At 33.1% G+C, this 72,089-nt stretch overlaps 7 protein-coding genes across 7 annotated transcripts; 5 read left to right on the top strand and 2 right to left on the bottom strand.

The window, feature by feature from the left end:
- Positions 1–28,156: 28,156 nt before the first annotated feature.
- Positions 28,157–29,618, bottom strand: Triagg1_10669 (uncharacterized protein; the record flags this gene model as incomplete). The annotated part of the gene is made up of 4 exons (XM_062894766.1): positions 28,157–28,209; positions 28,546–28,877; positions 28,931–29,350; positions 29,491–29,618. 4 exons carry the CDS (start codon positions 29,616–29,618, stop codon positions 28,157–28,159), a joined length of 933 nt encoding a protein of 310 aa, XP_062750382.1.
- Positions 29,619–31,675: 2,057 nt separating this feature from the next.
- Positions 31,676–32,674, top strand: Triagg1_10668 (uncharacterized protein; the record flags this gene model as incomplete). Its single annotated transcript, XM_062894765.1, has 1 exon — positions 31,676–32,674. The coding sequence occupies one exon, from the start codon at positions 31,676–31,678 to the stop codon at positions 32,672–32,674; it is 999 nt and encodes a 332-aa protein (XP_062750381.1).
- Positions 32,675–34,123: 1,449 nt separating this feature from the next.
- Positions 34,124–35,011, top strand: Triagg1_10667 (uncharacterized protein; the record flags this gene model as incomplete). The annotated part of the gene is made up of 1 exon (XM_062894764.1): positions 34,124–35,011. The coding sequence occupies one exon, from the start codon at positions 34,124–34,126 to the stop codon at positions 35,009–35,011; it is 888 nt and encodes a 295-aa protein (XP_062750380.1).
- A 141-nt stretch (positions 35,012–35,152) lies between these two features.
- Triagg1_10666 (uncharacterized protein) lies at positions 35,153–35,962 on the top strand (the record flags this gene model as incomplete). Its single annotated transcript, XM_062894762.1, has 1 exon — positions 35,153–35,962. The coding sequence occupies one exon, from the start codon at positions 35,153–35,155 to the stop codon at positions 35,960–35,962; it is 810 nt and encodes a 269-aa protein (XP_062750379.1).
- Positions 35,963–41,549: 5,587 nt separating this feature from the next.
- Positions 41,550–44,321, top strand: Triagg1_10665 (uncharacterized protein; the record flags this gene model as incomplete). Its single annotated transcript, XM_062894761.1, has 1 exon — positions 41,550–44,321. The coding sequence occupies one exon, from the start codon at positions 41,550–41,552 to the stop codon at positions 44,319–44,321; it is 2,772 nt and encodes a 923-aa protein (XP_062750378.1).
- Positions 44,322–47,593: 3,272 nt separating this feature from the next.
- On the top strand, positions 47,594–49,895 carry Triagg1_10664 (uncharacterized protein; the record flags this gene model as incomplete). Its single annotated transcript, XM_062894760.1, has 2 exons — positions 47,594–47,784; positions 47,909–49,895. 2 exons carry the CDS (start codon positions 47,594–47,596, stop codon positions 49,893–49,895), a joined length of 2,178 nt encoding a protein of 725 aa, XP_062750377.1.
- Positions 49,896–61,245: 11,350 nt separating this feature from the next.
- On the bottom strand, positions 61,246–61,789 carry Triagg1_10663 (uncharacterized protein; the record flags this gene model as incomplete). Its single annotated transcript, XM_062894759.1, has 2 exons — positions 61,246–61,456; positions 61,749–61,789. 2 exons carry the CDS (start codon positions 61,787–61,789, stop codon positions 61,246–61,248), a joined length of 252 nt encoding a protein of 83 aa, XP_062750376.1.
- Positions 61,790–72,089: the final 10,300 nt, after the last annotated feature.

The following is a 72,089-nucleotide window of genomic DNA, read 5'->3' as shown; positions in this document are numbered from 1 at the left end:
AGTTTATTACTATTTTATAATACTATAGTTAATAATATGCCTATCTTTTTATTCACTAAGTTATAGTTTAGTAAATTAGTTAAACAGTAGGAAAATTTCCTTTATTTTTTTAAAACAGGGGCAGTTATTAGGGTATTATAATAAATAGATATATAAATAGTATTAGTCTTTTAGCCTAATACTATAGTAAATAAATAACTTAAGTTATATATTATAATATATTATTATATTTTTTAATATTATTTTCTATTCCCTTTATATTATTAATACTATTTATATTATACTATTAATTTATTTAAAAATAATAATTTTAGTTAACTCCTTATAGCTTAGTTAGTTTATTAGCCTTATTATTCTCCTTAATTTAAATAGTTAGAAAAATAATAATATCCTTAGCCTTAGACTTAGTTATAGGATTAGTCTTATAGCTAGTCTCCGGGCTAATTTTAATAGTAATAGTAGTTATTATAGTAGCTATTATAATAAAGGCTTTTATAAATTTTCTTAAAAATATTCCTACTAGGAGTAAAATTTATTATAATTAAGCTTTATAATATTAAAGGTTTTATATAAAGTTATTAAATATATAATAAGCTAAGGCGCTATATTATAATTAAGTATACTTAAATTAATAAAATTAGTAATATATATATATAAACTTTAGTATAAGTATAAATTACTATAGTATAAATAAAAAAACTCTTTATTTAACCTAGTTAACTATTATATTTATAAAATTACTTTAGTAAATAAATAAATAATTATTAAAATAAGGCAATTACTTAAGATATTATACTTTTTAAAACTTATACTTTTAATTTATTACTTTTAAAATATATAATAATTAAAAAAATACTATTAATAAATTAATAAATTATAGTAAATATAGCCCCTGGATATTAATTATAAATTAGTTAAATAAATACTATAATAATAGAATTCTGCTTTTATATTAATTTAGTTAATAAAGGATACTAATTAAAGTTATTTATTATTTATAAACTACTTAACTAAATAGTAAAACCTATAGGTATACTTACTAAACCCTATAATAATAAATACTACTTATAAAATTCCTAATTTACTTATATTCTAACTTATTATTAACTATTCCTTTAATTAATTTATCTCTATCTATATTACTACTAATATTCTCTATAGTATTATCTAAAATACTACTATTTTTAATATTTTTATTATTAATAATATTAATTAGCTTTAGTATATTTAAAATAGTATAAACTAAATTTAGTCTATCGCGCTCTACTTCCTTATAATTATCCACATCCTATTTTAAAATATTTAATTAAAGCTTATTAGATCGTAATACAGACGCAGAATTACGTAATAAAACCCACCAGTCCTAATAGCGGGAGACCACTGCTTCATAAGGCGCTGATAGAGCATTTCGAGTGCCTCATTAACAGACTCCTGCGTCCGATACTGCTCGCGAACAGATTGAGGAAGTATTTGATAGAAGCAGATTTCTGCTTTCACCCAGCACCACGAGGTGGTGCCCTTGGGCCAATCATCTGAGTAGTCCGATGCGTCAGTCAATGGGCGTAGAGTGCAAGCAAAGGACGTGATACAGACTTACCCAGTTTTCCTAACCCGGATGGCGAACGAAAGGGATCGAGCGCCAGATCACCGATGCCATAGGCACATACCAGATCAACCAATTCCTCCGAAGACAGAGGGGATTGTGTAGCGGTGTTGTTCTTATCGTCCATCTCGGTCGTGATCAGGGTCGCGGTCTGTCACTATGAAGACAGGCAGTGAAAAACGAGACACGAACCTGGTCGGTCTGCGAATATGCCTCGTGTGAAGTTGGAATGATCTTTGAGGCGGTTTCTCAAGTTTGTATAGACAAAATGGAAGTTGGCGAGGAATGAGAGCACGACGGAATGTGGTGGGGGGAGCTCAGCACCAACTTGTAGAAAGACGGTAGGGCCCACAATTGTGTTTGATAGTAATTCACCGGAGCTTGCCTAGATGCTCGGTGGTCGTGCTTCATAAGAAAAGTGCGAGGTACTCTCCTGTAGCTGTAGAGAGCTATATAGCATCAAGTAGCACGCTCCTGAACAGAGAAGACAACTCTCCTCTGCGTGCACGCACGGACCTTGCAATTCAAAGTTGGTTCCCAAATACTTCGCTTTACCTCTCGTTTGTCACAAGACCCAAGTTGATGCAAGAATGGAAGGATTAGTTAAAGGATACGCGGTGCTCGTCCTGTGAGTTCTTCGATGCTCTCAAAAAGGTACCCTGCCGTCGTGACAAAGGTTAGATCTCTTTGAGCGTCAATACCAAGAGAAGACAAGCTGGTAGGAACCTCTGCAATGTCAGTGTCGTTCTTAGTTAGCAGACTCCGGTTTTCCTTAGAAAAGGGGGTGTCGCGCATGAAATGAACCTTTGACACAGCAACACCACTAGTACATATAATTATACCGACAAATCAACCCCTATAGTCCCAAACTGCAGTCCCCGAATCTCCCTTAGCACTAAAGCAGGTGTAATCTTTTTCACAAAAGACAATCCACTCTTATACCACTATGTTTACACCTATAGGATCCCGCCGAACTGCCAGTATTTTCGTTTATTATGCCAAATCTTAGACCTAATATCTTTCCCCTCTTTCCCACTGGCAATCTTACGGCCTTCTTATCTATTGGCGTTAGGATAATTCCAGTAAACTAAAGAAATCCATCAGAGCTTATATAATCTAATAGATTTAATAAATCTCTTAATATAAATTACTATTATTTCTTTATATTTTTCCTAAAAACTTACTTATTATATATTCCTGCCTCTTAATAGCTAATAAACACCTTATTAATATACTAAGTAGTAATATTATTAATTATATTTAGCCTAACTAAGGCCTAATTTAAAAGTAATTCTTATAATAATTTTATATATAAGGGTATATAAGCTATATACTTAATAATTTAGGATTTATATAGTATTAGCAGTATAAGACTAGCCGCTTAGGTAACTTAAGATATAAAACTGCCTATATAGTTTCAGCAGAAGCTCTCGCTCTTTAGAAGTTAGGCAATAAGATTTCTTAGCCTCTGTGGTCTCTTCCGTTGCGCTATACCACTTATCCCATTTGTAAGGGATTAAGCAAGGGATTAAGTAAAGGATCATAAGGAAAAGTAACAAAAGAAGAAGAATATAAGAGACTAAAGGCACTAGGCTTAAATATAGGATTATAAGCTATATAATTAAAATCTAAATATAATAAAAATAAAAAGAAAAAGAAAAATTAAGTAAAAGAGGGAGGGGTAGAATAATTAATTAAGTATATAATAAATTATATAATAACCTTTTAATAAAAATAATTATAATATTTTTATTATAAAAATTATAATTATTTCTTAGTATAAAATTAGTATATAAAATTCCTTTTTTTAATTTTAGATTTAAAAGAAAAATAAAGGAAATCCTTAACTTAAAAGAAAAATAAAAGAAAAATATCTTAAATAAGTAATAAATAAATCCTTAATTATAATATAATTTTATATAAATTAACTTTTTATTTTATTTTATTTTTTTATTTCTTTTTTATTTTTCTATTATTTAATCTTAGGCTGCCTATACTTTTATTTAATTAGTAGGCTTAATCTTAGAGTTATTAAACTTTTTATTATTCCTTTTTTTTAAAATAATAAGTATAATAATATTTCTCTTTAAAATAATAAATATAGTAGTATTTCTTTTTAAAGTAATAAGCGCAGCTGCTTCCTTTATATATAGTAAAAGGTTAAGTATAAAAACCTTTTTAAATTAAATAATTATAATTATAGGTTATTTTAAGCTTTTATAATAGTTTTAATATTTAATAATAAAATTTTATATATAAACTATATATATATTAATAATAATTATATTTTTTATTTATTATTATTTAGCTTTTATTTCTTTAATTAATTATAATAGTTTTTTAAACTTAATTAAAGAAAATATTATTTAATAAATTTTATTTAAAGAAAGAATATTTTAAAAAATTATTAAATTTAGGGATAATATATTAAATATACCCCTAAGCGCAAAAAGCATACCTAAAGTAGGATATTTTACTATTTACAGCTAGTCTTCTTATATAAGCCTATGATTAATAAATTCATTAAGTAGCTGTAAGTACTTATTAATAGTTTATACTTATAAGACTGCTATAATCACTGCTGTTATAGCGCTGGGATACCTATAAGACCGCTATAATTACTGCTATTATAGCGCCGGGAGTAATCTAGTCCAGAATAACCATAGGGAGTAAAAGTGTTATTAGATTGTTAACCAGAGCGGTCATTAATAAGAATCCTTATTTACAGCGGTAAGTTTTGGACCTAAGCGACTGTTATAGTAGCCCTTGTTATAGCGGGTGTTATAGCGGGCGTTGCAGCTATTCTTTCTCTTAATATAGGTATGGGCTAGGCAGGTACTTTTATTTATAACCACACTCTTAGGGTATACTCTTTGCGCCTAGGGGTATGTTTAATATGCTATCCCTAAATTTATGATTAATATATTTTTAATATTTAAGTAATATTAATTAGTATAATTTTTATTATAAATATAGTAAATTATAATTACTTAGTAGTTTATTTAATAATAATTAAATATTAAGTAAATATTATAAAATTTATTTTATTTAATAATTTTAAAAATAATATTATAGCCTTTAAAGTATTTATAAAGGCTATTAAAAAAATAAATATTTTTACCTTTAATAATTTTAGCTTTATTAATTATTATTATAAAAACCCTAGCTTATACTATTATAACTACTAGGTATTTATTTTTAATTAAAAAACTACGTTTTTTTTATATATATAAGGTTATAAATTATTACTTTAGTATAATAATTAAATAAGTTATTTATAATTTAAACTAAAATTAAGTTATAGGGAATTTTAACCTTAGGGAGTTTAATATAAGTTTATTTTAATAAGTATTTTTATTTATTATATTTTATAATAATTAAAATATATTCCTAGGAGTATATATAAATAATATTTTTTATACTTATATTTTATATTTTACTTTTTATATATTAACCTTTACCCTAATACTTAAGTATATTAAAATAATTAATTATATATAAATTTATTAAAAATAAGGGTATTAATATAACTAATTAAAAAATAAATTTTATAATAAAGTAAGTATTAATTAAGTTAATATATAAAATATTTTACTTTTTTTTTAATTATTATTAATTTTAATAAAGATTATATTTATAATTAATTATATATTTTATTAATAACTTCTTAAGATTTTATTAAGTATTTATTTATAAACTATAATAAAGTATTTATTTTTTTTATTAATTATTTTTATATCGAATATATATAAGGCTTTATATACTTAATTATATATATTACTATAAGTATAATAACTTATAAATAATATAAAATTAATATATTTTATATCTTAAACTTATTTTAAAAAATTTGAGTATTGCTATTTAGGCTGTAGGTTTTTGCTATTTGGGCTGTAGTTTAAGTACCCTGGAAATTTTAGTAAAAACGCTACTTTTTAAAAGCTATAAAACCACATTAGAAAAATTAATATTAATATTTTAAAAATAATGTATATATAAATAAGTAATTAAATTATGTATTTCTATTTTTATTTATTATCATTTCCATATAGTTATATATTAAACTCTAAGAAAAAACTATAGTATTCTTAAACTTAGTTTTTTTTACTTATTTAATAATAATATTAGGTAACTTCTTAAATAAATAGCTTATTTATAGTTGAAATTATAATAAAAATCTTAATGCATTATTTTTTAATATAGAATAATAGAAAAAATCTAGTTTTAATTATAAATAGGGTTTTATAGCTTATTATTAAATAAAAATAAAAAAATACAAAAGGAATATTAAATTTAACTATATAAATTATATATATATCTCTTTTTTTTATTTTTATATATTTATTTTACATTTTTAACTCCCTACTCAAGGTTAAAGGAATTTCAGAGCCAATAGACCCACCTTCCCAATTAGGTTAAATACAGCCCAAATAGCAAAAACCTACAGCCCAAATAGTAATACTTAAAAATTATATTATTTTTATTTTATAAATAAGGCCTTATATTTTTTATTATTAATAGTAATTACTATAGGCTTAAATTATTTAGATTTATTAATAAATATAGTAAATATATTAAAATATTAAGTAAAAAGAATAAATATAATTACTCTTATTAAATAATTAGCTTTATTAATAATAACTAAAGTAAGTTTTAAAATTTTTAAATTTAATAAAAAATAATTAAAAAATTTTATTAATATAATTAAAATTTTAGTAATTATATATATTAAATATATAAATTTTTTTATAAAAGTATAAGTATTTTTTTTATAATTAATAAAATTAATTTAATAAATAATAGGATTTTTTTTATATATTTCCTAGGTTATAGTGATTTTTATATATATTTAGTAATTAATTTAAATTATTAACTTAAGTTAAAATAATAAAAAATATAAATTAATAATAAAACTTTAGTTAATAAATTTAATTTAATAATATTAATTTATAAAGCATATTAAATATTTATAAGCGCTAATTATATTTTTAATAATTTTTATATTTTTAATAACTTATATTTAAGGGCTTATAAAATAATTAAGCTTTACTTTTTATATATAAATTTAAATAATAATTTTACTTAATATTAATTATATAAAATATTTAATAATATTTATAACCTAAGTATTTTAAAAAGCTATTGATAATATTATTATATATTAAAGTAAAATATTAATAATATTTAATTTTTTATAAAAAATAATTTAGAATTTATTAATAACTCCTTAGTTATTTATATAATTATTTATATAACTCTAAGTATTAATAGTAATAGTATTATTTAAAAAGCCCTAGGTATTAGTAATATTATTTAAAAAGTCCTAGGTATTAAATTATATATTAATAATATTATTTAAAAAGTCCTAAGTATTAAACTATATATTAGTAATATTATTTAAAAAGCCCTAAGTATTAGACTCTATATTAGCAGTATTATTTAAAAAGCCCTAGGTATTAAACTATTTATTTTTAGCTTTACTATTCTTAGCTTTATTATTCTTAGCTTTATTATCTTTAGTTTTATTTAAGGCAGTAGTATTTTTATTATTATTAAATAGCTTATTTAAGGTAGTAGTATTTTTATTATTATTAAGTAAGTTATTTATAAAGTTTATTACTTAACTTTTCTTATTTTACTTCTTAAATACCTTAGTAATAAAAGTAATTAATATATTAATAATACCTTTATTTAATATTATATTTATTAATTTAATAGTAGAAGTAAATTTCCTAAAGCTAGGGCTATTAGTAATAAAAACCTTTTTAAAGTTAATTATAAATAAACTTTAAATAGCTTTTTTATATTATTTAAAAAAATAATTAAGTAATATATAATCCTTAATATTAGGAAATATTTTTAAAAAATTAAGTTAATAATTTATTTATTTATTTTTAAAAGCTTATATAAATAATTATTATTTAATAACCTAAAATAAATTATTAATATTATTTATATAATAAATAGCTTTTATTTTAAAATAAGTAAATTTATTATTAATATTATACTTTATTTAAATTATAATTTATTATATTTTATTTAAATAGATAAATTTATTTTAGTAATTATAAAGGTTTATAAATATAAATATAATAAGTAATATAATTATTATAAAAAGTATTTTTAATTTATAAAGTTAATTAAGCTAATAAAATACCTTTATATAAAAAATTATAATATTAAATTAAATTCCTATAAATATATTAAAGTAAGTAACTATTTATAATTTACCTTAAACTTAATTAATTTTAAAGTATATTATATTATATTATTTACTTAATTATACTTAGATATATTTATAATAAGTAAATTTATTTTCTATAATTATTAATTAAAGCTTTATAATAATCATTTTTACTTTTATTAAATAGTAGAATTTATTATTTATTAAGAATATTTATTAAATAATATTCTTTAATATTTTAAAAATATATTTAAAAAATTTTTTAATATAATATATAAATAGGTTTTACTTATAATAATATTAATAATATTTTACTAAGTATTAATTTATTTTTTTATTACTTTATAATTATAAAGCTTATTAAATTATTTTTAAGTATTATTCTTAGTATTTTTACCTTTAATAAAGGCTTTATATAATTTATTTTATATAGTACTAATAATTAATTAAATTTAATTAATCAAAAGTTTAAAGTTTAATATTTTATAAAATAATTATATTATATTAAAAAATAAATAAGGACTATTTTTTACTAATATATATATTTTTAAGCTAGTTTTTACTAATTTATTAAAAAAGGTAATTATTAAGGTAATTTTAACTTTAGTAATTATAATAATAATAACTTAGACTTATTTTTTAATTATAAAGAATCCTTATTTTATAAGGGCGCTAGTGTTATTTTCTTAAGTAAATATTAGTTTTATCTTAAATAAGGCACTCTTTAGTATATTATTAATTATAGTTATTACTAATTTAACTTATAATAAATTAATAATAATTATTAAAAAATAAAAAGGGTTTAGTTATATTATAAATAAGGTAATATATTATTAATATATTAAGAAAAGTATATAATATAAAGGTTATAGAGGTATGAAAAATAGAATATAATAATATAAGAAGACTTTTTATAAATATATAAAAGTTTTTATTAAGAAAATATAAGTAAGGTTTTTTAAATATATTAGGGTTATATATAAAAGAAGTTTAAAGTAAATAATAATTAAAGTTTAAAACATATTTCATAAAAATGAATTAATTAATAATATAAGGGCTTAATAAAAATTATTAAACCCCTAAGTTTTTTAAAAATAAGTAAAATTATTATATATAAATCTAAATTTTATTAATAATTAAGGAATATTAAATTTTAATATAAATTATAATTTTTATATAATTTTAAGGTAACTTAATTGATATATTTTAAATTTATTTACTTTATAATATATTTATTATTTAATAATATTGTTAATAATACATTTTTCTAAATTATTTATATATAAGAGTCTAAGTAGCTTTACTTATTTTATTTTTCTTATAATTAATTTAAAATACTTAATACTAAAATTATTTTTTTATTAAAAGTAATTTAAGAGCTGTAATTTATAATAAAACTAGCTAATTTAGAAAAATTAATTTATTAATATAATAATTTATTTTACCCTTATAAGTAATATCCTAAGTTACTTACTTTTACTAATTTAATATATATAAAATCTCCTTTTTTTAGCATAAGTAATATAATATATATTTAATTATAATAAGTTTTTATTTATATTATTACTAACTATATAATATCTTAGGTATTTTAGTATATATTTTAATAATATAATATATACTTATTAATAAAACTTTTATTTTTAATATAAATTAAAAAATATAAGGCTTATTTTTTATATAATAATTTAAATAAAGAGTATAAAAAAAAGAGTAAAAAAATATAAAAGTAAGTTTACAAAAGCTATATATTTAAATATATAAAATAAGTATATAATAGAAATTATATTTATCTTTAACCTTTATATTTATCTTAAATTTTCTATTATTTATATAATAAATATTTTTATACTAAGGGCTATATAGCCTACCTAAGAACTAAGTTATATTACCCCCCTTTTAAAGCTTATATTTCCTTTCTAAAGCTTTAATTAATCTTGGTTAATATACTTTATTATTTTTATAATAAGCTATAATAATATTATTAATATAAAAATATAGAAATAATTTTTTATTATTAATATAAAATAAATAGTTTTTTTTAAAGTATATTTTTAATTTTAGTAAGGAAAATATAATTATTAATTTCTTATACTATAGCTTTAGAGAATTTTTTAAGTTATAAAAGGCTTTCTTAAGCTTTATAAGCTTATTAGTTTTATAAAAACCTTTAGGGAATTTATAAATAATTAAAATACTTTACTATTATATTTTATATTAAAAAAAGTATTTTTAATATTATATTATTTAAGTTTAAAGTTAAATTTAATTATTAATATAATTAATATATAAAAGAATTAGGCTATTAATATTATTATATAGGTTTTTTTAATTATTAAGCTTTCTTTAAGATTTTCTTAAACTACTAGCCTAGGCTTATACTTATTTAATTTACTATATTAATTAAATTTATATATAAATATTTATTTTACTAAAATTAGCTTTAATTTAGTAATAGTTTTATTTATTTATTTTTAAGTTCCTTTAGCTATTAAGATATTAATTTCCTTTTATATAACTTTAATAAATTAATTTTTTAATAAGTATTTTATAACCTTTTTTTAATTTTCTAAAGCTTTAACTAAGTTACTTATATATATAGCCTTTTTATTAGTTTTTAAAATTAGCTTTTAAAAGTATTTTTTTTATATTATAATATTAAGTATTATAAATATTATAATAAAGCTTTTTAAATTATATTCTTTTATTAATAATTAATTAGGCCTTTTTATAAATTTTTTATAATAAAAGAAATTATTAAATATTATATATATCCCTAAGGTATTACCCTAGCCCTAGCCCTAGCCTTAGTAATTAAGTTTTTATAATAATAATAAGGGCATTTCTAAAGCTTTTTCTCTTTTATAATATATACTTTTATATACTACTTTAGCTAATTTAATATTATATTTAATTTTTAATTTTTATAAATTATTTTATTAACTTTCCGTAATTATAATTTTAAAAAACTTTATAATTATCTTTTACTTTATATAATTAACTTTTTTTATTAATATACTTAATTAAGTATTATTAAACCCATTATATATTATATATTATATATTTATTTTAAAAATTTCTCTAAGTATTTATAGCTTTATTTTTTATTAAGTTTTTTTACTAAATAAGCTTTATTTAATAATCTCTTAAGTATTTTTTTTTATATATTTTTACTAATTATTAAGCTTTTTGAAAATAAATCTAAGTTAATAAAAGTATTACTTAGTAGTAAAAAGTATTTTAATTTCTTTTATTTTACTTTATAAAAAAGCTTATTAAGTTATATTATAAGTAATTACTTTAAGTTTTTTTTTAAATAAAATATTAATTTATTAAATTTAATATTTTATATAACTAATACTTTGATTTAAATTTAATATATATTAAAGGCTTAATAACTAATTAAATACTTAAATATTTCCCTAGGGTTTATTATAAAAAACTTTTTTTTTTATTTTATTTTTTAATTTTAATTAAGTATATAAACTTTATAATTATATATATAAGTCCCTTTTTAATTAAGCCTTAAATTTATATTAAGCTTTTAAATAATTAATAAAGTATATAAGTAAAATAATTTCTTTAATTTATATATTAGTAATTATATATTATATATATATATTAAGCTTATATTAAGTAAATAAACTATTATTAAAGTACTTTTTATTTAAAGCTTTTTTAGAAAATTAGCTTTTTTAATTATTTTTATTAACTTAGTTATTATTGTTTAACTTAAATACTTAATTAAACTATTTAGCTTATAAGTAAAGGAAAGTAAAAGCTTAAGTATTAGTTTTTTTTTCTTTAATTTAGTATTAAAATACTATAATATTATTTATTATAATAACTACTTATTTATTATTTTAATAAATTTAATATATTAATAATCTAAATTATTTTTTAATAAATTTATTAAAATAAATTAAAATATTAAAAATTATTTTTAATTCCTTATTTACTAAGTAATATAAATATAATTAGCTATTATATTTATTTTTAATTACTATTAATTAATTTAAGTTATTAAAGCTTTTATTATAATTTTAAAAATTTAAATAGATTTACTAAAATAGTCTTAGTAATATGTTATTTAATAATTTTTATAAAATAACTTATAATATATATATTAATATATATATTAAGTAATTTATATACTTAATTCCCTTAATTAATATATTCTTTATATTAGTTAAAAGTACCTTTATTACTTATAAGCCTAAATAACTTCATTAAATATACTATAATTATTTAATATTATTTTTTAACTTAGGAGAATTTTTACTTAAAATTTATATATATATAATAATTACTATAAGTATTTTTAAAACTTAAGTAAGCTTTTAAGTAATATAATAAATCCTTAATATTATATAATTATTAGTTAAATAAGTATAAAAGGGTTTATATTAAAAAAAAACTAAGTTATATTATTTATTTATTTTCTTTAAAAATATATTTATTTTAAAAAAACTAAAGTATAATAAATAATTTTATTTATTATATTAAACTCTTTTTTTCTTAAACTTACTTTTAGAAATAATATTAATATAAAATCCCTTAATTATAATTATATTTTAAGGGTAATATTTATTATATTATTTTTTTTTTATTATTTAAAATCTTTTGAAGTTTTTAAATACCTTAGTTAATAATTAAAATTTAACTTTTATTAACTTTTACTTAATTTTTATTTTTAGTAAAAATAAAAAAGCTTAACTTTAATAAATTCTTACTTTTAATAAAGTAAATAAAATTATAAATATTAAATATAATATTATAACTTAAGTAATATATATTTTTAAATATTATATATATTTTAATAAAATTTCTTAAGGTTATAATTTAAAAATTAATAATTATAAAAATAATTTTAGTTAAGAATTTTAATACTTTAGTTTTTAATTTACTTAAGTTAAATTTACTTTTTTTAAAATTTAAGTATAGCTTAAACTATTACTTTTTACCTAGTATATTTAATATATTAAAAATTTACTTTTTTATTAAAAGCTTTTTTAATTATTAATTTACTTTTTTATTAATATAGTAATAAAGTATTATATAATTTTTAAAGATTTATTAATAATTAATTTTTTTTTCTTATAGGTAAGAGTATATATATTAATTATATACTTTATTAAATTAATTCATTTAATTTAAGTAATCCCCTAGGGTAATATATATTCTTTTTTTTATAAATTTCTTTAATATATTTTTAAAAATTAATAAAAATATTAATATATAATTATTTAATAATATAATTTTTATTAAGTTTATATTAATAAATTCCTTAAGCTTAATAAGTTTATTATATACTTAAATAAATATATAATTTACTTAAATTATACTTAAGAAGTTTTTAATAATATTATATTCTTAAACTTTATTAATTTAATATATTATACCTTTTATATAAACTTTAAATTAATAAATATACTAAAGCTTAAGGTTTATACTTATATAATATATATTCTTAAGTATTATTAAATATTTTTCTTAAATTATTTTTTAATACTTTAATTACTTAGTATAATAAGTTACTTTAGCTATTTTAAAATAAAGTAAATTAAATATTTTAGTATTATAAAAAATACTTTTTTTAAAATAGTAATTACTTATTAATAAATATTATTATTAACTATAGTAATTATTTAATTTTATATTATAATATTTACTTTTTTATAATTTACTTTAATAATTTAATTATATTATTTATAATTTATAAATTTTTAATAAGTTTTCTAAATTTTATTAAATAAAAAAGCTTTATTATTAATAATATAAAAAATAAATTTTATATAAATTATAATAATTACTATTATAAAATTAATCTTTAGAAGTTTAAAAAAATTATTAAATTACTTAATTAATATTAAATTAATATATTCCTAAATAGCTTTAGTTATAGTATAAATTTATAAAGTATAAATCTAAGAGATTTGATTACTTAATAACTTAAGCTTAATTATAGCTAGAGATTTAATTAATTTTATAAAGTAGGCGTTAATATTTATAATAATCAATAAATATAAGAAAGGGATTTTTAAGCTTTAATTTTATATATAGCAGAAGTTACTAAAATAATAATTACTTAGGCTTTTAACTATTATATTATGCAAATAGCTTAAATTAAGCTTTAGAAAGGTTATTTTAAAGTGCCTTATATTTAAATAAAAGAAATAATTATAAAGGCCCTATATATAATTATTTAGTAATTATTTTTTTTTATAAAAAGCGCTATAATTAATATTATATAAATAATACCTTTTATAATAAACTAATATAAAAGAGCTGCTTTGCTAAGGGTGTATTAGGCACCTAGTGTATATGCGTTATATATATTTTACTATATAAATTAAAAAATATAAAGATTATTTAAGAAATTACTTAAGATTTTACTAAAAATTATTTTAAACTTTCCTAAGAAAGTTTAAAATAATTTACTTTTATTTTAATTAATATTATTTAATAATATAATTATATTAAAAATATAAGTAATTTTATTACTAATATTATTTTTATATTACTTTATATATTAATTATATATTAAGCTATTAAAAAAGTATTAATATTTCCTATTTTAGAAAAAATTTATTATTACTTTATATTTTTTTTAAAATAATTATTAATATATTAAATTTTATAAAAATCCTTAATAAATCTTTTTTTTTTTAATTTAAATTAATTACTTAAGTATATAAATATATTTAAAGTTTTATTTAATTTTTATTTTTAAACCTTAGGGTTAATATTTAAACTATTCCTTATATATTAAAGTAAATTTACTTTAGTTTTATTTTAACCTTAGGCTTTAGAAAATTAAAAATTAAAATAAAATTTTCTTTATTTTTAATTATTTAAAAATATTAAATTATTTTTCTCTTTTTTTAAAACTTTATTTTAATAATAATATATTTTTATAATTTATTAAGTAAAAGAGATTTATATAACTTTAGGCTAAGGGTTTCCCTTTTTAATAATAAAGCTTTATTAAAAAATCCCCTTAATAATAATATTATAATATTAGCTTATAAAATAACTTATAGTAATATTTATAATTATATTATTTACTAAATTTATAAAATTATAATTTTATAATTACTAAAGTATAACTTATATATATAAATATTATTAATAATTATTTTTATTTTTAATAATTTCTTTACCCTTTATAAGTAAAAAAATAAACTTATTAAAAATTAAGTTAATAAAAAAAAGTAAAAAAATATAAAAGTAAATTTATAAAAACTTTATATTAAATATATAAAATAAATATATTAAAGTAATTATATTTATTTTTACTTTTTATATTTATATTAGATTTTCTATTATTTATATAATATATACTTTTATACTAAGGGCTATATAGCCCTTAGCCTATGCCCTCCTAATATAATTAAAATAATTTTATAATATAAACACTAAGCCTTACTATAAGGTTAGTATGTTTTTAGGGCTTTAATATTAGGCTTGTTATGTAGCTTTAATATTTAGCTACCGCGGCCTTATTTTAACTAAAATAAAACCACTGTTTTAGCTAGGGTTATTTTTACTATAATAATATATTTTAGTTTTTTTATTTAATTAAAGAAAATATTTATTATTTTATATTACTACGCTAGCTAAAGCCTGGCTTAGTTAACTAACCTAGCTAACTTTAACAACTGGTTATAAACCCAATTAAAAATCCCTATTAAACTATATATAAGCTTATATACTTTTACTAATATAAATTACTAAAGGTAATTTTAATTTAATTAAAGATACCTTTTAGTTAATTAGTAAAATTACTTATTTTTGAAATGAAAAATATATATAAATAAAATATTTACTTTATATTACTTTTTAAGTATTTAATTATATAATAAAACTAATTTCTAAAAATTTTTATTATTATATTATTAATTATAAGCTTTTTATAAATATTAAGAAGAAAGTTTTATAATATATACTAGCTACTTAGTTTCTTTAGGTTTAGTAAATTTTAATAAATATTATAGTTATATAATATTTTTATTATAGCTAAAAAAGCCCACTAGTTAATTTAAAAATAAATATAATCTTTAGTAATTAAGTAAGGAAAAAAGCTTAATAAATATAAAGAATTTAATTATAAAGCAGGCTGCGGTTATATAATTAAAAAGTTATTATTAAGTTATAAAGGATAACTACTAGGTGGCTATAATAAGTACCTTTTTATAAGGCGCGGAAGTTATATAATAAAGTTATAATAACTATAATAAAGCCCCTTTATAATTTTATTAATTAATTAGGATTAAGTCTTAATTTATAATAATATATAACAAAGATTCTTTTTTAATAATATATAAAATAAATAAATTAATGCTTTTTATAAATAACTTATATTTTATTTTAATATTAATTTTAATATTATTATTAAAAGTAATTTCTTTTATTATTTTATTAATTAAATGATTACATTTTATAAATACTAAATTTAATTTATTCAATTATATAAAAAATAATATTATATATATTTTTTAAGCTTTCTAAAAAACTTAATTTTAAGATTAATTAATAAACTTTATAATTTAGTAATTAAGAATATAATATATTAAACTTATAGTTATACTAAGCTTTGAATAGTATTAAATTACCTAAGGTATTATATAAGCTTTTTATTAATTATAAATTATTTAATAAAATAATATTTAGATTAATTATTTAAAAAAATATTTATATTTTATATTGAATAATTTAATAAGCTTTTTTCATTAAGTTTTATCAAAGTATATTTAATATTATATACCTTAATATTTTATTTATATAAAAATAAAAAATTAAAATAATAATATTCTTAAATTTATTATAATTATTAATTGGGATAATTAAATTTTTAAAATAAATCTATATATTAAATAAGTTGTATTAGCTTAAATATAAGTATTAACTTATATATTTATTTAAATATAATTAAGGCTTTTTTATAAAATTATTTATTATTACTAAATAATAAATTTTACTTTATAATATTATTTAATAATTGAATAAATAATATAAGAAGCTTATATTTCCTTACTAACTAACTACAGTAGAGTTAGACTAATAAATAAATAGTGCAGCACATAGTGCCGCATAGCCTCACGCACTATACATAGCCTATTTATCTATTTATTTATAATAATGCCCTAATAATTACCCCTATTTTAAAAATAATAATTATCTTAATCTTCCTAAAGGCATAATTGCCTAATATAATCCTAAAGAAAATAATTATACTATTTAATTAATAAAAAGACTAATAAATATATTTAGTAATTCTATTTTAAATAAATAAACTAAGAAAATAACTATATTATTAAATTAATAAAGAGATTAATAAGTATATTTAGTAATTTTATTTTAATAAATAAATTACAGAGTTATACTATATTATTAGCGCAGCTAAAATAGTAAAGTAAAAACCTAAGTAAATAAAGGAGAAAAAGAAAAAAAATATAAAGTAAGGTATATTATTTCTTATTTAATTTAAATTATTTCTATTAATTAAGCTATTATAATAAAAACTATGCCTATTATTATCTCCGCTAGTCTTATTACTTATATATTTATTATTTTTATTACTATTATTACCTTTACTAGTTTTATTATTAATATATTTATTATTCTTATTATTATTATTAATTCTCTTATTTTTTTTATTTTAATTAATAATTCCTTCCTCCTGCAGGATTTTAATAAATAACTTTACTTAAGTTTTTAATATACTTTTAATTACTTTATTAATATAAGTTTTTATATTTTAAAAACCTTTATTTATAATTATTAATAATTTTTTAATTAATAATAAAGCTTTAGCCTAAGCCTAATAAATAATATTTAATTTTTATTTATAATAATTATATTTTACTATTTAAATACTTTACTTAATTTTCTTTTTTATAATTTTATTAATTCTTTTACTATTATTAGCTTAGTTAAATTAATTATTTAAAACCTTATTTATTATATATTTCATTTTCGCCTACTTTAATTATTTTAAAATTTCCTTTTTAGTAGTTTACTAAATAATTAATTAATTATTAAGGTAATCCTTAATTTATTACTTAATTTTTTTATTTTTTTTTATATTTATAAAAATATATATTAATATTTTTAAATTTAGGGAGAGTATAATAATTTTTTACTTTATTAATAACTTTATTAATTATTTATTTTTCTTTTTTATTTAGTTTTTACTTATTAATATTTAAATAAAGTCTTTAAACTACTTAATAACTTTCTCTCTCTTTAGTTTATACTTAACTTTTTTTTATTAATAGCTTTAGTAATAAAAACTTTATAATTACCTATAGTTAATTTAATTATTAAGTAATATATATAATTAATAGTTTATTTTTAATTTAAATAAAATTAAATATATAAATATATTTAATATTATTATTACTTTTTAATTAAGTATTTTTTATTAATATAACTAGTATATTATTATTAATTAACTTTAAATTATTATATAATTAATTAGTTTAAAAATATATTTTTAAACTTAAGTATTATACTTTAACTAAAGTAATTATAAACTTAAAGACTTTATAATTATTTATTATTTTTATTATATAATTATTACTTTTTATATTAATATTATATAGTTTTTTTATAATTACTATACTTATAATACTTAGGGCTAGTAAAATATGATAATTTTTAAAATAAGTAGTTTATATAATTATATTTTTTAATTTTATTATAAAATTTTTATAATTACTTTAGGTAAATTATTATTTTATATAAATAACTTTAGTAAAAATATATTTATTAATATATACTTTAAAATAAGCTTAATATATATTTATATTTATATTAATTAATATAAATAAATCCTTAATAAGTATTTTATTAAGCTTTTATTTTTAATATTTCTTAAGCCTAAAATAATTAATTATATTTTTATTAATATATTTCTTTCTTAGTTTTTTATATTTTACTTAAATATTATTATTTTTTTTTAATTATAAATAATCTTTAGGTAGTAATACTTAAATTATTAGGTTTTTAATTAATAATACTATTTCTTTATTTAGCTCTTAATTAATAAAATTATAAAATAATAATATTATAAAATAGTTTTTAATTAATAAAATTATAGAAAAATAATATTATAAAATACTAAAATAAATAAATATATTATAAATAATAAAGTAATAATATATTCCCTTATACTTTATAATATTATTAATAAAAAAATTATTAATAATATATACAGAAGGTTAATTAAATAAAATAATAAAAAAGAAAAAATAAAAAATTAATAAAGTAAAGTAAATTAAAATTTAAATATAAAAGTATTACTTAATTATTAAAATATATTTACTTATATAATTAATAAGTTTACGCCTTAAATTATTATAGTATTAATAATTATTATAATTTTAATAATTATTTAGCTAAAATATTAACTTAAATATTTATTTTTAAAATTACTACTACTTTTACTAATTTTTTATTTAATTATTTTTTATTAGTATTTTATTTTTAAATTCCTTTATTATCTCTTTAGCTATTTAAATTAACTTTTATTATTTAATTTATTTATTATTTTTAAGTTTATATTTTTTTTATTTTATAAAATATTTTATTTATAAATTACACCCCCTTTTACTAATATATTTAGTAATTAATTTATTTATTATTTATTAATTTTTATTATTAATATATATTTTCTTTAATATTTCCTTTTAATAATTAAAAAAGTCTTATATTTTACTTACTAAAGTAAATTAATTAATTAATATTATATTACATATTCTTTATTAAATTAATAGTTTTAGTTAATATATTAATAAGCTAATTTTTTTAATAATTTTAAATAATTTAGCTTTTTACTATAATTATTTATATAATAATTTACTTAGTAAACTATAGCCTTAGTAAAGTTTTAAAAATACTTTATTTTTAATTATAAATTTAAAAAGTTAATATATTTAGTTATATTTATATTTAATTATTATAATAGCTTAGTTTAATAAATATTTAGCTTTTTCCTAATATAATTAATATAAAGTATTTAATATATTTTTATTAAATAATATATTTTTTTTTAATAAGTTTAATAATTTTAGTAATTTAAACCCTAATATTAATTTATTTAGGCTATACTTTATTAGTAAACTAACTATATTATTTAAGCTAAATTATAAAATTGATATTATTTTTATTTATAAAATATTTAATATTATAATATAATATTTTAAAGTTATTTTTACTATTTAGTTTTTTTTCTTAAAAATATTATTTACTTATAAATAATAGCTTATATTTATTATAAGTTTTATTCCTAGAGTATTAAATAAACCTTTTTGAAAGTCTAATATAAACTTAAGATTTTTATTATTAATAATTACTTTTAAAATATCTTAGTTTATTAATAATATTATTTATAAAAATACTATAGCCTATTACTAAGTTATATAATATATTAAACTAGGGATAATTAATAATTTTTATAATTATTTATAAATTATTATAAATAGTATATTTAATAAATAAGAATAATTTAGTAGTTTTTAAAATAATTTTAAAACTTTATTTAATAAGTTAATTATAAAATCTATTACTATTATATAATATAATTATACTTTTATTTAAATTAGCTAAAGTTCCCTAAGTTATTAATATTTATTTATATAATTTACTATATATATTAAGTAATATATTATATATTATTAAATTTTATATAATATCCTAGGTATATTTAGGCCTTATAGTATATTTAATATTTTCCATAGTTTAATATAAAATTAATTATTATATATTATTTATAGTATCTCTATTATATAATTTATTAAAATATATAAATACTCCTAGTTATTAATATTCTAATAGTATATTATATTATCTCTCTTAATAAATAATATATATACTAGCTTATTAAACCTACTAGCGTATATTATTCTTAGTTTTATTATATTTATAACTAATACTAATATAATTTTTTTATAATACTTATTTTCTATATATCCCTTAATAAATTTTAACCTTAGTTCTTTATTAATATAAATTTATTTTTATATAATATTTATTAATTAATTAAATATTATTTAATTTACTTATATTTATTTACTTTATAATACCTATTAGTTATATTATTAATAATTTTAATAATATATTTAATATTAGGTTTATTTTCCCTAGGATATAATATACTTTTAATTAATATTAACTTAAATATATAAATATAAGTATTAACTATTAATTAACTTTAACTAAGTTAGCTATAAATATTATTATAAAATTTATAATACTTTTTATTACTAAATAATCTATTAGTACTTTAATTAGCTATAAGTATAATTAAACTAATATCTAGAGTTTATAATATAATTAAATAAGACAAGCTACCTTTAGCTTTATTAATTTATATTATATCTTTACCTTTAATAATAATTTACTAATAATATAATTAATTAAATCCTTAACTATAGAATATTTAGTATATTTTATATATTATTTTTAATATAAAAAATAAATAAACCTATACTTTTTCCATTAGTATTTAGCTTAAAAAAATTAGTTTATTAAAATTATAATAATATAACTTTATTTATATTATTAACTATTACTATAGTATTTAAAATATATTTATCTCTTCTATTATTAATATAAATTTTATTTTTTATAATTTTATATATTAAGCCTTTTTATTTATTTTTTTTATTTTTATATTATTTTTTTATAAATCTGCTAGTAGTTATATTTTTTATTTCTTTAGTAATTTAGCTTTTTACTAAATTTTATAAATAAATTATTAAAGGAAAATTATTATATTAAAGTATACTTTAAAATCTACTAAGTTTATTAATTATTTTATTTTTATAATTCCTTTTATTTATTCTCCTATTATAAATATTCTAAGGGTATTAATTTTAAATTTTAATAACTAAATTAATAAATATATATAAAAAGTTTTCTCTAGGGAAATTACTAAATAAAGTTTCTTAAATAAGTTAAATATTACTTTTAAGTATTTATAATATTTTTTAAAATTATTACTAAATATTATAATATTATTAATATATACTTAAATAAATTACTTAAATAAATATAGCTTTTAGTTTATAAATTATTATATAAATAATAGAGAGTTTTTATAATTTATAATTATTATATAAAATATTTCTAATCCCTAGGGACTAATTAATACTATTTAATTTTTATAATTTATATATATTAGTAATTAATAAAAAAAGGCTAATATATTAAGAATTAATATATACTTCTTCTTATATAATTCTATAATAATATTTTTTTATAATAAAATTAAGTATATATTAAAAATTATCTCTCCTAAGTATAAAGAATAAATTACCTAAAAAAAACCAATTACAAAAGAGTCTTTATATATAGTAATAGCCTTTAATTAATTAGCTAGTTTAACTAGCTGCATATATACAGTTGCGTAAATTTTACTTACTATTTTAGGCTACTTTATTAACTTTTTTAATAATTTTCTTAATCCTTTTACTTAACTTAGGGTTTTTAGTACTCTTTAGTTAATTTAGCTTATACTTTACCTTGCTTAGCTTTAGTTTTTCCTTTTTTAAAGCTTTTAATTATAAGTTTATAATTTTATTAATTATAGATTTAGCTATTTACTTAGCTATTTTATTATATATTCTAGGTTAAGGTTAGGTTATAGCTATTATAGTGCGTGGTCTTGTTGGGTAGTTTTTTAATTTTAAAAGCGTTATATATATAATTTATTTTTAAGTAGGATTATTATTGCCTTTTATAACCTAATAGAATAATCCTATTTAGTTTAGTTAAGTTATTAAACTATAAGTTATAGGCTTAAAGCTAGTTATATTATACTTAAACCTTATTATTTAGGCCTTTATATATATATATATATATTTAAGTTTAGTTTTAAACCTTAATTAGTAGTTATATTTTATAGCTTAAATTTTTAAAGTTTAATTTAGTTAGCTATAGTTAATTAAGTTAAGCTATAAATTAATTCTGGATTTTAAACTAAAGGCTAGGGCATAGTTTTTTTTTAACCTAGCTATTATAGCTTTACTAAACCTCTTAATAATAAATATAACCTTTATATTAAAAATTATAATTTTATTTAATAATATTAAGTTAACTATTATATATTTTATTTTTTTCTTATTAATTATTTATTATATAATAAAAACTAAATAACTTAATAATCTTAGCTATTTTATTTAGCTTATTTTTCCCTATATATATAATTTATTTATTATTTTATTAATATACTTTTAATTCTTTAAACTTAATAAGTATAGTTATATTAAGGTTTTTTAATTTTACTAATTTTCTATTAAATTAATTTTTATTTTTTCTTTTTTTAATAGTAAGATAATACCTTAATTCCGCTATATATTATATTACCTAATAATTAAATAAATAGTTTTTATTTACTTAGGGTTTTTATTATAAATATATATTTTATTAAGTAGTAGTCTTTTTTTAATATTTATTAGTTTTTTTATTATTTTTTACTTTTTTAAAAGTATAAAGTTTAGTAAATTAATTTCTTTTTAAACTTCCTATAGCTTATTTATTAATATACTAAATATAGTTTCTATTATTTTATTATTAGTAATATTCTTAAGTAAGCTATTATTCTAGTAGTTTAGTATTACCTAGGCTTATTTTATTATTTTTAAAAAGTAATTATTTATATTATAGTCCACTAGGTACTTAACTTTTTACTTATAATATAATATAATAAATTCCTATATTAAATTTACTACTATTACCTAGCTTATATATTTCTTAATCCCTAGGGTATTTAATATATATATATAGTTTAATACCCCTAGTATATTTACTATAAATTAATATATTTTTATAAAGTTATATAAGTTAAACTTTTTTAATTATTTATATTATACTAATACTCTTTTTAATATACTTAGCTAAATTATTATAATTTTTATAATTAATATATACTAATTAATTTATCCTTTTTTCTATATTATTTTATTAATACTTTAATATTATATACTAATTTTATAATTAAGAATTTATTTACTATTAATAAATTAATATTATATTAATATATAAAGTTTATATTTAATAATATATTAAGTTTTAGACTTTTTTTTAGCTATATATTTACTTAAAAATATAATTTTATTAATATATTCTATTTAGTCCTTAATATATAAAAATTAAACCTTACTTTTTAAGTAAGCTTAATTAATTTATTTACTTTTTATATAATATTTAATTTATTTACTATATAATATATTATATTTACTAAATACTTATATAATTAGCCTTTATTAATTATTATATTTAAATAACTTAAATTTATACTTTTTATAATTATTAATTTATTAAGGCTAAATTATATAGTAATCTTAGTATATATATATTTAATTAACCTAGGGTTTTTTAATATAAGCTATACTTTAATTACCTAGCCTAGTTAAAAAATAAATTTACTTCTTTTTTTAGTAATTCTTAATTACCTATATTTCTATATATTAAATACTATATATTTTATTAATATAAATCTTAATTTAAAAGTAGTATTATATTTATAATAAATATAGTTAATTAATATATTTATTTACTTATATTTTTATTATTTATTATATTTAAATAATAAAGTTATATTAGCTTTTATATTTATTTAAATATTTAATTATTTATAAAATTTATTAATATAAAAAGTAATAGCCTTTTTATTATTTATATACTTTTTTTTATTATTTAACTACTTAAATTCCTTAGTTATTTAATACCCCTATATTTTTAAGTTAGCCTTAACCTTATTAATATTTAAGTTATTAATATTTATATATATATTATTAATCTACTTAGTAATATTAATATTACTAATATATTTAATTTATTAATAATACTACTGTTTTTTATTTATTTAATATCCCTTAGTCTAAAGTTATTTATTTTACTAAAATTATTTATTTTACTAAAATTAATTTTTTAATTTATAAATTATAATTCTTTACTAACACTTATATACTTATTAATTATACTTATAATTATAAATAGTTATTTAGCTATCCTAGCTTAACTTATTTTAATATTATTATTAATAACTATTTTAGCCTTAGGGTATATTTTTTTATTTACTCTAGCTATATAAATTAAAATTCTTTAATTAACTATTACTATAATAGCCTTTTACTTTCTAATTCTTTATTATAAATAATATTATTAATAAAGTTAATAATTTATTTTATTATAGTATTTATATATTTTATAATATATAACTAAATATTAAGTTTACTAAGCTTATTTATTATATTTATTATTTTTCTTTAAGGTATTTTAAATATTTATTTTTAATTATTAATAAATAAGATTTAAATAGTAATTCCCTAAGACCTAAATTAATATATAAATATAATTATATAAATTACTAAGAGTTAGTAATAAATTTAGCTATTTATATAATATAAAAAAACTTTATAGCTTATACTTATATATTTATTTTATTATAATAATTATTATTTATATACTTTTATTTCCTTAATATATTAATTATATTAACTTAGTTTAAATAAAATTATTAATAAAGTACTTTTAATTAAGTATTAATTAATCCCTTAATTACTTTTTTTTAATAAAAAAAGTAATAATTTTTATTAATATAAAGTATTTTTATATAATAACTAGGGTAAGTTTATATAAATATATTATTTTTTTTTCTTTATTAATATATTTTTTTAATACTTTTAGTAAATTAATTAATATTATTTTAAACTACTAGATTATTATTAATAATATTATTTACTATATTAAAGTTAAAATAATTAATAAATATTAACTTTTAAAAATTTTTAATTTTTTTATTTTACTAATTTATTAATTATATTATTCCCGCTATTTTTATAATCTTTATTAAATACTTAAATAATTTATTAAATTACTTATTTAATAATATAATTAATAATATAGCTAATAGGCCCTAAGTATTATTTTTAAGTATAATTAAATATATTTTTAAGTTTTTATTTATAAATAATATTAAAGTATATAATTTATTTTTTAATAATAATAAATACTTAATTATATTAATTTAATTTAAATTAGTAAATAACTATCTAATATATAATATATATTTATTTAAGTAATTATTATTTTTACTATAGTTTATTCTTTTTAAAATAAATAAACTAAGTTAACTTAAATATTAACTAAGTAGTATATATATATTTATACCCTTAAAAAAGATTTAAGAAGTAGCTTTTTTAGAAATTTCTAATAGCTTTTTTTATTAATATTATACTTACCTTTTATATATTTTTATTTATTAATAGGTTTAGTAATATTAGTCTAAAGTAAGTAGTAGGCACTAGACTATATAGTATTATAAAAACAGCTTTTTCTCTAAAAGGCATTAACAGGGTAATTACAGTAGGCACTAATAGGGTAATTACAGCAGGCACTAATGGGGTAATTATAGCAGGTATTAATAGGGTAATTATAGTAAGTATTAACTTTTAGCCTTCTTTAGTTTCCTAAGGATATATACTTACTTATAATATATATTTTTAAGAGTATATAAGTACTTTATTAATAAAGTATAACTAGATAGTGTCTTTATTAAGGTATAGTTAGGTAATATTTTCTTTAAGTATAGGTTTTATTAATTTTTTTAATTTATACTAGTGGCGCTAATATTTAATAAATTTAGTAAATTAATATTTAAAATTATAGTTATTTACTTATTAAAAAGGGTATATTTATAAGAAATTAAATAATATTTTAATAATTTTTATAATTTATAAAATAATTATATAATTTTATTTTATTAACTACTTAATATACTAATACTGGAATTTTATAAATAATACTATTTACTTTATTATTTATTATAGCTAGTTAAATAGTATATATATACTAATATTAAGGGATTAATAAATAAAAATAAAGGGAAAATAAATAAAGGGAAAATAAATAAAGGAATCTTTAAGGTAACTTAATAAATTATAAAGTAATTTAGTAATTAATAAAAAGAAAGAAAAGGAAAATAATACTTAGTTATAAATTATTATTTATATAATTACTATTAATTAGTAGATAAATAAATAGTATAAGAAGCTTATATTTTTTTACTAACTAACTACAGCAGAGTTAAATTAATAAATAAATAGTATAGCACGCAGTACTACACGGCCTCACGCACTGTGCGTAGCCTATTTATTTATTTATTTATAATAGTGCCCCAATATTATTAATAAAATAAAATTACTTAAGTTTACTATTTATTATTAATATTATTATAAAGCTTTATTTTAATAAATTATTATTATTTTATTTTACTTTTATTTATAAAATAAAATTTATAAAACCTTAGGCTAATATTAATTAACTTAATTTTTAATTAATTTACTAAAGTTATATAATTTATATAACTTGAGTTATTGAGTATTAATATAAAATAAGTAAAAGTAATAATTTATTATTTATAAATAATACTCACTATTTATCAAAATATTAAAAATAAATTTAATATTTAAAATAACTAAATTATTATTATATATTTTTTTATTTTTAATAATTATTTTTATTTTAGTACTAATACCCTGAATTAAGTTAATAATATAATTATTTAGTAATAATTTATTCAGAAAATACATTATTAATAATAACCTTACTAAAATACTATAAACAAAATTTAAGAATATTAAATAATATTTATAAATAAAAGGCTAATAAGTTTTTAAACTCCCTTTTAATATAAATTTATATTAAAATAATTAATTAATTAAAAAGTTTATTAAGAAAAGTAAAATTCATATTATTTATAATATTAATTACTAGAATTACTATTAGTAATTTCCTAAATAATTAAATAAAAAAATAAAAAAATTAATAAAGAAAGAAAAAATAAAAATAAGTAGTGAAACTTAAAAAGTTTAATAAATAATATAAATTGATTAATGAATATAATTAATTTATAACTTAATGTTCTTATAATATTTTAGGCTTATAACTTATTAAAAGTATATATATTAAAGTTATAAAAGAACTAGGGTTTTAGTTCCTCAAAGTATAAAAAATATAAGAAATATAATACACTAATACTACCTTACCCATAGTTTTATAACTTGGTTATATTGTGGAAATCTAATAATATATAGTATGTGTATATACCACCAGTCCCTTTGTCCATCGCAGTATATGGACAGTCTCGCTCGCACGAGAAAAAACCAACAATTCATTTTGCTTTGCCAGCGGCAAGCTCTATTACCCAACGCCATGTTCAAGCCATCGGGGCCCCAAGCCACAGCCGCGGCCAGTCATGTACAAACCAAACCAAAGCACTACTACTCCGTAGTTGACAGGTCCCAGTCCGGCGCCCCGTTGTTTATCCGTCGCCGTCGCCGTCGCCGCCGCCGTCCGTCTTACTTGGCAATCTCCGCTCCACCCGTCGCCCCTAAAACGCGCTTCAAGTCACCTGACCTCCTCGTTAGTCATCGTCCATTGGTCATCCCTTAGTCATCGTCCCGCTCCACACACACCCCATCTCACGCCTTTCCCCTCCCGTCACCTCCACGCCCCAACCCGCACCACCAAGTTTTTGGCGGTGGGCGCGGACGAGGGCGCGCAACTGGCGGATTGGGATTGGGAGTGATGGGGGGGGAGGGAAGGAAGGAGAGAGGATGGAGGGGGTGTGGAGCGGAAGAGGAAGGAAGCAGGGGAGTGAGAGGGGGGGTTGGTGATGGTGATAGGTGGCACGTGTCAAAAAAATTCGATGAATATCGCGAGGTTTTGGTGTTTAGTAGCCACTTACCATAGATGGCGAATTGACCGGCAGTCAGGGTGCCGACCATGAAGAGACGGGCACCAATACCAGTGTAGGAGCCACGGAGGCCGAGCTCACGGCCAATCTTGATCAGACGGGAGGTGGTGCCCTCACCGGGGAGACCCTTGGTCTTGTTGATCTTGGAAAGCATGGTATCGGCGGGCTGGGAAACAATGGCAGCGGCGAAACCGGCAATCAGACCAGAGCCCAGGTTGACAGTGGTCTGCATGCCGTCGGAGAGGCTCTCCTTGGGGAACTGCTTGAAGATGCCCTCAGAAACCTTCTCGAAGACGACGAACTTGGCCATGGTGTAAGGGATCCTAGGGGAGGCGTAAGCACAACTCAGTCGAAATCGTTCAATCCTGGAACTTACTGCTTGAAGAGAATGGGTCCGAAACCGGCGTAGAAGGCACCGACACCCTCGTTCTTGAGCATCTTGGAGAAGCCACCGACAAGACCGTTGGCATAGGTGGGCTCGGAGACGAGACGGATACGGGTGGCCTCGAGAGGGCAGAGGGCGATGTCGGCGAAGAACTCGGCGGCGGCAGAGGAAGCCAGGTAGATGGCAGTTCGGTTGTTGGAGGCAGTCTCCTGGCCAAGTCCGTTGATGAACTGGGCCTTGAAGAACTCGTAACCACCGAACTTGAAGGCACCCTGCAGGAAGTAACCGGCAAAGGTAGGGCCAGCACCAGTCAGGAGAGCGCCAGCACCCTCATTCTGGATGACCTGACGGAAACCGCCGATAAGGCCACGGTTATAGGTAGCAGGGTCGAGCTGGATACGGGTCTTGACGCTGTATCGAAGAGAAAAGATTCGGTCAGCCAAGGCGGTTCGGTTTCACGTGCTAGAAGATGAGAAGAGAAGGGGCCATCGCCAGCAAAAGGGCAATGATCTCGACCTCTAGAAAGAGAAATTGAGGGAGTAGCAACATACACATCGACGGGGGTCAGACCACCGTGGGTGACGGAGCAGCAGACGGCACCAGCGAGGGCGAAACGAGAGTAGAGAGAGAATCCCTCGAGCTTCTTGGGCTCGGAGAGACTGATCTGAGCAGCAGCCATTGTGACGAGAGTAGTTGAAGCAGCGAACAAACACTGAGTGGGGAGAAAGAAAGAAAAAGAGAAGTCTGGTTAGGCCGAGGAATTCGACGTGGAGAGGTTTGAGGTTTTGTCTGGGGGAGGGCGGTGATGAAAAGCGGCGGCTTTTTGTTTGAGGTCTTTTTTCCTGCTCCCTTCTTCCCGGGGACCGCGTCCTAGGGGCATGAAAAAAAAATTGTTGCAAGGGTGGGCTCGGGAACACTCGGGCAATTCGATTGGGCAGGTCAAGCGATTGGGTGCGGGTCAGATAAACGCTCAGGTGGCTGAGCTTAGCCACAGATTCCACGGCGGCTTCGAAATCGGTCGTTCCGAGATGCCGAGATGTGCAGAAGATGAGGCTGGTGATGGTTTCTATAGTATCCAGGCCGGTCCACCATCTACGCAACTGCTTCATTTCCTCACACGATTGGTCGTAGACATTGCGGTTCTACATACCGAGTACAGCCGCGATGATGAGTCTTACTCAGCCAGCCGCCGCTCTCAGAAACAATCCACCGTCGTCGGTGCGTTGTTTTTGTGGCTGGTGTCTGGGTCTCCCGAGACGCTCGGAGCCATTCATATGTCCAGCCTTGTCAACGTGGGGCATTTGATCGGTACCGCCAATCGCAGTTGGAGGACATTAAGCATACAGGTGGTGAAGTGCCGCCACAGAGTAGAACCTTTGAATCCGGCCACCCCGAGTTTTGCCGGTTGGCAATAGGTATCCAAAAACTCAAAATATATAGTGGAATACACCGCTGGTGAGGGAGAATTGCACGTTTCAATTATCTCGAGCTGCCATTCTGGTCATCAAATTGTGCAATTTGCCTTGCCTTGTCACCTGGGCCATGACGGAGTTAAGATATCGCTCGTCCTACGTCCGGCGTCATGTGCGCCGGATGATACCTCATCATCGGGGACTCTCGCGAAACAAATTGTAGCTTCATATTGACATTGACCTTGTAAAGAGTCACCAAACAATAAGAGCCGTGTCTGATTTCCCATGGAGAAGAGGATGGTGGCGCTCTTCTTCCCCATACCCGGCCGAAGTGTTACATGTGAAGTTGTTTAGTGTGAAATGTATACCAAACTTTACTTTGGTTAGAATACACGTATACTGACACAATGTTGTCACCATAGCATGCGCGGAAAACGCACGGTGAAATTACAGTAACACAAAGGCGATTTACACCTTTTCAATCTCCTCTTGAATTCCATGTGTCTATTCAAGGAATGTCGTTCTCGTTCTTGCGGTCGGTTTTGGCTACCTACCCTATTGTTCAAGCTAATTTTAGAACTGCACGTCATTGATCGGCAGAAAAATCTCCCGCAAACGGCGACCCATGGTAATGGGTCGTCGGTTAGTAAGCATAATTAGGTAATCAGTCACATGTGAACAGCGAGCATCTTGACACGATGAATTGATAGAGGCAAAAAGGCAAACGGAAAAGGAATATTTTATCGAAATCCAAGGATGTCTGTGTAAAAGCAATAAGTGAAAACCACCAACCGCTTTGACCTTACGCAATTTATTTGAGGTAGATGGTTGCGACTTCACCACTCGGGACGACGAGAGTCAGGTACTGCAACTCGAATATCTTATTATGCACAAGAACCGTAGATGAACATCCGAGCTGTGTCTCCCCCCAAGGAGAGAAAAGGGCAATATTGGTAATGAGATTGCACTTAGGCTGTAAAAGGGAGGCACCCGACGCAAGTGTCAGGAGCTCCAGGTGATGGAGATGGTCAAATTTGCAGATGGTAACGGTCTGTAGCCCATCTGCTAGATTCTCCGCAATTCCACGAGCAAACGCGCGTTTGTTGTACTTTCTCTGCGACATTTTCTTTTCTATTTTCTCTTTTCTCTTCGCAAAAACACCCTTTCTCTCACTCACGTTGATTCGCCTCATCCTCCTTCACCACAGCAGTTTCGCAATCGTTTACACACACCTCCTCTCGTTAAACGAATCACCACTCTCCATCTTTTGGAAGCATATTAAAAGCAGCGGAACGAACTTGACAGTTCGTTAGGCAACGACAGGATGTCTTCTCGAAAGTGGTGGGAGAATCCTATTGTCACCATCAACGTCCCTCCCGACTCAGACCCCGAACAAGTGCGTCTGAAGAACGAGACATATATCAAGCCAAAGGGAGGCTATGGCGGTGCAAGCGCAAGCTACTTTGAAGGCATCTCCAAAGAGGAACAAGAGATGCGCTATCAACTGTTGGTCACTAGAGTTTTCCACTTGATTGATGTCGATCCTGCCGAGCATCAGGCCTGTTTCCGCAAATGCGTTGACAAGTGCGTCTCGACGGGCGTTTTGCAGGCGCAAAACTGGCTGCAATGGGGTGGTTATAACGATTTGAGCTTCGAAATGCACACAATTGCCAGAGCAACGCAGCTAACCGGCCAAGTGCATATCCTCGACGCCCCGAGCGTGGTAGCTGCCATCGCCTTCATAACGAGACGCAACGCTGAAGGAATGGGCAATGATTACTTGATATCGCTGCTCATCAACCTGAACACGTTTCATTATGCACACACATCCGTGGAGCACTGGAGAGAAGAGGCAGATTCCGGTGCAATTATCCGCACCACCGAACGATACAGGGGCCTCATTTTGGACGGAGGCGTGGTCATTAACCTAGACGCCGAACCAGTGAGCTCGGCGGGTGTTGGAAAAACTGTGACAACCATCAACACGACTCCCGTCTCAGTCGACCACACCGTGAGAAATATAGCTCAATTTAAGTTGAACATGTTACAGTTTGATATTCCACACTCGCGTCCGCGCACCACAAATTCGCGACTGGCTACTGTAATCAACGCAATGATGAACGTAAATCGATATGTTCTGGAAAATCTTTACAAGCGTAACTTGAGCCACGCGGTTGAACACAGGATTAGGACGGCCTCGTACGAATCCTTTGGTTACTCTCGACGACCGTCCAACCGATATGCAGACATGGAAGCCATCAGTCAAGACACGGGAATTGAGCACATCGAGGAACTCATCAATGACGACGAGTTATATGTCTAGGGGCATACGCGTGAAAGCACTGAGACGGAGGATCACCAGCTTCGTGTGAGATTGAGGGACGTGGATGGATGGTAGACGGCAGACGGCAGACGATGGGTGTCATCGTCAAGATACAAGTATCTTCCCTCATGCCAGGGCCACCAATTGCGTTGAACCATATACGGAGGGGTGGGAGTTCGTCTTTCTTCCTTTTTTCTAGGGGTTGCAGTCATCTATTCGTTCAACCATTTCGGTCGGCCAACCCTTAGTCGACGACTGATGGCGGACACGAGTTTCAGTTATGGGCATATGGTCGCATCGCACAGTGAGTTTGCGCGTTGCATTACTCGGTTGGTCTGCATATTAAAAAGTTTCGCTGGTTCGGTTTAGCTTCCTTCTTCTTTCGGTATTGGAAATGGTTCATCTGGCAAAGGGAGGACACGGGGGGTTTCTTCACGGATTCACAGTCGAGAGATGGGCAACCCACCTCATGGAGAGACGAGTTATGGACCAGGTCATTTGCGTTAGATAGTTGGTAGATAGCTTAGGTAGTTTACCTAGGTATGAATCCATTGTTTCATACCGTCCTGGTTGTCGCCTACCAGCATTCTAAAACGCCAGATACCGATGATTGTAATTGACACTTTATGTTGGCTAACAAGATGAGTAACTGACTTAAGTTGCTGTAGTCACGGGGATACAATTTGTCCAAGCAGCATTTATACCGACCCCGATATTCCGAGATTTCGCGCCGTCTTGTTGCTGACACTATTTTTCGACACACATCCCGGTCTGTCAACAATCTCATACACAGGATTTTACGGCATGAGGATTGATGGTGTATTGTACGCCATGAATATACAAAAGCAGAAATACATAGACTTAAATAGTCCAAAGTAAAAAGGTTTGGTGAAACACAAGTTATTCTGACATTGCTGAGGTGTCTCACTGCTTATTCTTGAAGTTACTGATGCATCTGTGATGTGTCACTCGATCGCTTTATTTGGCCTCTCCGTAGTGACCAGGACGGTCAAATTACACACTTGCAACATCCCACTTGTCTTTTCTTCACTACCAGTACGAAGTACTTTAACTACCTACATGTAGAGCATTCAGCTATTTACATACGCATCTGGCTTTGATGGCTTCGACTCAAGGCTCGCCCGGCCGCCAGTTGGTAACTGCTAGACAGCTGTCACGGCGCTACATCTCTCTCATTTCACGTCCTCGCTTCAGCTGCGGCTTGCCGCTAATCAGGTGATATCGCGCACAATTTTTTTCTAATTCTTTTTTTTTTTACTATTGAGGTCACACGTCACGCGCCAGATTCTTCTCCGTCTACTTCCTCCCTACGCGGGCTCTCGCAGAGCGTGTTTTCGATTACCACCACCTCACGACCTAATATCCTTCTCGGGCCGACACACATGTACTTTGTCCCAACTTTCCTTCTTATCAGTCATCATTATCACTATGGCGTCTGACGGTCTCGATGCCGTAGAGGCCGGTCCTTCTGTCGCCGCCTCGGGAGATGAAAGAGCTGGCGCCGAGGAAGCTGCTGCGCTCAATGAAACTCGGAGCATTCTCAAAAGAATGGCAGCCATATCTGTATGGAATAGCGTTCTGCTACACGTCAATGAGACGCTTTTGCCCGGTTTCGCTCGCCACCACATTGGGCGCATGGGAAGAAGTGTCGCTCCAGGCCTTCGAGTGGAGGTTCAGACAGCTTGGGGATCTCGCATTCCATCCACGGTCATCTTCCGACTTCAAATTCGAAACGGGGACGAAATAAGTGACTTTGCAGTCATCAACTTGCCAATGGGCCAAACAAAGTTGCCGCTGACTACCGACTACCTCGACGCAACTGATGAGTCTCTGATGAAAGATACGTTTCCCGATCCGAGAACGAATCATTTCGGTGTGGCTCACTCACAATTTCGCAAGCAAGACTTGCAGTATTTCAAGACGATTGAACCCACGGCGGAGATATCTTCTTTCATCAAGCACACCAATACCACTGTTGCGCGAGTCACTGCTGTAGTAGAAGCCCACGAATTTACCATCATGTATCCATCGCACTTCTGGGATCACATCCAACGTCTGCCAGCTTCATTGCAAAGAGTCGCCAAGAACATCAAATCTCTATTTGATTCAATGAATCCAGAAGAACAAGTCTCACTCCAAGTCACATTTCCATACAGCCACAACTGGGAAAAAGATTGGCATGTTTTCTTTACTGATGAGCGCAAAGTCAACGCCCAGATTCTGGACATCGCATCGCTCTGCAATGGTGACATCGAAGACCTTGATTACTTTAAAATGCTCTTGGGCCGTGCCAGCCTTGCCGAACAAGTCGCATAGAAGCAACACTTGGCAGGTAAATGCGACAAGATAGTCTTTCAAGCACGTTTATTCCCCTTCCCAGAATCAGAATGGATCCCAAAGACTGATGATGAGGAAGAATATGGCATGATTGCTACACACGTTCCAACAGCCTACCTGATGGCCGTCAGCCTGAAAAGCGTCAGAGACTTCTTACCCGACATTGGAACCAAAGTCAATGTATACCTCAGAGATATCGCACAAAGTGGCTACACATTGCCGAAGCCGCTCTCCAATAAACTCGCAACATTACTGATTGCGGATAGTATCTGTCGCAAACTCATTGCCACCGATTATGATGCGGACCGAGAAATGCGAAGCAAGTATATATGGGACGAACCCCCGGGCATGGATGATTTCATCACAGAGCGTTTTCTCTCTATGGCTGCCGTGGAGTTGGAGCCGTACTTCCCCATGCCAGCCAAAGACGATCCGCAGCGCCAAGACGCTCGAAAAGTAGCTGAATATTTGCGGAGGCGTAACGAAGAAGAAGATCTAGCGTATTTACTACGCGTTCACAGTTGGCTTCGCCCGGCTCTTTGTGTTGCGCCCAGAACCAGGTACCACGAGCCCTACACGGGCCATCGCTTGGCTCTCCCGCCTGGTGTTTCCGCAGACGTCGCTCTCTTCTATGTCGAGGTCCCCAGGCAGCGAGATTGGCCTCGTGATTTGAAGAAGCCCCCTATGAAAGTTGACATTCCAAACATGCCTCCCCCAACTGACCTCCAATCGTTCCTAGCGAACGCATTTGAGGATAAGGATGAGGTCATTCGGGCCGAAATTCGCTACTCTTTCGACGTAGAGCTGTACGAAGAAGAAGGTCCAACCTTGTCTCTCAAGGGAGCTCTCTGCTCCAACCATGTGGCAGACGATTGGTTGAAGTCCCTGGTGAAAGCTTCCGACCAGCCAAAAACTGGCCGAACCGATTAAGCTCAGGGGTAGTTGGATAACAGTATGACCATTGAGGAGCAGGCTGACGCTTCAATGTACGATGGAGAGGCATCCAATCCGGCGATGAGCTTCATAAAGTCCTGATTATCCCGATTTGACGCTCATGTTTTGGTCCTCGTGCTCCTCAGGTCAATAAAAACGCAGAATAACGACAAGGAGTAACTGTGTTTGCCTCATCTTCTTGCAGCTGGCAAGCTTATTCATCATTCGACTCGGAGGTTCAAAGAAATACGAACAGTACACTCGAAGTCGAATTAGTGTCGACTTACTTACTGTCGACTTACTGCCAAGTCTCACAGACCATCTGTACACATCATTGCCACAAGCCAACATGGTCATATTCATATTATCTGTCCGGAAAGATGGTGGTGTTGGAACTCACGCGATAAGATATGAGATTAAGGAATATGGAATGTGTGTAATCTCTGTTTGATGTAGCTAGAACTGAAGCACAGTTGTCTTCGGCTAGGTAATTTAAGTCACTCTTGTTAATAGAATCCTCGCGATAGACGTGATACCTAGGATCAGCCTGTTATCAGGCAGCCACTTAGAGGCCATAACCCGCAAACTATTGCCCGCAGCTCGTATTTCGACGACCCTCCGTGGAGTATCAAACTGCAAGCTTAGCTGTGATCATGGCAGACAAATAGTTTGCTCTGAAGCGGCCTGACCTCACTATGATACAAGAAAGCCTAGAATGGGATCCTCAATTACATTCCAAGGCATCATACGCACGGCGGGGCCATTACGGCCCTCATCCGAGCTCGCTGTCCGAGGAAATAGTCGATATTTACCAAGTTTCTTAAGGCTCGGCCTAGTAATGGCGTCATTCAGTGGAACATCGCCAACCCTCCCCTGAGGCTAACGACCTACCACGCATGGTGTAAAACTATTTCCAATCCCGAGGAGTTCAGAATCGGCAAATCTCCACGCGGACTTGATGATCGGCCATCGTATACTCTCACATCTACATACTGTGGCTCGGTAGTATTTCCATCAGGAAAATCCCGGTGGCGAGGAGCTGAAAGAAAAGCCAGCTTCAACTTGGGCATTGGACAGCGTCCGTGCTCATCACCGCAACTTGCCCAAGAGTGGACAGGACGGCTAGCGGAACGGTGGCCGAGGAGGAGTCTTTATTCCCTCGAGATGTCATTGGCCGAATTTACAACGATGGTTATAAAAATAGCCTGGTCACTCTGTTGGTTGCCAAACATTACGGTAGAGAGGGAGCTCGCCGGCAGAGCTCGGCCCAACAACAAACACATCAATCTATAGTCTATTTGGCCCACCATTGATCCAACCAAGAAGGAACATGAGGAGATACGAACAATCCGCCGGTTATTGGATACCTAGGTTTCTTTGTGTCGGTACATATTTTAAAAGGAGGCTACGCACAGCTGGGTGAACTGGGACAACTGCTCAGCCAGTTGAGCTAGCACCACTCGACTTTGGAAAGCAGAGACGGTCATTGCCTGGCCCCGTTCGCCACCATGCAGTGCGTGGACTTGGCCTGACGATCGGGCCACCAGAGGTGGATCAAGATGGATCCCATGAGAGAAACACACGGTGTTGTACATGGCAAGAATTGATGCATCTTGACTGAATCGTCACCCCGCATGTGGACTAGAAAATGTCATTTACACATGCATCTCGTTGGAATGAGGTCGTGGTATACTCGTACGAAGTGTTAGAGACTGACAATATAGTTGGCCGAGCCGATCATGCAGGAAGTCTTTGTCTCGATGCAAAGCAGCGTCCACAGGAGTCGTATAAGCTTAAGATGGCGGCTCCTATTTGACAGCTTCCCACATGTGAGTTGTAATACCAGCAGCATATGAGTATACGAAGCCACGATGCTATTATTACACCTCAAGACTCCATCTACCTTACCATGCGGCGATCCGCTCGTGTGTGTACAGACTGTACGGACCACGAGCACACAGCCGAGCGGGCTTCTCCTGTCGATGGATACGGGATATGGAATGGCGGGGTCTTGTGCGGTGGACAGTGGACCCTCGCTGCAGGACTTGGAGATGCTGGTGAGGGCACAGCTTGTGTATCGATGCGGCCATGGTTAGCTCAACTGCCCAGAGGCCGTCGCAACGATGTGACTGGATGGTCAGGCTGCATGAAGCGGTTGGTGGCTGTAGGGCGTGTTAATAATGCGAGATGAAGCTGAGCAACCTCGTATTCACCAACACGGAAAAAAAGAAAGCAAGAAAAAAAAACTAGACCGATGCGGTGTCATCGGTCAATCAAAGCATTACTCAAGTGCCCACATTGCCAACAACAAGAGCCACCACCGACAACGAGCCTGTCTCTGCTTTTGACAGGCCGATTGCTGCCTCGAACTTGCTTGTACAGGTACAGAACCGTATGAACCGCCTGTCGGCGTGCTTTGGCTCTCTGGAGCGACAAAATGGCTCACTTGTTGAAACGCTGCCGACGTCTCTTCTATGACGCTGTCAAGGTCCACTGAGACGCAAATTCTCGTCCAAGACTCCGGACGTGAGCCGAGGCCAGTCGCTACGTTTTCGTGTGTGGATTGTGCGACTGTGCGAAGACTCTGATTCTGATTCTGGAGATCGGCAGGGCGCAGGAAAATTGAACCTTGTAGGGATAAAATTGGTTGGATCGTAACGATCTCGCCAAGAAATGATGGGAGAAAAAAAAGAAAACAGGGCGAGATCAAACAGAAATTATTACGGAGACGATGAGAGGATGAGAGCCGTTTGTACCTTGGTACATCATACAGGCGCGATGGTGCGTGGGCAGCCGAGGTAGATCGACCTCGGGTGTGCCTCTGTCGTTCCTTCCGTCCATCACGGCGAGCCGCGATCATCCCAGCCCAACCGCTCCAGCTGGATCGCAGCTTCCTGAGCGCGCAACGGCAGTCCGGGAAGGATCGATTGGCCACGGCGATACCTGCAAGTTCCAGCTCTTCCGAATCTCTGCACTCGAGTAATCCCGCGCGGTCATTCTGCCATCATCATCCTCAACCGTCCATTTTTCAGCCAGCATGATCCCTCTTTCGACTCACTCCACCATCCCTGTCACTGTCAAACAGATCAGCACAGCCCAGCAAGCAACATCCCTGCTGATTTGAGTGGTTAGGGCGGCCCGACGTGAGGTTACCACAGCACGCCCTAAGCCGCTGCAACAAACAGCCACGCCTCACGGACGCACCACAGCCAACCATTTCGCGCGGGACGCTGCTTGACTGCAGTCTTTTGCGCCTTGGCAGCCTGTTCTGCATTTCCGGTGCCGCAACAACGGTGATATTAGTGTGAATGCTGCGAGTTACTGCTGGCAGTCACTGGTACGGACAGTGCGGAGTACATACATGCAAACAGAGCGCTTGCCACGGCACGGGGACCCGTCAACCCGGTGACGTGCCCGACTCAGAGCGGAGAGAGAGATGATCGGAAACAAGAATAGCAACAGTCAGTGACAAGACGATGGTGAGGACATGAGGAAACGACCGCGTATCTTTGCAACCTGCTGTCTTTCTGAATCAATGGGAATAGCTTTACACACCGGATGCGATGCCACCTGAATGGATCTGCAATGCAGCAGAATGATGGCAGCACGGCCTTGCATTCTGCAAGCTCCCGGGTATTCTTGATGGCCAACCAATTCATCACGAGGAAAACGTCAAAGTCTCGGCGAATCACAGAAACATATCAATTCGCACCATATGCTAGTCACCATCATGCCTGCAAATAACGAGTTGTGGCATAGTAGGTCATTCACTTTGCCAATGTCGGCCTACGTTGCAAAACTAATTGATGCCTTGGGCAAGATACACGCCGAAGGTGTCTCACCGAATAGCTCAGATAGCGGGCGCTTAAGTTGTCGATATCGATCTTGTCTTGGAGTCTACAGGTCTTGTCTCCCTATGCAGAGCATAAGCCTGACCGTCTTTATACAGCAGGTACAGCGGATTCCTATTACATAAGGCGACTGAACCGCCGGACAGTGCAGAACAGGGCATGGTCTGATTTCTAATTTCGGATCACCGATACGAATCTCGCCAATGAGCCTGGACAGAGAGAGACTCAGGCGTGCCGCCTTGCTGATCATTTCCGGTGGCCTGCCAACTCTGAGAGCTCTGGACAATACATGCCTTACATCATGTTACATTGAGTCTGATATTGGCATACGCTAATACGAGTGTTTGTTGCTAATGATAGCACCTTTGCCAACGGCATACGAATGCCGTACCTCACTCATCATGCTGTGAGCATCCTGCCCATCCAGCCACGACCCAATTCAGACTTCGTACAACATTTGGTCGCACTGGCATAGAGGGGCTGTCCGTGGGGTGGAAATTGTGGGACATGGGAGGGCCGGAAAAAAAGGAAAGGAAGATACCTTGTGTCCCTCAATCGAGGTGCAAGTCTTATTCAATTTCCAGGGAATTCTACGACGACGACTAATACGATGGAGTACTAGTACGGAGTACTCCTATTAATGACCAAGTACGAGTAATACCATACTGTACTTGATGACAGAGCACAATGACCGCCTTTCTCCGTATTAGGTGAACAGGGGGCCTCGTCCTTTCAAGAGATTGCGATGGATGGGTGCATGTTTCCAAAGACTGGCCGAGAGCGAGGAATGGGGTAGAGACGGGGCCAGACGACCAAACATCGCTGCCCCAAGCATGATCGAGATTGCGAGATGAGCAGAAACAAACAGCGAGAAGGAAAAGCGAGCGAATGGCGAGCAGTTGAGCAAGCGAAAGGACAAGCGACGGCGAGAGACGCCTTGTTGAGACAGAAGCAGGAAATGGTCAACAGGCGCAAAGGATTGGTCAAGGAACCACCACTGAGAGCGTGAGAGACAGGTCGTCAACAGGTTGCGAGGCGCTGCCAGGCCCTCCCTGCACTTGCGTTGGCGGAAACACTGTTGCGCTAAGAGCCTAGTCAGGGGCGCACGGTGGAGAAGCACGCCTTCGCTCTCGTTGAAGGCTGACCTCTGGCCTTTGAGCCGTACAGTGCTGCGTGTGCAAAGTACTGCCATCCCTGCCATGCACCTTTGGCACCGGCGGTTCCACCCTCGTGGCCTGCACGCGCCTCCCAACATGGCACAGTACAGTATGCAGATGCTGCTCTGCTTGTACCGGTACCGACGCATGTGCTGATGTGCCTGGATGGTGGAGCTGGGCATCGGGTGGCGGCTGCGGCTGCACCTCAAAGGAGATGGATCCTGGACCTCCTCCTCTCAAATCATGCACGCAGCACGGGGACATACGACCCAGCGTTTTCGGCTTCACCACCTGGACCACCCGTGCAGGGTTATTTTCGTATTCCGGGCTAGCACCATGGCACCTGGGCCCAGCCAGTTTTTTCGATTGTTTCCAATGGAAGTTGGAAGCCTGCAAAGATATAAGGCTGCCGTCCGTCCCCGAGGTCCCCAGATTCGGAACCCTTCTTCCTTCCTTATCCCAACACACTCTTTTGCTGGACGCACTTTCTTTCTTACGTCTTTTGACTGAGAGGTTCATTCGTTTATACCCTCAGCAAGACAGTTACTAAGAAGTTTTATCGTTATTGTGTTAATCATGAAGGGCGCCTTTGTTGTTGGCGCCATCGCCATTGGCGCGGCCAATGCTACGCATTACCCCAACTGCGAGCAGGACAACTGCTACCGCAACCTGATCGATGAACGCTTCAGCGCCGAAGCCACTGGCGCCTGCTTCAGCTGGCTCGCCGGCACCACTACAGCCAACGCGGCTATCCCCACAGACTACGCTAACTGCCCCGACTACAACGCTTTCAGCTCTGCCTGCTCTTGCGTCACTTACACGGCCACACACACTGACGGCGGCGCTGCTCCTACTTCCCAGCCTGCCTACCCTACTCCTCCCGCCGCCGGCTCCTCAAGCAACGCCTATCCCGTTCCCCCGGCCAGCACACCCACGAACGCTTACCCCGTTCCTCCCGCCGGCTCTTCGAACGCTTACCCCGTTCCCCCGGCTCAGACTACTCCCGTTGTCTATCCTACTCCTCCTTCTCAGCCTGGTAAGCCTGGCAAGCCTGGCAACGGTGGTGATGAGGACTGCGATGAGACCACGACTCACGGCGGCAAGCCCCAGTCTACTCCCAGCTACCCCGGAAACCCCGGCCACCCGGGAGGTCCTGGCGGTCCCGGCAAGCCTCACTCCAGCAGCGAGGACTGCGAAGAGACCAAGACTCACCCCGGCAAGCCTCACTCAACTCCCAGCTACCCCGGAAACCCTGGCCATCCCGGCCACCCCGGTCACTCCGAGACTGCTCCCGGATATCCTGTTCCTCCTGCTTCAACCTCTGGTGGCCAGCTTCCTGTCACCACCGGCCCTGCTGCTTCCGAGACTGTGATCGTCCCTACTGGCCCTGCCGGCACTGACACCGTTGTCGTTCCTACCGGACCTGCTGAGACCGAGACCTCTCCTGTCTACCCTACTCCTCCGGCTGAGACCTCCGGCGGTTCTTCTCCCGTCACCACCGGCCCTGCCGGCACTGAGACCGCCCCCGCTGGTACTGAGACTGCTCCTGCTGGCACCGAGACTGCTGTTATCCCTACTGGCCCTGCCGGTACCGAGACTGCTCCCGCTGGTACTGAGACCGCTCCTGCTGGCACCGAGACTGGCGTTGTTCCCACCGGCCCTGCTACTGAGACCATCCCCGTCTACCCCACTCCTCCGGCTGAGACCTCCGGCGGTTCTTCTCCTGTGACCACCGGCCCTGCTGGTACCGAGACTGCTGTTGTCCCTACCGGTCCCGCCGGCACTGAGACTGCTCCTGCCGGCACTGAGACTGCCCCTGCTGGTACCGAGACCGCTCCCGCTGGCACTGAGACTGGCGTTGTTCCCACTGGCCCTGCTACTGAGACCATCCCCGTCTACCCTACTCCTCCCGCCGAGACCTCCGGTGGTCAGCTTCCCGTCACCACCGGCCCTGCTGGCACCGAGACTGCTCCCGCTGGTACTGAGACTGGTGTTGCTCCTACTGGCCCTGCTGGTACTGAGACTGCTCCCGTTGGCACCGAGACTGGTGTTGCCCCTACTGGCCCTGCTGAGACCGAGACTATCCCCGTCTACCCCACTCCTCCGGCTGAGACCTCCGGCGGCTCTTCTCCCGTCACCACCGGCCCTGCTGGCGCTGGCACCACCGGTGCTCCTCAGTACAGCACCTCTACCATCTTCACCACCACGGTCCGCACCATCACTCAGTGCCCTCCTGAGGTTACCAACTGCCCCGCTGGTCCCAAGACTGTGACTGACACCATTGCCATCTCCACCACCATCTGCCCTGTTACTGCCAGCGAGGGAGAGCACCCTAAGACTTCCACCGCGATTGTCTACCCCACCCCCCCTGCCAACTCTGGTTCCGGCTCTTCTCCTTCCGGCCCTGCTGGCGGTGCTCCCCCTGCTCAGAGCTCTGTATCTGGATCTTCTCCTTCCGGCCCTGCTGGTGGTGCTCCCCCTGCCGGCTCTGGTTACCCCACTGGTCCTGCTGGCGGTGCTCCTCCTGCTCAGACCTCCGGCGGCTCTTCTCCTGTCACCACTGGCGCTCCTCAGTACAGCACCTCCACTATCTACACCACCACGGTCCGCACCATCACTCAGTGCCCTCCTGAGGTCACTAACTGCCCGACTCGCCCCAAGACTGTGACTGACACCATTGCCATCTCCACCACCATCTGCCCCGTCACCGCCACTGAGAAGACTCCCGGCCAGCCTGGCGGCCCTGCTTACACTGCTCCTGGTGGCCCCGTCTACACTGCTCCTGGTGCCGAGCCTACCACCACCACCACCGCTACCTCCTACATCACCCAGACCTTCACCGTCACCCGATGCCCTCCCGGAACTCCCAACTGCCCCGTTGGCAGCGTCACCACCACGGTCTACCCCAACGGCCCCAACGGTCCTTCTGAGATCCCTACTCTTGTTTCTCAGACCGTGCCCGCCTACACTCCTCCCGCTGGTACTCCTCCCGCTGTCAGCCCCGTTGCTCCTAGCGCTCCTGCTGTCCCCAGCGCTCCCGCCAGCGTTCCCCCGGTTGTCATCGCTCCTCCTCCCGCGTCTTCTGCCGCTGCTGTCACCCCTGTGGTTCCTCCTTATGCTCCTCCCGTTGGAACTGCTCCCGTTGTTCCTCCTCCCGTTGGAACCGCCCCGGCCGGATCCCCGGTGTACACTGCTCCGGCTAACCCCCCTGCTCCTGTCGGCACCAACCCTGCTGGTGCCCCTGGTGGCAACCCCGGCTCAGGCATTCCCCCTCCTGGCAACAGTGCTGGCCGTGTTGGTGGCAGCCTCTTTGCTGCCATCGCTGCCGCTGCAGTCTTCCTTTTGTAAATTGGATAAGCTAAAGTGTGTTTTTGGGTCTGGAACATGTACACTTGGGAATCATCCATGTCATGATCAGAAACGTGTAAATAGTATGATTTAGAGAAGGATTTTTTATTTTGCTTTATTCTTACATAGCCGCACCAGGTCCGCTAGATTTTGGATACATGGACAAGGCTTCATATGGTAACGTAGACCATTTTTATTTCTTTATTCTATATTAGTTGAATGGCAAGGCAGTCTAAAATTACCTGATGTCTCCCCCTCTTGTGACAACGATGTTTGTTTTCTTGTGAGGTGGAATGTTTCTACGAGTTGAAAGCCAATGAACAACATGACTGTACGTACAGCAAACTTTTGCCTGCGGATGCATCGGATAGAGGATGCATTCTTCTTGCTAGTAAACCCGTAATAGTACGAATTAGTGCCGCCACCGAACTGGTCGTCGATGCTAGTCAGGCACCGTAAGAAATGGGCTCAGATCCAAAGTAACGTTGGGTGCGTACTAAGGAGCCACTTTAGTCAGATCTACAGCGTGTTTTTCCATGGTCAAAGTGTGTGGTGTCTAAGACAACGGTGAAGATTGTGGTTAAAGTGGGAATAGCGGCCCCCTCTCCCTGGTCGTCGGTCCAAGTTTTTTTTTTAAGACAGCGGAACAAAGAACCTTGGGGAGAAGGGAGGAAGAAAAAACGCCGCAGCGGGCGGCTTCTTCGGCTTTACTGGTTTGGGAAAGGTATGTGGCATTGGCCGAGAGGGGGATAGACGGTGTTTTTTTGTGGTGATTTTGTTGTGTATACGAGGATGAGGATGAGGATGTACTCGTACAGTATGAGTGATGGTGGTTCTCTGCGTCTGTGGGATGGGATGGGATGGGATGAGATGAGGAGATGATTGTACGAGTTTGTAGGACAGAGAGCCAATCGGTGCTCGAGGCATGGATGTTCGTCTCCTGGTTGACGGGCAAGTACATAGGCTTACTGTATGCTTGAAAGGGTGGATATTTTGTCTTTTCGCAGCAGCTGGTTTTGGTTTGACTTGTCCGTGATGTGAGGCATCTGCTGTCAGCACCGTACATGCGGTGCTTGCCGATCCCGGTCCTTGCATCTGTGTTCCTGACAAGATGCAAGATGCACTGTATAGCTTGTAGAGTACTTTGGAGGATGATACCGGTATGCCACGTATGCACGAGACGGTCATTTACATGGCACTTCTGCAGGTACCAAAAAAACCCACGACACCCATCCAAGAGGGGATCCTCCACTGGGATCTCCTTTGCCCACACTAGTGCTAGCTAAATTATCCAGGGGCGCGCCTGGGGCCCCGGCAGCTGTTTCAAGCAGATGCTTTTCCCCGTAGAGGCGTTTTTCTCTCTTTCGCTGTCGTCGAGTCTGGCAGCGGGCGGGATGCCGGATGTGGCGCTCATTGGTGCAGTGGTTTTTTGCGAGGCGTTTCTTGGTGGCTTTAGCCTTTCGGGCCTGTCAGGTTTTAATGTGACGACGATGCACAGTAGGTCCTTTGTATGTACGGAGTCCGAGTAGTGCCTGTGGGAATGCCCACTCACTCTTGTGTTGTTGCGATCGTCGATGCTTAGTGCGAGACTTTTGTCGATTCCAGGCGGGAGGGTGAAGTGGCAATGGGTGGTGAGACGGCAGCGTATGCGTGTGCGATGATCGATCTGGGACAAATTTCGCGCGGCGCCGAGACACGAGACGAGACGATTGAGACTCCATGTGGGAAGGCATGCCGAACTCCGCACACGGTACGAGCACAGTGTCTGTCCCTGTACATGAACCTGAGCCTAGACCGGAACCCATGTGTGTGTCCCAGCCGAGCTGAATGAGTGAGTTGTTTGATTGAATGACCTGTCGACCTTCTAGACGCAGTCCTTTGACGACGCGAGCCATCTTCACCGCTCGCCTCTCGTCTGCCGGCGCTCAAAAGTAATCAACCTGCCCTGGCCAGCCGGTTATACGAGTCATCGAACGCTGAAGGGAAATCTCCTTTTCCCACAGCTTCTCCTTTTTTTCGTTTGTGTGGAGCAGCGGCCGGGGCACCAGCACAGCCGACCTTTGCTGCGTTTGCCTTCCGGATTGGAGCGCGCTCGCGTGGTTTGTGATCCTTGCGGACGGAGCCTGTGCAAGAGCAGGAATTTGTACAGTGCCTCATACTTGTACTTGGAAAAATAGATTAAACTCGTATTGCACGGTATCCCCCCCCCTTTTTTCGCACCATGTCGCCCGGCGTTTTTGCCGTGTTGCTGGATGCGTGTTAAAGTGGGCATTTGGGAAGTCTTGAAACTTGGATGTCATGCAGGGGCCGAGTGAAGAATGCAGACGCCAGAATTCTCACAGTCACAGCGGCCTCCGGAGGCTTTCTCGCTGACCGGGGCTCCATCGCTGTGGTTGCCGGCCACTTTCTGAGCTGGTTGCCTGTTTGTGCCTGACTGACTGTGTGTGTGTGCATACAAGGATGAACAAGCTTGTGTTGCTGCGCATGCAAAGGGCGCCCGTTGCTTGTGCATGGAAAGGATCACGTTAGGTAATCTGGAGTTTGCTGCCTTGGAGCCTTGTTGACCACATAATAACCGCCTTTTTGGACATGTTGAGTCTTGGCTGATGACTGATGCCGTACAGTAGAGCCTCAATCTTCTTCCAAGCGAGACAAATGGCTCTGACGTCTGGGGTTTATGCGTTGGCCGTGACCATGGCCTCGCAATGAGATGGGGGCCGAAGAGGTGAAGGGAGGAAGAGGCATCTTTAAAATCCCACAGCAGCTTGTCCCATCTCGCTCCGCCACACCAGCCACACCCTCCGAAAGACCAAACGTCACTGATGGTGTTGAGGCGCAGCGCTAGGCTGGCACCGCTGGCACCAGGCTGGCCAATCACGTTGCGGTCTTGCATCGGGCATCACAGGAATGACCACGACAAACTTGCAAGAAAAGGCATCGTGTCGCTCCAACAACAGTTCGCGGCCGAATGTAAGACCAGCGGATATGAGGGGAATTGCTGCAAGCTTCTGCAGAGCTGCCTCCCTCGGGTCACTTGATGGCTTGCTCCGCCATCGATAGACCTTTGCTCAAATACTCCCGCAGCCGACCAACATCATGATGCATCCAACGCTTCTCTCTGACTTGTCGAGACGGGATTGCCGGCCCCGTTGATTAGCCTGTGCTCTTGTTTCTACTACTTCTTTCAATTGAGAACACCAAACTCGGGCTATCGCTTCTTCAGCTGCACAAACAACAGAATAGAGCTGCGAGGGACCATGAGCGGACGGCCAATGCCCACACTGACTATACCGACGCAGTCGACTTCGCCCGACAACCAGCCAATCAGTCCAAATGGTCGTCCCGCAACATGGTCCTCGTCTGCCCAGCGCAAGATGGCTAGGCTCTATGTGTTTACAACACTGTCCGTTGATAGGATTCGCGCCATCATCAACGGACAGCAGCCTCCCGACAAGACTATCCAGTAAGCTCAGCCGAGTTCAAGGCAGCTATATGTAGCTACCATACCTACTGTAGTGCTGCTGGCGGCCATTCTATTTTCTCGACATACGCTGTGCAGTCAGACGGCTAACATGCGCAAACAACAGACAGAGCTCCGCAAACAAGAGACTCCAGACGCTCTTTGACAAAGAGCCGCGATGGCTTCATCCCCGCGACCAAGACGATATGGGGCGGCGAATCACCGAGCTAGCCAACTCGCCAGTCCAAGTCCGTGCTGCGTCGGAAGTGCACTTTCCCTCAGCTCATGAGGCTCAAGGACACTCCCCGTTCTGTGGTGGGAGCGATTACCATGAGAGCAGCGTGGGAGCGGGCTCGAGGCCGTCGAGTGCGTCTCCAAGCGATGCATATTCGGGCTCGATCCATGGTAGCGATGTCTTCATGGAATCGCAAGCGTCTAGGTCCTGCGTCCTCTTTGACATACCAGAGGAGACTCTCAGCCAGAACTGCGGATACCGGAGTAACTCTATGGGTGTTTGTCCTCGCGAGGGCCCCTTTGCCAAGTTCCTCCGCGCGACAACTTTCATGACTGAATCAAGCGCCAACACCACAGGCACATTCAGGAAGCATCTTGCCGGATATTCAGAACCGTATGTCAAGGTGGTCAAGCGTCTGGTCAAGAGGTTCACCTCACCAGCAGCCGGCCTGGAGATTATGTCTCAGGAACGTGGCTTGCGTGTGGCTTGGAACGAAGACTGGATCGGCGGCCCTGAAGCGACGACTGTGTTTGATATCGACGTTCCTTTACCAGGACATCTCCTCAACGTCGACTTTTCCGCCCGATTCGGCCATATTCCTAGCATTGCGCCGACATGGGAGGATTGGTTAGCCCAGTCTCAGGGAACTTTCCACTGGATGACACCTGAAGGACCATCGCCTGGCGCTCACATGTTTATCTCTACGCAAACCAGCAGACATGATGCTCTGCTGCTGGATCGCCATCGACACACCGTGCTGCATTTCCTGGCAGCTTATGCCCCCTTCCCGGTATTGTACCAAGCTCTCACAAGCGGTACCGTCAAGGACATTATCAACGATCAGAATACTGCGGGGCAAACATTTATGCATGTCATCAGAGATGATGAATCTGTTGGTCCTGATCATGTCGAAGAATTGATCAGAGTTGCACGAGCTTTGAACTTCAACATGCTTGCGCGGGACTGCTACGGCCGATCCCCCTTGCATGTTCTGACCATGCAGAACAAGACAATACGCTTGCATTCCTTGCACGATCTCGACCCTCGCGAGTATCTCCAACGCGATGCGCTCGGCATTGTACCCATCATTGAGAACCTCAGTCCCGTACGGCCGCACTTTGGTGGTGGGCTGAGTTCAGACGTGCTGGGGTTACGTCATTACACAATACTACATCCAGCCCTTGACCCTACACTGAGCAACGATCCTGCGGTATCACAGGAGAGTCAGCTCGTGCAAAACATTAGGGTATCGATGGAAAACCGCTTTCATGAGGATGACTTTGGCCACAATGGCCTCCATTGCCTTGCCATGGCGACGTTAAGTTTGGGCAGCATCGCGGAGAAACACGGATTGGATAAGACAACGGAGACCCTTGGCCCACGCGAGACCCGAAAGGTGGTGGATTCCTCAGAGCAGATAATGGAGCTTCGGCTTGATCTACTGAAGACCTTGCTTGATGCTGGACAGGACCCAAACCACAGGGACGTGTTCGGCAACACTCCTCTCATGGCATTCGCTGCGGCACTGCCAGAGGAGAACGAATACAAGCGTGGGCCCCTTATTTTGCAGTTGCTCATTGAGAGGGGGGCCGACGTGGATGCGCGCAACAAGAGAGGGGAGACGGCGTTGCACATTGCCGTGCGCTTCCATCGAAAGCTCGCGGCTAGAACCTTGGTCAAGGGGGGAGCCAACGTTGATGCCCGAAATTCCGAGTTCCAAAGTCTGCTCGAGGTTTGCGATGAGAAGATGCAATCTGAACCCCAAGCGTATTCCAAATACTTGGCATGCCGAGCTTGGTTGAGCGGCGCAGCTCATGCGGTGCAGTCTCCCACTTTTTGGCAGGAGTGGGAGGTCAAGAACCGGGTGATCGTTGACTGACGGAAGATGCTTGAGCTTCCATCTGTTGGCGTTGGTCGTTTTCTTTTGTTACTCTGCTCTTTTCTCCTTTTCAAGTAAATTCTTTGCTTCTGTCTTTCTTTTTTGGCTACTTCGATGACGGGTTGGCTTGCTGAGTGATTTATATACGATACAGGGCTCGCGCCTTTACATTGGAGGCTTTTTGTTTTCCTTCTTGGATGGAGTATTGGATGAATAACGATAGAACGGAGGATGCTTGACCATAGACTATCTGGATAGAGTTTGCATGGAGGGAGCTTGAGGATTGATGGTGAAAAAGGCCGGATGACGTTGTTGATATCGATGGACAGGCCTAGTATAGGTAAGTTCTGTGTGATTCTGGAGCAAACTTTTCATTCTTTTCGACTTTTCCGTCTCTCAACGTTACGCTGCTAACAATCCGTTTCCATCCACAGATTTACTCAAACAACGAAATACTCCGACACGAATAAGGCCCCGTCCCTCCACCTCTTGATACTAATTTCTACTTGGCAATATCGATTTTCGCTTCTTTATTAACTGCGTCATTTGCGCCGAAGTTTTGGGAAAGATATTGGACAATGGCTACCACATTTTGGGGTTTTCAAGCAGCTCATGAGTGACATGGACTGCGGAGTTGCGGAACATTATCCAGTATTCCCCCCCAGATCTTCTGCGTGAATGACGCAGTTTATAAAGAAGCTGGAATTAAAGCTAGGGTGACTTTGGTTCTGGGGTGGCTGGGTGCCCTTTGGGATGCGTGTCAAGTGGGAGCTGGGTACATAGTCACTTTGGGATTTCGATATCAAGTAGCCAGTCTGGGAAAATAAACGACTTGATAATACTTTGACTCATCTTTTTCGTTCATTAATATGCCTCCTATATCGTTTCGATGGCCATGCCATGCCATGTTCATGGATTGGGTGCTACCTGTCACCATGTCTTGTTATAATCTGATCCTCCCATGTACAAACTGGGCGAGATGCTCCAATTGCTAGCCGCTCCTGTGAGACCTTGGAGATTTTGTCCTTCTGTCAAATACATAATAGGCGGTGTTTTTCTGGTGACGGATGGATGAAGCGGGTGTATCTGCATAGGCAAACGGTATGGATGAAGCTGCTAGGTGTTTTGGACGCATATATAGATAATCAGGGAACGTAAATGATTTTCTCCCTAGGTGGTATCATGCGTTTTCTTATACTTGGCGATTTTCAGTCCAGAAATTTGGTCACTACTTGATGGCTTAGTCTGGGTGATGTTGATTATGATGCGAGCAGGTAAGCTTATTACATATCGGATATGTGTTTATTGCTTATGAAAATGCATTAGATGTGCATTTGTCGTCGCTATGGGGGTTCCATATTTCGGGATAGCTTCTGATGTGGCTTGTGCGTGAGTCTATGTTAGTACTACATGTATCCTGCAAAGCCAACTGTAAGGAGGATGCCATAGGGACGCTATGTTTTCCAGAATCTTTTTTCGACTGACGAGTATCATTCTTTGGGCGGATTTCGGATAGCGATTGCCGAGCGGCATCCCTTGAAGATGACAGCTCACGCCATGTTCGCCCACTTTTCTCACGGCTCTCGCCCACGAGCACAGATCAGCTACGCAACAGGAATTTCTTTCCCAGTTAGGCAGAAGTGAGCAGCGTGATTGGCTGGATGCTCTAGATCTGTGAGGCGTTTTGCTCCGTAATGATGGTGGAGTGCCATTTCGATAGTTTGTTGGACTATTGAGTAGTTTATTTCTACGCCCTGCTTCGTGCGTCTGTGCGAGGTCGGGCCATGTCTTGGATGGCTTCTCTGGGCAGTATTTAGCAAAGAAAGCTGTTTATCTTGCACATTTTCCCGAGAGGCTGTCTGTGTTACTTGGTTTGATTAGAGTGAGTGAGCCCTGGCTGCTCTTGTAGCTCTGAGCCGATTGGCTGGGTCACCAGACAGATCCTATGCTACTTCGTTCCTGAGCTAGAACAAAATTTGACACGGAGATCTAGGCATGTCTCTTTGGATTCGAAGGATTAATATTCACCGGACATGATACTGCATATGGCAAGAGACTCTCGAGGCAATGAATCCAGGCGCGGCGAAGGAATGCGGCTCTGGATAGTTGACTGGAATGCAGCCCAGCCTCCTCTCCAGCTAGCAAAGAGTCCACTTCTATCGGTCAAGCAAGCCTCGGGGCGTTTGAGGTTAGTTTCAGTTGAGAATCGTTTCATTGGCGAAACTAGGACCAAGCCACCCGTAGGAGCGCATTGCTTCTAGAAGGGTTGTCTCTGACGTTGCTAATGTCAGACCGGCCGCCGAATCCTTCCTCAGGCACCCGATTTTCTCCGTCTGGCATGTGATTATAGGTAGTTCTGAAGGCTGACGACACGTCAAAACGCAGAGTGGTTGGAACTGGTGCTCCGGAAATGGCCGCTTACACGTGTATGCAAATCACAGGTCTTATTTTGTATAGTTCACGAGGCTGAGACGGAGCCATTTGCATCATCCGCAACGGGTAAAACCTACGCCTTACTACATGATGCTACGTCTTTAATTGAAGTTGGACGGACTGCGAGTGATTGTGAATGATGACCGCGTGTGCAGACGGCATTGGCTGGACTGAACCGAGAAGAAAGGCCACCAACCAACCACCTGAGCGCTAGCTTCAACCGCGCATCGCAAATCGTCACTGCAAAAAGAAGCCTCAAAAGAGAGAAAGAGAAAAAGAAAATTGGGAAAAAAACTCCAAAAAATGAAATCTAATTGCGTAATCTGGGAATCGAACCCAGGGCTCCCCGACGTTGCGGATGGCAACGGAGAATTTTACCACTAAACCAATTACGCATATGAAGGTGTTGAAGAGCGACGACGAAATTTACTTCTATGGGGCCTGAGTTAGATGAGCATAACTCAGCTCGTTGTAAGAAAAACAAAGAATATTGAATGTTCGAGCTGTCTGTCCCCTACTCAATTTTGTCAATTAGAGGGCTAGAGTATGTCAACCTCGCAAGTGACTCCGTCCTGTTGGTTAGCTACCAATTTAGGTAGTGAATTGGCAACCTGGAAGTTTTGTCTCATTGGCTAGTAACATGGAGGACCTGGATGGCCAGGCCAGAGAGTTCCCCATCCCCAATTCCTCTACGTGTTTGTGTATGCACTCCGATCCGTCGCCTTGATCCTGTGTATGCGCATCCGAGCGGTCAATCATATGCTGTCAGAAGAGGCATTTCACTCAGGGGGAGATGCGGAGAGCAACAGGTAAGAGGAATCCTCAACCATTAACCATTAATTCTGACCCTCCAAGTACAACACTCAAACGGTCGCTACTGACACTTCACACCACCCTCATGTAAGTACATGTAAGATCCAATCCTTCGTCCAATCCACGTCTGCAACGGGCCCCAGTTGAGCCTCATCTCATACGTAAACATTTGCTCAGCTCCTCCCCCACAATAGCTACCATTCTTAGCAAATGCCTGCTCCTTCTTCACCTTTGTACCACCAGAGTGCTGCTTGGGTGCTCCAAAAGGCTGCCTAGCCTCCAAGGGGAAGTTACATTGAACCTATTTGGTTCGTATGTATGCATCTCGAACCCGGCCCACCACGGCAAAGCCGAAGGTTGTCACCCAAGCACTCCCGCTGCCGGCCTTCTCTTGGGGGACACAACTTGAACATTGGTGGATGATTTGTCTACACGAATAGTAACACGGCATCTTGTGGGTATTGTACTATTGGTGGGGCGATCTGTTGGTCGAGCTGAACTGCTGGTCAAATGCATCAATCGCTGCAGATGCGCGGGCTTCGAATTGTGCTACAGCTTTAGCCTCGGTTGAACTAGAGCTCGTAGGGGCGGGCACGGATCGATCGTTGCCGCTAACAAAACGGTCTAGATTGTAAGTTGGATTGCTGGGGGTGCTGTGGAAAACGGCAGTCTGAGCACCGCGGGTAGAATCATCTCTGCATAAACTTATGAGTATACTCCATGTATTTACTAGGGCATGAGCAATATTGTAGCCATTGGGGATGAGGAAGATTTATATGTCGCTCAATAAATAGAAAGGAGAATGCTCGACAAAGTGAAAAAGGACAGCATCCTTTAAACTCAGCTTACCTGGAGCCGTTGTACATGGCGTCGCGTGAAGACATTATGAAAATGAGTTATATAATCGTTGCGACAAGTAAATTTTGATAAGTTCTATGAGATATACTGCAGTATATGTTTCGGTGTAGAGACGAGAGCTATTACAAGCAACGGATAAAAGAGATCAACATGAGTTGGTAGTCGGGGATGAGGAGGTGTTTTATATTACCCCATGGAGCTCTCTGGAGCTCCATTTACAACCCCATAGAGAATTTGCGAGGCGTATTGCAAGGAGGTCTTCAGGATCAACACCATAGCAAGTCATTCTTCCGGGATGTCTTCCATTACGGAGCAGACTTACTTAATACAGAAGCAGTAGCCCTGCTGCATGACAGGATCTGGACATTTGGACAATTGCCAACGAACCAAGTTGCGCTCGAAACCTTTACTTCGGACGAAGTGCCTTCGAAGCACGGCACCCAAGTTACAATAATAGATAGTATCACCATCCTGCCGGGATGGTGCCGAGGCCGACATGTTAACACCGGACCTGGCCGCTTGATGAGGCTCAATACCATAACGAAATTGCGTATGGCGCTTGTTGAGCCACGTAGCGTCAAGTAGCATTGGCTGGCTAGAGAGTCGGCGGCTTGGTGATTTACGTACCTTGACACAGATGTGAATACTATGATCTTCACCGTCTTTTTAAAACGTGCCCAAAGGCCGTCCCATCTGGTGGGTGACGTCGATGTTCGAGGGTGTAAGTGGCTGTGATAGGTCGGGATGCTCCATTGAGGCTTTTGCTCTGACAACTATACTAGTAGCATTCAATGTTCTGGAACAGCGTTTCTATTTCTCAATGCAAAACTAATGCGGCCGATTAATTATACCCCTGCGTTAACGTTTTGGCCTCGCGGGTAGGAGCTGTTGATGTTACACAACAGTTCCTGTTCACCTGTACATTCGGTCGGCAAACCCACCCATGGCTTTGGTTTAGGCATTCAAGCGCCGGAGTGATTCTATACATTAAGGCTCCAGACATTTATATGAGGCTGGGTCCAATATAAGTTCAATTGGGGAAGGTAATGCACGGAAAATCTGTATGTATTAATAAATGAGGTTCTTTTGATACGTGCCGCAGTTACACGGAGACGATGTGAAGACATGTAGTACCGTATGTAGGCCAGAAACAAGTCACCCAAACGCGCGACCGAGAGATATTATGGATATTAGTGTTGCTCCTAATAGGCACCGGTTTAGATCTGATACTACTACATCAGAATAAAGAATTAACTCGTTGGGTAGCAGAGACGCCATCTGAGCCTTGGGCCACGCATCCTACATTGGTCAAGTTCGCCGAAGCACTTTACAGAAATCTCCGACAACACATGCGGCCAAGTGTTTCCGCTTCATACGACCGACAAACAATATGGATACGCCAACCGTGTTCTAGGCATCTTTTTTTCTGGCTATGTCAGTGGCCGAAAACGTAATACCACTGCGAGAGTCCCGGATGTCAGCTCGGCTCTCGACAGTATGGTTGCATAGTAATGACCCAACGTAGCCAGCCTCTGCAGGGCAAAATTACGTGCGGCTGTACAATGCCAGGGTCATTGAGAGTTTTATTGGATGCTTTTTTATATATTAGGATTGGAATGCTTGCACGGAAAAGGGTTCGGCTCGGGCTGGCCGACTGTGTAAATTGCTATTAAGCCATCCGCTGAGGCTGTTTCGTCCGACGTAACTTGACATCGTGCATATGCAAGGGAGATTTAAGAACAAAGCGCTCGGTGAAGAATGATAACCTTCTATGATGAGTTGACTGCTTAATATTACCATGCACTTCTAGAATGTTGCCGAGGGTTAGACTAATCAACAATGCTGAAGAGCGAAGTGAGGGGAGGGTGTATCTAGTATCTGACACAAGACGAGTGCTGTACGTTGATCATTATATTTAGAGAAAAATCAGATTTACTTGAATAAATTAGAAATATTATTATCGCGGCGGAGCACCACCAACATTCTGATAGGGAAGTGGAATAAACACAACGGCATCCCAAATTGTACTGTAAATGTTAGTATTGGGCTCAACCCCCCTTTAAAAACAGATAGACCAATTGGAGGAGACTTGTTCAGGACAAATAGCAATGATTAGGGAGTTTAGTGAAGATAACTAGTTTACTGCAACCGTTAAGTGAATGGAGTTGCTCTGTTTGCGCAAGTCTTCTATCGCTCGAAATCAATCGACAAATCACTACAGACCAGGGCTTAACAGAACATAAGAACGCCGAGGGGTGCTTTGTGGCCCTGTAAAGACAATGGCGTCCTATGACAAAAGATCCCAAGACTTTCTCGGCCCGTGTGTGCATTCAGGCAGTGATATTGTTTTTGGTGGAGTGGAGCAGATTCCTCCGTTGGGTTTCCATCGCCTTTGCCTCCTTTTGTGTGCAGTTTGAAATAGACGAGCTCCAAAACGAGGCAACAGAGTAGTTTGGAGGCAATTGAAGAGTCGTAAATCGAGCGGAAATACGATTACCACTAAGAAACTGGGGGTATAGGCAACCGGATTTGCCTACAGTTATAGCTTTGAATGGTGATGAGGTCGCGTCCACTCTTGGGGTTCATTAGGCACGAAGAGGAATATTTTTGCCTGAAATTGCGCAATATTTACGTGGCGGTTGGGGAGAGGCTGACTGTACTAAAGATGGATGGAATATCAATTGTTTTGCTGCACAGCTTCTACTACGAATACGAATGCTGCTTGGAGGGCATATTACGCCATGCGATATCAAACGTAATTTTGAACAGAGGGTGGTGAATTATCCTCTTCTTACCAATGAAATTTATTCTCTCAGCCGTAGAGGTTGCCTGCAAACCGAACAGGTGACCTTTGCGGTTTTTTACCCCTCGCGAGGCTGAGAGTCAAGAAGATAAGAGGAAGGCAGGATATTGGCTTAGGCACCACTCAACATAACGGATGGGAATAAAATAAATTAATGGATAAATAGATTCAAACTGCAAGATTCTAGCGGCTGAAGTAAAAACTTGAAAAACTTGGTTCTTTTGGCGGGTTTATTGGAGATGCCGGTCTGCCAGGGTCATCTTTTGAAGCGGGGTGCATGCAACGCTTCATTTTTGTCCATATTGATCACATCACGAAAAAGAAACGAGATTCTAGTTAGGCACACATTGCTAATTGTCTCCTGTAAGTAAATTATCTCTTCTATATCCTCCCCTCGCTCGCACCGCTATACCTGTGAACTCACTCATTGCTATGAAGTCGCTATTGAATCTCCCTTGAAGGAAACGACTATTCACCACTGAATTACGAGAGCAGGGGACGGCGCAACGAATTACACGAGTTAGGCCGAAAGATGGCGCGGCGACTCCGAGTGTGACCGGGGCTTTCAGGTCATCATGTGCTTGAGACGGGCTGCCTTAACCGACATCCCAAAAATACGTTATGGCACATACAATACGATTACGCCTTGCGAATCACCTAGATCACACCGCTAGACGAATCTTGATGCTTGGATGGCTCGCGCCTCATCACGATGTATACATTTCTCTTAGCCTCCCATTAAAGTTGCAACACGACCATCTATGATTGAAGCCGATGGGCGCACTCTCCCTTCTATTTGTACGTCACGGGGGGTTACCAAAATAAGGCAAAGTGGCCTGATTCTTGAAATGGTGAGCCTGGCTTGGTTGCCTTTTCATTAGTGCATTGGAACCGAGAGACTAGACGATGGTCCTTCCAGCGTTAAACGAAGCATGAGCTAACGAAGTTGGTGGCGTAGGGTCAATGAGTATTCTCCAATGTTGGTGCCATAGAGCGCGGCGAAGAGGAGTTGGGCGATTCGATAGGCAACACGAAAGGCAGCCCGCAGAGACGAAGAGGCATCTCCTCCCCACCGCCGTTACAGTCGATCGACCGCATATTTGACGAATCATGGTAGTCTGTACCTAGGCAGACTCTAGGGAGGCCTTCAGGTCAGCAGCTGGATATTGCATCACTGGTGGAGCCTTTGCCAGCTCATTCTGTAATGTAAGACTTGGAGCCCCTGAACCGGAGAACTTGGCTAAGGCATACACCTCTGATAGAAACTCAACATGGCTGGAAGTCTCCCTAAGGTGGCTAAAAGTCATTGGAGATCTTCCGAAAATCATAGGGACGTGGCCGCGCCCTGATGAGTGTGTAGAGAAGTGCTTCAGTGGGCGATGTCTCATAGTGCCACCTTTCAGTCTTCGCCTTTTTTATCCAATAGCGAGCAGATTGAGGTTGAAACTATATTACATTTTGCACTAATCGCGCTGGCTGGCCGGTGATCTGCTCTTATACAGTCACTGAGGCTTCGGTGTTTATAAGGGAAGGCAAAAAAATCACAAAAGTTGCCTCGTTCTCCTGAAAAGGGAGTACGGGATTGGAGGTCACCAATGTTGATTAATCTTATCTTCCATCATTGAACACTAAATTCAGGTTTGTAGAATCATCTACCCATGTCTGTTAGCTCAGTGTCTATTCCGCGGATCTCGTTTTTCGCAGAATTTTCTAGGCAGGCATTTCTGCCAAGAGAGGGTGCAACGATCTGATTGTGTTATTACTTGGTTATCCGATCTGTCAATACTTGGTCAAGCATAATTCAGCTACGCAGCCGTCGGTATGTTGACGGATTGGATCGTTCCTTACATAGTAGCTGCGTTAGATATGTAGCTCGTAAGATTAGTCCATAGGACAAATGGACTCCCATGGCCGGTTGTGCTTGGCACAGTACCGATGAGCAGGGTCACCACTCCTCAACTACCTATTGTACAACTTTTAGAGAGTCCGAGCTAGGCTGATATTCTGATAGGTGGCATGCTCCCGTAGTAGAAGAGTTTCGGATCGTCGCTACTGTACTGCTCGCATCGGTGAGTTGCGAGCTTCTCGCACAACTTTGGATGTACCAGGTCGACTACTGCGTTTTCAAAGAGAATACGGCTCACGGTTTCTTCTATTCGGACGTCGCTGCGAGGGCTAGAGAACGCTCTTGGTTGGACGGATTACAAATCGGACCGGCTCCGTTACCCTCATTGAGACGCACGTATCCGCGATCTCTGGTACATCTGTAGCGAGAGATGACCATCACAAGCAAAAGTTTTGGTGAGCCGCAACCAAACTGGGTGGGACAATTAGACTTCGCTGTCAACTGCGCCAAGAGACAGGGGAGCATGCATATGGATACAACAGCAATCGTGTTTACCATGACTGCACTTTTTGCTGAAGCCTTTTTGCCACTGTGGAGTTGCTTGGAACAAGGAAGATTGAGAGATTATTAGGGCCAGTGGCTGTGATGGATTGGATTAGAATATTCGGTCAGCTGTTTGGGTTGAGGCTCAACATTTTCTCCACTGCTTGATATCGATTGGATGGATTCTTATGTAGGTCATACGACCATCCCATCTGGAAAGCACAGCTCAGCGTGCAGAAACAACATACAAGAACGTGCGGCTCTGTGATGAAACTGAAATTCTTTTGGGATTTCCATTGACGCGCTTGGTACTTAGTCAACGGATGACTCTCTTAGGGCTTACACAAGATCTTCATTCCGATCACCATCTTGTACGCCGGTCTCACCGCTTCCCTTACATACGTGTACTGCAGATCAGTGACACGCGTGGAAGATGTATAGATTCGTGGTGGCTTGGCGGAAGAGAGGTGCTCGTTGGCATGCTCGCGCCACTAATTGAAGTGCAGGCAATTGGTTAGCGACATCTGTTGAAGCTATGCTGCAAATGCTTTAGCTTGAGGGCCCCTCTGCGGCTCTGCGGCTCTGTGGATCTGCGACTGGCGAGGGTTTGCTCCATGCTCTGCAGGGGAATCCATGTTGGCGTCTTCTGTCGAAGCTACTACTGTACGTGAGCGCTAGCGCCGCAAACGAGAACGTCACACCTGTCAGAGTTGATGATCATAACGTGTAGGTCAGTGAAGAACTGGAAGAGTGAGTTGGGCAGCGTTGACTCCGAAGCCGGCTATTTATATGGAACCTCGGTGGAACATGCACTTTGGAAAATGACCTCTAGGTCGTAGAGGAGGGTAATTGATAGGACCAACGGGCTTGAGCTAACAAAGATTAGCATGTTGACGTGGCGCACAGTAATATATGGTTGTAGAATCATAACTAGTCCATGAGACTAGAGCGAGGATAAAGGCGGTCGGATGAGGTCGGCTGGGGCGTGGCTAAGCAGACATCATCACCGCCATGAAAAGCAGGTCTGGTAAGGGTATAGCGACAACTGTTGTGCATAGGCGTATTTACGGGCTTGAAATTTTAGCTTGCATGTTTTGTACTCGGTTTTCGTAGGGCGCATGTAGATGAGAGCAATGGAGGCGGAGGAAATTCCTAGGGAGCCATTTGAGACGCCAACGCGTATTGATGGATACGCGGGAACTGAATGCGGTAAATGAGCATCGAATGGAATATTCTGGTGCGGAAGCATCTACAAGTAGCACGAGAAGGATATTGTTGTGTTGAAGGAGTCAGGCCTGAGTCAGGCTTGAATTGGGCTGGAGTCAGGCTCTTCCTATGAACGCATTGCCTTATAAAGATCTGCACATTGTCTTGGTAGCTGTTGTTGTTTGAATTTCTGGACATGTAAATTATATCCATTGCGGCCGGTGAATGGCAGCATAAGCCACGAAAGCGGCTTTGTTAATCTGTTGGTGTGGCTGAGTCTTGATGGCTGCATAAGCCTCAGTTCAAGTTACCACAAGCGCTTGTCAGGGTTAGTGCTGCAGATTAGTACCTGTGTTCATATTATTACTTCACTGCTTCATAACTACACAACAAGGCGCTATACACGAGGTTGGTGTCCATTGGGTACCAAATACGATCAGGAGACAAAACATTTCCGCTGTGGAATAAGTACATGTAGTTGAGAACGGCCTAGATCGGTACTTCTGGTAAGTCTACATGGCAACGTGAAAGTGGTCTAATGTGCGCCACCCGCGGCAAGGCTGCCAGCACTTAGATGAGGGGACTCGGTGGGAGAGAATTCAATGCAAGGTGGGATGGCATTTACTCTTGGTATTTGGAGCTTACGTTATCCAACTCGAAATTCCAAACCAACAATTTTCACTTGCAGTCATCCCACGTCCCTATCACGTCAAACCCCATGTCCTCACGAGGTTGAACTTAGCACTTCTCCTTGAGTCTCACCGGACTATATGCATGATTTTTTGAAACGTGTCTCTAGAGCAAACTCTCCAATGCCTTAGAAACTGTCTCGCGAACCGCTGCTAGTTTCACTGGTTGGGAGGAGGATTGCTACTTTGGCCAAGTACTGCACCAACAGCGTCCAACTGAGTCTTCATGCGAGCCTTCGTTTCCTCCTCACTCTCAATGTTCCTAAAGCCAAGTGGAGCACGCTCAGTCGGTGTTTGCGGCTGGGCGAGAAAGCGCGCCATGCTGTAATCGTGGTCTTCGGGTATTTGCTTGAGAAGAGAGGTCGTAAGGCTAGGAGCGCTGTCAGAATCGGCACTTGTGGATTGGAGCATTCGAGTCGTTTATAGATATGGACACAACTGGAGGTACGTTTGGTACGCTACAAGAGGGTCTACTGCCTAGGACTACATAGGTAGTTGAGAAGAAGGATAGAGAGGTGGCCAAGCCCGCCAAAAGAAATCTGTCGACATAGGAACTGGCACTGGAAAGAAACACGATATCTTCTACGCCCACAAAAGGGTCAACAAGAACATCGAAGAATTTCAAGGAAATAAAGAGAAATGAACATTGGACGAATACGTACGCGTTTTCAGGTTTGTGCGTGGCGCTATTGTGGGAGGACATCGTTGGCTTCGGTATTTGTCAAATAGATGGTGGCTCGATTGCGGTGATTATCGAGAACCTTTCGCAAGCAATTGCTGTGGGAAAACAGATAGGACGATTTTTTTCAATGGAAGACAACGAGGGGATAGCCACAAATTTAAAGTGACTGGCGTGAATCCTGGAGCGCAGGTGAGGGAGGCACAAGTTTCTCCTGAGGGGTGCTGTAATCTGCAATAGCTGTGCTTTGCTATTCCCCAACACCCGGCGTGTTTTACTGATTCGTCCAACCTCACGAGGCAATGAGGAGGCTTGGTGATTGCAGCTGCATTACAGGGTGTCGTCGTGGTATGACTTTGCCTTAAGTGCGAGGATCCTGCCCACGACAGGCACCACGATCAATGCTTTGCGGACGGACCGACCCATTGAAAACACTCAAAAAATCTAGATTCAACCATTGTGTTTCTGATTGGATTCGTTTAACTCATATACTGAGAGCTGGGTATGCCTTTTTGAGTAGGCTGTCTCGTTTGCTCCATTTTGTCTTGACGCCTACCCAGGGTGCGCATAAGATTTAAGTTTGGGTGCATTGGTGCCCAAATAAGGCGTATCGCGCTTCGGCGATATTCTTCCGTTGAAAGCGGAGGTCAAGACTGCCTTTGGTACGCGCGTGGTATTTATAGTCATGGGAGTCGGATACTGATGCGATGATGGAAGAGAGAAAGAGAGGCGGATGCGGATGCGGAATTGAAGTGGCTAAAATCGAGGTCAAGAGGTTGAAATTTCCTTGAGAAAAGAAGAGAAAGCAGCCCAACTGTGGCTGGCCTAAATGCCCGAATCCCGGGATTTTGGGCCATGTGACATAAATTAACGCCCAGTAGCCACATAAGTTTATTTATGTCATTATGGATGTCTTTATACTAACCCTCACAATTTGAGCTAGTTTGATATTAGGCATACGTTTGGAGTGCCTTACGCTTTGCGTCTTCAATGTAGCTGGATGTTTCCGATTGGCTGTTGCGCGGGAAGGATGCTATATTGCGTTCCGTCCCGTCCCCCATAAGGTACGCAACATGAAGGATCTAGCACTAACAAACATTTAGCCCAGCATCCTTATTTGAGGGCAATGCAACATTGAACGTCTACTAAGCGCATGTGTCTGGGAAATGTGTCCGCCTGCCCGGATGAGTCCAAGGCGATGAGCAAATCTGGGGGTTCCAAGTAATGAGCTTATGGCATACAGGGCGGGGCTGCATAACTCGAGGAATCTATCCTCCAAATAAGGCGACCCTGGCGACCCCCTGGCAGCAGTCACATATGAACAATGTTAAACAAGACTCCAGATGTAATATAGTATATCCTACAGGTCATTTAAACCACGTGCTGATTTGGGGTACCTGCGCCTCATGACGAATAGGCAGCGCAACGCGCACCACTACGCGGCGCAAACCGACTACATGTACTCCGTACTCATGCTGACGTTGATGGCATCTTAGTGGCTATCTACCTAGGCATCTTTACCAATGGCCTTCCAAATGTGAATGGCATATGATATGATAGGTGCATGTTAATCTGCTCAAAGAGGAACGGTGTTATGCGTGTGGCTCTCTCTTCCTTGCAGTATGCGGCCTCCAACTCGTTCGAGCGACCGCCCATCGGGGTAAACCTAATGTGTGTAAATATTTAAACGCACACCTGTGTCCAATTATTGCTCGGCTCATATCTCATATTGTGAGTCGCAGTGCGACGATTCACAAGCCCCGCCGCAAGGGAGCCCGAAAGCCGGTGGAAGTGTATGCATGTATGGTAGACGTTACCACGTGGCGATTAGAACAACGACCTATCATTCTCGCCCGATTACTGTAGAGAATACCGCGACTCTAATATTATATCTAGGTAGATGCTTTGCATAATGTAAACCCTGAGATGCCCCGTCAGTGTGTGATTCGTGCTGACTGAGTGGCGGTGAGATCTTTCTTCCGCGACTATCCTACGGCGGTTAGCCTTAGGGGCAAATGACGAGCTTCGCAAAAACTTGAAATCTGCTTTAATTTGAAATGTGTCCTATTTTATGATGTACTGTTCTTAGAGTTTGAAGAGGTTCGCCTAGTGGCACCGTAACAGCAAGGGGTGAGGTTGGCAGGAGGCGCTCAAATCTCCCCAGACACAAGCAATTGCTAGCATTCCCATATTAACGATTTCCCTCTCTAGACTTAGGTCCCACAGTATCCATATACATGCAGTCCGCATGGCTCGATATTTGTCTCCGCTTGGCCACATAGCCCAAGGCCATGCGAACAAGGGGCCAGGTGTTGCACTGCATACTTAATCTATTCAAAAACCAAATGTACAAGGCTTTTGCTTGTGTATTCTGTTTGCAAGTCTTTTTTTTCTTTCTTTCCCCCAAAAAAACAATGGCAAACATATTCGTCATAATTCTTAACTTTGGTGGAATCTTCCACAACCGCGTTCATGTAACCTGCGGTCAGCGGACTTCCCAACTTAAAAGCTTCATCTGGTGGTCAGTGTAATACATTCGCAGACTGCATACACACTATGACTTATGAGGCCTAGCAAAAAAATCTGTTGTTATTGTTTGCTAATACATAAACGAACTATTCAACGTTGATACAGCGCATGTCTCATCCGTAGCAGGAGGGCCTATGGGAAGACACAAAGAAAAACCATCAAGTTTTTCATTTATTTATTTATTTATTTATTTTATTATTAACGTCTACTAAGTAAGCTAGTTACATAAGTCCTTATCTAGGCACTAGGATAGTAGAAGCTACTAAGTTTAAATTAGGCATTTGCTATATTTTAATATAATAAAGGAAAAAAAGGAAAGTATTAATTTATATTATATATTTATTTTTATAAAGGGGGGGCTATATAAGCTTATATCCTTTACTAATTTCTAAAAGTCCTTATACCCCCTATTACTAAGGAGGTACTAAATATAGGTAATTCTAAAGTATACCTCCCTCTTTAGTAATTTAGGGAGGAAAAAGGTTATTATATAGTACTTTATAAAATATTTTTATATTTTTAGCTTACTATACTTATAAGTAAGCCTAGTATTATATCTAAATTTTTTATAATATTTTATAAAGTCTTTATACCTAGACCTCTTAGCTAGTAGCTTATATAAGATTAATTATAGAAAATATAGCTTTAGGGATATAAAAGGGGCTTTATAAAGGCTTTATTTACTAGCCTTATAGGACTTTAGGTAATTATTATTTTAGTTATTATTTTATATTTCCTTATACCTCCTTCTTACTTATTTTTAAATATAAATAATAGTAAAGTAGTTTTTTAAATAATAAAAGAATTTTAAACTCTTTTTTACTAAATAATTAACTTTTTTATTTTCTAATATATTTTTATAACTAAGGACTTAGGTGTTATAACCTGGCTCTTATGGTCGCGACAAGGGGCCTACAGGGTAGGCGCTTTTAGATTAACATTAGGCCGCATAGCTAATTAGAAAGCAGTTAACAGGAATTAATATTAATTTTAATTAATACATAAACAAATTAATTAGAATTATAATTAATTTTACTTAACTCTAAAATATATAACTAAATATATAAGTTTACTTTATATTACTTATTAAAATACTTAAATAGCTAGTTATTATTATAAATATAGCGTTTATAATATAATTAAATTAAAACCTAGACCTTTACTTTTATTTATATTATTAATTAGTAATAAAATTACTTATTAACTAACTTAATTACTTTACTAATATAAACTATAAAACTTCTCTAAGGTTTATCCCTTAGGAAAAGTATTATTTATACTAATATATAGGCACTAGTTTATTATATAATAATAACTCTTATTTAAATAGTTACCTTAAACTTATAGGTAATAAAATACTAAAAACTTAGTAATTTATAAACTTTAAAGTCTTAAATAATAATATTAATTATAAAAGTAAAGCTTAAAGTAATTATAATAGTAATATTAAAATCTAAAATAATTTTAAAAATATTATTAAAAATATTATAATAGCTTTATAACTACTTATTAACTAAAATAAGGCTAATAACTACTTTATAATACTTAAAGAATAAGTAATAGAATTACTTAAAACTATTATTACTTAAGTAGTTACTATTATAACTTTTTAAAAATAATAACTAGTAGAAAACCCTATAATAAACCTAGCCCCTGTAGTATATTAATAAAAACCTAAGGAAATTATTAAATTACTATTACTAAATAAATTTAAAAAAAACCCTAAGTAAATTTAAAAATTTTTTATAAATATAAAAAACTACTTTAGTTATTTTTTAACTATTATAGCTAGTAATATTATAAAAGTTTAAATTATAAAAACCTATTTATTTAAAATTACTAAAAACTAATTTAAATTATATTTTAGAAATTTTAAATAAACTTAAGAATTAAAAAAATAATATATTAATAAACTATTTATTAATTATACTACCTTTAAAAAATAACTTAAAAAGTTATATAAAAAAACTAATAAAACTAAAGAAGTAAAAAAAATACTTTTATAAATTAAATAAACTAAACTATATATTAAATATATAACTGCCTTTATATACCTAGTTATAAAAACTAACTTAAATAATAAAATATAATATATACTTTACTACTAAGGACTAAAATTTAATATTAAGAATAAGTTATATTAAAATAAGTTACTTAATACTTTAGATAAACTTTTTAAAAAAGCTATTTATATTAATAAATATTTATTTAAATAATATAAAGAATATAAATAAAAAGGAAATATATAAAAAGTAATCCTTAAGTATTTCTACTTTAGTAATAATATTAACTAGGGAAAGAAATAGAATATTATATTATATAATAATAAAAAACTAAGACTTATAAACCTTAGTATTATTAAAATATAATATAAGAATATTAAATATTATAATTATAAAAAAAAAATATATAAAAAAATACTATTAAGTTTTAAAAAAAAATAGTAATAAGAAATTTACCCTTATCCTAAAACCTAAGGAAAATTAAGTTATTAATATTATATAACCCTTAGTAAACTATAATATATTACACTTCTTAGTATATTATAATAATAAATATTAAATATACCTTAATAATAAGTAAAAATTAAGCTAGTTCTTTAAAAAATTAACTAATACCTAGACCTTAAATATACTTAAGGAAGTTACTTAAGAAAAAATAATAAAAATTAAAAACTAATATATTATATTTATAAATAACTAATATTAAAAAAGTATAAACTATACTTAAATACTAGTTTAATAAGCCTTTAATAATATAAAATTTATAATTATATAATTATATTTAAAAAATAATAAAATAATAAAATAAAAAAACTTACTTAATTTTAAAAATAAAAAAAAGGTTATTTATAAATAAAAATAAGATAAAGCTATATAATAATATAATAAAAATCTCCTAAATACTATACCCTTAATATAATATAACCCTTATAAAGGGATAATTTAGGAAAAATTAAATAATTTTAAAAAATATATATATAACTAATATAAGTTAATAGAACCTAAAAGTATTTACTACTTTTATAAAATAACTATAGTAAATTAAGAATATTTTAAAAACTAATATAAACTTAAAAGTATTATTAAGGAAAATAAATACTATAATAAAATAGTTTAATAAAAAAAACTTAAAAAGTATTAAAAACTCTTAAAATAATAGGATTAGGTTAAATAAATTAACTTATATACTGCCTTTAATAAAACTAAATTACTTAGAAACTAGTTTTAATAATATATTAAAAATTATATAAATAAATACTTAATAGCTAAAGTATTAAAATTAGCCCTTTATTATATTAATAATATCTTAATTATAAATTAATATAATAAAGCTAATATAATTAATTATAAACTTCTGTTATATAAATAATATATTATACTTAAACTTTAAGAATAATATAAAAACTATAGAATTATAAAATATAAATAAAATAAGTTTATACTTTATAATAAAGATTATTATAAAAAATACTAATATTAATAATATACCCTTATATATATTACCTATAACCTAAAATAATAAGGGTTTAACTTTATAAAATATAGTATTAATAATAAATTATAAGGAATTAACTAAAATAAATTTTAAAAATATTATAAGTTTATTACTAAAAATATCCCTTAACTTAAATATACTTAGTATAAATATTATAATATTTAAAATAATAAACTAAAATAAATTACCTTAAATTTAAATAATATAGTTATTAACCCTTATAATAATAACTATTATAATAATATAAATAATATAATCTATTATAACTTAAATATTATCTTAAGATAAAAACTATAAAAATTCTAAGTGCCTAGTATTTTAGAAAAATACTTAATTATAATTTATATAAACTTAAAAGCTATAATAAGCTATATTATACCTTAATTTATTAACTACCTAAAGTTAACTAACTATAAAAAAAAGAAACTATATATATTTATTAACTCTCCTGGGTACAGAGGATAAACTGCCTAAGAGCTAAGATTAGAATAATTATTATTAAACCTTTATCTAGTAGCTATTAGCTAGTAGCCTAGCTAATCTACATCTTCTTTTTTATAGTTAGTTTAGGTTACCCTCTTCTGCCTTGTTTATTCTTTAGGCTTTAGTAGACCTTCTCTGCGGCACTAATAGTATTAGGATTATAAGTTTTTATAGTAGCAGCTATTATCTTAGTAATAGTTGCCGTTAGTTTTTTATTACCTTTAGCTATTATAGCTGTTTATAGTAGACTTTAGTTAGCTGTTAACTTATTTTATAATAGTTATTATAAGGGTTTATTGCTTTTATATAGGGTGTGTTGTCTTATTGGGTGGTCTTTTGCGTTACGTATGTAATCTATTTGCAAGCAGGATTATTACTGTTTTTTATAACCTAACGGAATAATTAGCCTATCTGGTCTGGTTAAGTTATTAAATTATAAGTTATAGGCTTAAAGCTTGCGTTATACTTAAACTTTATTATTTAGGCCTTTTTATGTATTTTAAGTTTAGTCTTAAACCTTAATTAGTTATACTTTATGGCCTAAATCTTTAAGGTTTAACTTAGTTAGCTATAGCTAATTAAGTTAAGCTATAGATTAATTCTGGATTTTAAACTAAAGGCTAGGGCGTAGCTTTCCTTTAACCTAGCTGTTATAGCTTTACTAAACCTCTTAATAATAAATATAACCTTTATATATATTTATTAATATTAAATAATAACCCTTTACTTATAATAATAAAATTATTAATTATAAAACTAATTACCTTAAAATCTAATTTAATAAAATCTTAAATTATTTAAAGTTTAATATTACTAATATTTTAAAATATAATATACTCTTAAGATATAATTAGCTAAAGTTATATAACCCTAATATTAATTAAGAGGAAGGCTATATAATATAATAACCCTATACTTAATTAATTAATCTCTTAGTAAAACTATAACTAAATTAAGAGAATTAATAAAATATAATAATATCCTTAATAATAAGATTAAAAACCCCTATATTAAATAAAAAAAAAATATAAAAATATATAAAAATAGAAATAGTTATAAAATAAGTATTTACTATAGAATTATAAAAATTCTTAAAAATAGTTAAATATATTAAAAAATTAAAAAAAAAATAACTTAGATTTCTTAACTTAATTATATAAAAGGTTAAAGATTTATACTACTAAGACTAAAATACCTTAGAATATTTAAAAAATATACTAGTAAACCTTTAATATATAAAAGTTTTTAATAAAAAACTTAATATTAAATTACTAAAATATAACTAATAGGATTATAAAATTAAATTCCTAAATAATAAAGTCTTAATATTTAATAAAATCTATAACCTAAGTACTACTAAGCTTAAAATACTTAATAAATAAATTAAGGATTAGCTAAAGAAAGGCTATATTAGACTTTTTAAATCCTTAGTAAGATATTTAGTTATATTTATACTTAAAAAAAATAAAAAACTTTAATTTATTATAAACTATTAATAATTAAATATAATAACTAAGAAAAATATTATACTATTACTTTTAATTTTAGAAATTAAAAACTAACTTATAAAAGCTAAAATCTTTATATTACTAAATCTTAAAGAAGTATATAACCTTATTTAAATTAAGAAAAGTAATAAATAAAAAACCGCCTTTTATATTAAATATAAACTTTATAAATATTAAGTAATACCTTTTAGATTTATAAATACCTTAGTATTCTTTTAAAAAATAATTAATTATATATTATAAAACTATATAAATTATTTTATTATTATATACCTTAATAATATTTTTATTTACTTTAAAAACCTAGAAGAATATAAAGAATATATTAAAAAAGTATTATAAATACTTTAAAATAACTAACTCTTAGTAGAACTTAAAAAATATAACTTTTATATATAAAAGATTATATTCCTAGGATATATTATTACCCTAGGAAAAGTTTAAATAAACCCTAAAAAACTTAAAGTAATTAATAATTAAAAACCCCTAAAAAATATTAAGTAAATATAAAGCTTTTTAAGATTTACTAATTATTACTAATACTTTATTAAGGACTTTTTAAAAATTACTATATTATTTATAAACTTAACTAAAAAAAATATTAAATTTAAATTAATATAAAATACTTTAATTACTTTTAAATACCTTAAATAAGCCCTTATTACTACCCTAGTATTTATAATATTTAACCTTAATAAACCTATTATAATTAAAACTAATACCTTAGATTATATAATTAATAAAGTGCTTTAATAATTAAATAATATACTTAAGAAAAAACTTAGGCCTATTACTTACTTTTTTAAAAAACTAAATAAACTAAAACTTAAATACCTTATTTATAATAAGGAGTTTATAACTATATATTAAGCGCTTAATAAGTAATATTAAAAATACTATTATAAAAGAAGTTAATTTTTAATTATTATTTTTATAAATTACTAAAATATTACTTACTTTATAATAATATAAAAATTATTTTATAAATAAGTTAAATATTATAAATAACTTTTTAAATTTAAACTTATTATTAAATATTATAATAGTTTAAATAATAAATATACTAATATACTTAGTAAATACCTAAACTATTTTTAAAAAATCTTAAAAGTTAAAGCCTAAGTATTAAAAAAAAACTAATATAAAGATTTTATAATTAAATTAATTAATATAATATATTAAATTAAAATAAATAATTTAATTATTAATAATATAAAGAAATATATTAAAAACTAGGAAAATAAATAATACTTAAAAGGCGTTTTTATAAATATTAAATACTTAATACTAAATAAACTTATTTAAGTATTAGAAAACTTATAAAGTAAAGTAGTAAAATTAGTTTATATATATAAGCTTAATAAATACTATAGAATATAAAAAACTACTTAGTAAGTTATATAATATTTTAAATTTAAAAGTATTAAAAAATAAGTATAAAAAGTTATATTTAAATATATAATATATAAATAAGCTAAGGTATTATACTATTTTCCTTATAAAAAACTATAACCCTTACTAGTTTTAGTAAAAAATTAAGAATTTATAATATTTAACTATATTATTAAGCTTCTACTTTTTAAAAAACCTATAATTAATAAAATATAAGATAGTTTTTTATAATAATTAATTAACTTTTAAAAATAGCTTACTTTATCTTAGTTACTAAAAAAAGCTTTATAAAAAACTTAGCTTATATTTTTTTCTAAAATATTTATATTTACTATAGATTATTAAATAAAATTATCTTTAATAAAGGATTAATATTTATATTAAAATTTTAATAATTACTTATAGTAAAAATTAAATTAAAATATAAAGCTAGTATAGTTTACTACCCCTAGATAAATAAATAAACTAAGTAAATTAACTAAATTATTAAAACTTACCTATAATATTATATTAACTTTAATTAAAATAATTAAGTAAAATACTTACTAACTACCTAAGTATTTTATAATAATATATTAATAAAATTTATAAATTACTTACTATTTTATATAAACTATAAGTTTAAACTAGATTTACATTAACTTTTTATTAAAGGAGAAAATATTAGTAAAACTATTATTATAGTAAATAAACTTAAGGAATTATATTAAGAATTATAAATATAGCTTAAATTTATTAAAAAATAAATAGCTAAATTTATAAATATTAAAAAAATTAAAAAACTAATTTTTAAAAAGGGAAATATAATTTATTTACTTTAATACTTATAAAATAATAAATAACTAAATATTAAAACTAATAGGCTAAGTAATAAACTTAACTTTAAAAAACTTAGACTTTATAAAATTATAAAA

This window comes from Trichoderma aggressivum, assembly GCF_033847375.1.
Source record: "Trichoderma aggressivum f. europaeum strain CBS 100526 chromosome Unknown scaffold_080, whole genome shotgun sequence".
NCBI classification, from domain to species: domain Eukaryota; kingdom Fungi; phylum Ascomycota; class Sordariomycetes; order Hypocreales; family Hypocreaceae; genus Trichoderma; species Trichoderma aggressivum.
Note: the sequence above shows the minus strand (reverse complement) of the source record. Positions and strands in the feature narration are given on the sequence as shown.